Genomic DNA, 72,089 nt, shown 5'->3' on the forward strand with positions numbered 1-72,089 from the left:
ATTAGGAATACACTTTGAATTCACTATGTAAGCCATTTACTTCTTGGAATTCTATATTCTCCATTGGAAATAGAAGGTAATTCAGAACCCCTGTGCTTGAATGTTCTTCGTGTGTAATAGGGTAGATTCGCCTTACACTGACCCAGCAATGCTTTCTAACAGCATCCTCTAGGTGTACATATTTGGGAAGAAGAGTTGGATGTTATTTCCCCCCACCCAGCATCCAGTACCTTTTCCTGTGCAAGCCTCGTACTCCTGATTTCACGGACATACTTCTCAGCTGTGTGACTTCCCTTGGCCAATGGGATGACAGATGGGACATCCCACTTTCCAGAGAAGTTTTAAGGGCTAATTTGTGATTCCATTTCCCTTCTACTACAGCCCAATATTGTCCCGGATACAGGCTGCTTCTTGGGACTCCATTCTAGCGTGAAGAGGAACAGGGTTCCTGACTGAACTCTGGCTGAACAGGGTTGCAGCCAAACCATAGTTGACATTTAACCTGGCTCAGAGATCAAGCATGTGCCGTCTGCCATTGCTATTCTGTGTATGTTTTCTTATACAACATAATTTAGCTTACTTGGTTGGTACAGAATTCCTATCGCTAAGAAATCAAAGAAATTTAACGGAGGGTTAAGAAATCAAAGAAATCAAAGAAATCTATTAGTATTAACAATCTACAGTAAACATGCAGACAGCACAAAATATGACCCATAAAAGTAACATTATTTTAATATTAAACAAATTTATCATTCTCCGTCCATCTCTGAACAGATCTTTATTAGTTTTGAGGAGACGATATAATTGAAGGCTCAATATCTCCTTCTTGTTTTCACTCACTCTTAGTGAGACTTGATGCATTGGAAGGATGATGACTGAATATCCTGGTTACAAGACTTTCAAACATATGGTGCTGGAGTCATTTTATCAGAAATATCTCAGACAACTAGAGAACTGAGGGAGGATTTATTTTTGAGTGGTGTCTATACTTTGATATAGCAAGCTTTGCCCGAGAGATAGTTCTTCCCTGGGGTGAGACAGTAGGAGATAGAGCCTGGAATGGATGGATGGTCAGAAGTCATGGGGAACATAGAGTGGCTTGTGTCTATGACCATGTTCTTCTTTTCCTGATTAAGAACAGTCGGTCAAGACACCATAAAAATTACCTGGAAGATAAAAATCAAAAGAACAAACATTCTCTAAATGGTCTGCTTGGATGGAACATCACTTAATCACTTATCTTTTCTCCTTCATTTTTTATTTTTCTTTTATATTTAGGATTGATGAAATTGGGAAGGGAGCTAACAATTGCTGACTTTCTTTATTTAAGCACAGGATAGAAGTTAAGGTTATGGGCTATGGAGATGTGCTGTTTACATTTAGATCTAAACTCCACCACTAAATAGTTAAGCACCACTTGGATATTTGTTTACCGCTGTACAGAGCAATGTCTTCATATGTCAGATAGGGATAACACTGTATTTTGGAGGATTTTAATAAAAGCTAGTATTAAATGAGTCAATATTCAGGAAGTGCTTAGAATAGTTCCTGATATACAGTAAACTTATATATGTGTTAGATATTCATTTTTTATTAAAATCTCTTAAAAAGCCCATGAGTTAGGTGGTGGTATGCAGTTTTACAACTGAAAAAACTGAAGCACAGAATGTTTAACCAATTTTATGAAGGTCATTCAGTTAGCAAATTGTTAATTACACAGCATAAATGTGTCTATCTTACAACATAAATGTCCATGTTCGATGAGATGGGCGGTGGGTGGCTTACTTAAATGAAAGGGAGAGTGGAGCATTGATTAGAGGTGTGATGAACTGTTCTAAAATGAATTGTGGGAAAACAAATGTTTAAAATGCTGATTCAAATAAAAAATAAAGAAATTGGGGAAAAGATCAGTGATCCAGGCAAAAAAACAATCTTTTTCCGTTTAGTCCTCCAATCCTTTGTTTGTTTGTTTGTTTTAACCAAAAGTGAGGGGTGCATAAGGAATCACTCAAAAGTTCATTATGTTGTGCTCCCAATCTGGAATCTTCCACTAACTTTTATCGGAGCTACCACCCTTTAGGGACCACTGATTTTCAAGTCAGATCTAGCATGTCTGGGCTCTTTTTGCACTGGTCCATAACGCTCATGAGAACTCTGTTTAATTTTTTAATTTCTTGCATATTCATTGTAAGGAGATTTAGGAAGTGCAGCTTCTTCAGGTGACCAGGTATCTTCAGGGATGATCCAGACTGAACCTGTGAAACCTGCCCAACTTGTACACCTGGGCAATAAAGAAAAATATCAGAACAACTCTGATGCTTTAAAAATAAGATTATTATCATTGCAGGGAATTCTGACTCCTAATTGGTTAGGGTATACAACTGAAATGAAGGGACAGTTTAGATAAACATTCCATGTTTTACATTAACCCGCAGTGTCTTATACTTGTAGGGGAACCATATTTTGGGGAGGTTTCATTGTAAAAACCCACAGCTGGTACCTCTTCCCTGTTAGCTAGCAATTTGTTTCCTGAGATGCAAAAAGGACTTGAGACATTCATTCTTTTTCTTGTTCACATTCATTATTTTAGATGTTGGATTTGTGTTAAGCTTGCAGTGTTGCAAATAGGTTATTTCTAGCACAGTCTTCTATACAATTAAGTACTCAGTAGGTGAAATTTTATTAATGGAAGTAGCTTCAAGGAAAGATTGTGTTTGTTGCATCTCAATGTCCTCTCACTCTGGAACTGCACCCAGCATTTATTCTGACAGCTATCTTACAATTTTCACACTTGGGTTCTTGACAGTATTAAGGATTTTATTCATGTTCATACTGAGGGATGGCTACATCTCAGCATTTTATAATTATTTGACTTTACCTCCTGTGTCCTGGGGTCATTTGTGTTGTGTTCTCCTAGTCTGCTCAGGAATATTGCAAATCCAGTGTACTTCATGCCATTGACCCTCAGAATCTAAGCAGCTGAGAGATAACTAAAATCCCAGCTGCCAGTAGGAAAGGGCAAATAAGAGGCGGGGCATGTTAGAACAGTCTGAGAGCAGAGGAGGGTTTTTCCTCTTCTGGTCTGTGGAATGACAGGGGTCATTCAGCAAAATAGAATTATGCTGCGGTTTCTTACTCTTCAACAAAGGTTAATAAATGTGCCTTCTCTGTCTCTGAAAAAAAAGTGGTTAATTAGATAACAATAATGAAACTCTTTAGTGACTTGGAGAAATTCTCAATGCATGTGAATGGCATATCAGGAGGGGTTTTTCTTGTCTACAACTTTGAAGAGTAGTCATAACCATTGAGACATGTTTTCTATATCTTGTCATAAATGTAATCTTTGAAACTGTGGGCCTAATGACAGTTATTGTGGAATACTGAATGAAATAGTAGCTCTGTGTGCCTGATATAAAGGAAAAATCTTTCCATTTAGAATATTTAATGTATATGGTGGGGAATTCCTTCCTGAGGCTGTAAATGCATACTGCATAAAATGTAAAACTTCTGGGTGACTAAAAAGGAGCCCATTAAAATAAAGACAGGTAACAAACTGGGAGGAAGTATAATCTAAAATGATAAAGGATTAATACCTTTATTTTTAAAAATTCTCTTTACAAATCAGTAAGAAGGCCCCCAAAATGTTACAGGTAAAATAGCTTAGAATGTAAATCTACAAAATTTGAAAAAGAAATAGAAGCCAAACATGATATGAAAAATATATTCACACATACTAGTAATCAAAAAAAATGCAAAGAAAAACAATAATCGAATGTAGTTTTTCCCATCTTTCCACTTGACAAAGTTTAAAATGGCCAATAACAAATATCTTTGTGCTCGTTTGCAATACACTGCAAAATTTTGTCATTAGGTGCCAAAACTTAAAAAAAAATTAAGTTCTTGATCCAAAATTCTATATTTGAAATGTATTCTAAGAGGAAATGAGATAAATTGACTAAAATATATGAAAGAGCATGTATATTAAAACATTTTTTATTATATTAGTAGCCTTTAATACAGGTTTAAATAAATTATGCTGCTATAAAAAAGTAGCAGGTAGCCACTAAATAGAGATAGATAATAAGTAAGCAGGCAGACAGAAGGCTGGAGAAAATTCATGTTAAACTGCACTATACACATTCACAAGCACACACATGTATACAAACACACATATACTAACTTGTCTGTAAACAAGATATATGTTATGTGAAATCAGAAGAGAAAAAAGGTTGTGGCAGTCAGCAAATAAAATTTAAGTAAACATTAATATCCGAATCCAAACTCAGGAGCAAGGCAAGGTACACATTATTGATTATGATTTCAAGAGTTGCAAGCAAGATTCAGAAAATCTCTTTCGTATCATCCCTTGAATCAAATCTAGCATCAAATTCTATAATTTCTAAAATGACCAGAACCTGTGAGAAGGTGGCCTATAATGTAATCTTACATTTGGTAGTTAATCTTACCAAATGGATGAAGGAAGCTATCGATGAATATATACTACATGCGTTTTTATATATGAGGTCTGTGCTGACCTATGCCAAATTGCAGAGTAGTTATCGCTGGCTTTTCCAGTTATAAACCTTTATTCTTACTTCAGTCATATTTTATACCTTTGAAAAACTATCCTCAAGAAAAGCTCTGAAACCCCTTAGCAGGAAAATATAAATTGTAACCTGATTCAAGAGTATTTGTATTTCATCTTTAGAATTATCTACAACAACATTTTCAGATTTAGGGAGCCTGGGGAGAGGCATTAAGAAATCTCCCTTTCTGCCAAAACACACTGGGTTAGTGGTTTCCTCCTCCATCTCTGTTTCCTGAGGGGCCCTGGCATGCAGTGATATCTAGGGAGGTGGCCAGACTGCTTAGAGGCCTTGAGCAAAGAGTCAGTTTCAAATTATCCTATCAGTCTGGGGACAATAAGAGAGAATTCAGCTTGCCTTCCAAGTCCAGAATGACCGTGGAAACAGGAGAGAGGATTCTTTGGTAAAACTGAATTCACTTCTCTTTCTGACTTTCAGATTTGCTGGCATCTGCTCGGACTTCAGCTGTGGCTCAGATGCCCTGTAGTCTGTTCACTCAGTTTAAGTTTTGAGTGAAACAGTAATGCCAGCTCAGATCTGTGAAGATCTTATGTTTCTCTGCTCTTCTAAATTATTTGCATATGTTAATTCATAAATCCTTACAACAACCTTATGAGGCTGGAATCATTACTTCATATTCATTTTACAGATTAAAAAAAAAACTGAGGAAGAGAGAGGAAAATGTTCCTTTGGTTTTGTGGCTTTTTTTTTTTTAAGAGAGAAAGAGAGAGAGTAGGGGAAGGGCAGAGAGAGAGGGAGAGAGAGAGAATCCCAAACAAGCTCCTCACTGTCGGCATAGAGTCCGATGTGGGGCTTGAACTCAAGAACCATGAGATCGTGACCTGAGCCAAAGTCAAGAGTCAGACGAGTAACTGACTGAGCCACCCAGGTGCCTGGCTTTGTGGCTTTTTATGTAAAAAACAGAATTTCAGTCCAAGCAGTTTAATGCCAAGAATCTGTATTCTTGAACGAATTTTATGGTGTCACATATTATAGTAATACTACTTAAATATTATGCTACTTGTCTTTTAGACTCACAACTGCTAAGATCCCATAGCCTTATTTGTTTTTTATGTGTAGTGTGTATTTCTTTTGACTTAATCTTCATGAGAAAGTTTAATAATGAATAAATTAAATAAAATATTTAGAAGGCAGAAAGAGAGGGGCACCTGGGTGGCTCAGTGGTTAAACATCTGACTTTGCCTTAGGTCATGATCTCGCGGTTTGTGGGTTTGAGACCCGCGTCGGGCTCTGTGCTGACAGCTCAGAGCCTGGAGCCTGCTTAGATTCTGTGTCTCCCTCTCTCTCTGCCCCTCCCCGCTCACTCTCTCTCTCTCTCTCTCTCTCTCTCAAAAATAAATAAACACTTAAAAATTTTTAAAAAAAAGAAGGCAGAGAGAGAAATAAAAACTGCTATCTTGCACCCCATCACATTCCTCTGCTGTAAACATTAATAAACATCTGCTGTTATGCTTATGTATCATCTTTCAGTTCATACATGCATTGATTCATTTAAAAATCGTTTGAATTATCTGAAGGAACATAACTGTGTTTTTGTTTTTAAAAAATGGAATCACAATGTACATATTACTTTGCCACTTATATTTTTTCACTGAGATACACACATACATGTGTCTGCATATATGTATATACACGCACACATACATATATATAGTGGATATCTCCACTGTCAGGGAATGTATCTTACTATTTCTGTATTTATTATATCATAAGCTAATGAGTGTCTCCTTCTAGATCACCCTGTCTTCACATTTCAACTCTTTAATTATGTTTTCGCTAATCTTCTTCATTCTTAATTTCCTACTCATTATGCGTTGATTAAGTCTTCATTAACAAACATTTCCTAAACCCTTTCCATGTGCTGGGTACTGTTTTAGGTGCTTAAAGTAGAGGTATTTAGATTTGTGCCTGCCATCTTGGAACTTAACATTCCTACTATTCTCAGGTAATATTTCCACTTGATCTTTCAGAACATTAATTTAGATTTTAGCAGTTCCATTCTATTTTTTATTTAATCTTTTCATGTAAAAACTCATGTTTTTCTTTATTTTAAAGACTGGAAAACTTTTTGCGCTGTAATTTCATGTCACTGGGAGTTTCTATTATTAACTAATTAATAATTAATTAATTAAGTTTGCTGTGTTTTCCATTGTTACAATTCTGTTGGGGCCATTGATTTTATATTTTCAGCTGGATCTTCCTCTTTCAGGTTGGTGGCCCTCCTTCAATGAGCTGATATGTATTATTATTTTTTTTTTAATTACACTTCGTGTTTTTTCATTAGGTGTACAATAGGATCACTTGGGTAATGGCAGACCAGTACTAGTGGATGCTGTGGTGATATCTGCCTGAGTTCAAACTAGCTGGTAAAGTATCACCCAGCAGTTGAGATGCAGAGAGAAGTTCACTAACATTGTTAGGACTTCAGGGTAGAATATATAGCCTTCTCCTCTAATATCATTTTCCCAGCTCTTGCCTAATGCCTGGAGGATAGATCTCTTCACTTGTCCTCTCCTCCAGAGATCTCTTTGAAATCATGACCTTGAAGGTTGTTTACTCCAGGCTTTGTGAATGTGTACAATTATTCTTTTAACATAGAGAGACAGGGTGCCGCAATAATATTTCAGGGACATAAGTTCACCCTTATAATTCTGCTTGTTGCATCTTTCTTATCTGTAGAAAAGAAACATTAAAGCAAATGATCAGAGTTAGTGAAATATTCCAATATCACAGTGATCTGAAATATATGATTTGATTGGTATTACTAATTTTCATCTAATATGTCCACTGATTATGGTTTAGTATTTTTCCCCTGTTGTATATATATGTAAGTCTTTACTTTAAAAATTTATAAAAAAGCATCAGAGAACAAAGTCAGTCTTACTAGCTGATACCCAGAGGCCACATCTTTAATAACATAATTTGTGAAAGCGCATCTCTGCATATCTGTGAGAGCAGCCTTGCATGTGTACTGCTTAGGGGGGAAACACCAACTGATACTTCATTGTATTCTTTTCACATTAGCACAGATCACAGCTGGCAGAAAGGTATTGGCTTTTTAGATATTTTTTTGAGGTCCTTACACCAGTTAGATAATAAAATGGGCAGATATTAAAGTATCAGGTTGGGTTATAGGAACTGAAAGCAAAATGTCATTTCATGATGAATGAGAAAATTCAGCTGAAACTTTCTTCCTTTAGGGGCTTGTTCTAGTAAGAACAGAGCACAACTAAATGGTGTTTCTTGCTCAAAGGAATATTTTCCTATATGGTAGACAGCATCATTCTACTCGCTTGTGTTGCTTGTATTTTCAAAAACCATTGTATTTTACATTGCCTAAATATTAAAACAAAACATGCTACAATTTGCTCTAAACTTTGAGACCAACATTCCCTGTTTTCTGTTATTATTTATATTTTTTATTTTAACGAGCTGAAATCTTTATGCTCTTTACTAAAGAGAGAGTATACATAGAATAAGAGTTTTATAGTTGCATAATTCATGACACCAATTTTGAATAAATGTGATAATTTTATATATGCATACGAAATATATTCTACATCCCAGTTTGAGTTTCTTCTGTCTTCCATACTAGCATATATATTAGTTTATGGTTTTAAGGGCTAGAAAGAAACAATAGGACTTTTAAAAATTAAATATGTAGGGGTACGTGGGTGGCTCATTTGGTTAAGCGTCCAACTCTTGATATCGGTTCAGGTCATGATCTCAAGGTTTGCGGTATCGAGCCCTGTATTGGGCTCTGAGTTGACAGCACAGAGACTGCTTGAGACTCACTCGCGCTCTCTCTCCCTCTCTCTCTGTCCCTCCCTGCTTGTGCTCCCTCTCTCTCTCTTTCTCAAAATAAACATTTAAGAATAAAAATTAAATATGTGAACTAAGCAAGGTAAATTAGATAATGAGATCTCATGCCAAAGACTATTAATACTTTGTTTCGAACCTGAATGCCTATGCAAATCAGGAGAGGGACTATAGGAAATATACCAAATATTTGATTCATTCACCTTGTATGCATGTGGAGAAACTTGTTTTATATGCATTTTGCAATTGATGGTAATTTTACCATTTGCAATTGATGGTAATTACAGGCTTGGTGTGTAGTTCTTTTCTTATATGCTATATTGCAAACAATCAGTTGTAACTGCTGGGTTTTAAAATTTCCTGTGAAATATTTATGTAAAAGTAATACATTATTAAAAATTACAAATTAATTTTCTATTTGCACTTATATGTTTATTTTTTATATATTTATATTTTTTATTTGACTGATGATGTGAATTGAATGGTTATGAAAATATGCTCCTTCACCTTCAGAGAGTCTGATGAGTTACACATTTGCACACACAAGCACACACACACACATAATTGTAAAAAATAAAGCAAAATATATGAAAAATAATATCGATCTCTAAATTCACTCTGCTTCCTATTGTTTATCCACACACCTTTGAGCTCTTTGGTTCATCTACCAAATGGAAAATTATTTACTTCCTATACATGCTGTAAAAAAAAAAAACTATTTCACGGACCATAAAATACATTTGCAACAAATGTTTTTCACACCCTCCTGAGAAGCTACCTGTCTTTAAACATGGTAATTGAGTTACACTCAACTGACCTAATTTTATTGGGGCAGATGAGTATGATCATACTGGCCTAAAGCTACAAATGAACCACAAATCTTTCCTAACATTTTAACTTTTGATTTAAAAACTGTGTTCTATCAGTTCTATTAGTTTTCCTTCATTTTGGAAACCACACAATCATTTGAGTTTATGACTGTAACTGTTCCCAGCTGTGTTGTAGGAATGCATTAAATGAGAATGCGAAATATAAAAACAAATCTCATCTCATTCAGTGCTATCAAATAAACCAATACTTAAATGAAACCATATCACTGTTGAGGGTACGGAAAACAAAGATTTTCAATGTGAAGAGATTCAATGTAAATCTGGACTAACATAATTTCACTTATTTCACTTATAATGTGGTAGATTACAGTAGACAATGCATCATGTATTCTTGTTAAGGACCCCCAAGTTTTACCTAATTATGCAGTAGGTATGAACAGTGTTGAGATTTTATAGAGATATATAGTATGTAACATGATGTGATATAACAACATAATATGATATGATATAATATAGGTAAATGACTAAATCCGATGGAGAAATAAATGAGGTAAAATTTTTTGAGATAGCATATGGAAAAGGCTAATCAGTTGCCACTCGGCTATTTGGAATAACCAATTCTCTACAGAAACCCAAGTGTAAGTCTTAAATGTTTTAATGTTTGAAGGATCAATTAAGAATTGTGTAACTCTAGTGATTGAAATGAATAGAAAAAAACATTTTGGAGTCTAGTTAAATAGGTAAAACATGGACTTGACATAAAGGCTTACATTTAAAGTTATATATAGGAGAAAACCTATATTTCATGTAGTACTTCAATGTTCAGTTTAATTTGATATGCCTAAATTGTGAATCCCATATTTTCACCCATTATATTACATGGATAACAAAAGATACAGTTCTGTTAGAAATCAGCTTGACAAAAGTAGTAAGAAAGCATTGCTTTCCTAATATACATTTTCCATATACCTAATGCAATTTAAAACTCTAATTTTAAGTGTGTAAGTAAAAAATTGTTCTCATTTACCTAGTCATTGATATTAGCGTAATCATCAGTGCAAAAAATGTAACTGAGTTAACTCTTGTGTATAGTGTGTGTGTGTGTGTGTGTGTGTGTGTGTGTGTTTAGGAAAAAAAAAAAGGAAGAAAGAGGGAATTAGCTCTGAAGAGAGAAGAAATTAGTTCTAGAAAAAGGTACCTCAAATTCTTATAACAAACACAAAATAGATATTTTATTCTCTACAATAAAATTGCTGAAAAAATTGAAACTCATTTATCCAAGGAGTCAGTCAGTCAACATTTATTGAGCCTCTAGTAAATACCAAGTAATATTCTTGGTATTAATAACACAATTGTGAAAATGGCAGGTAAGGTCTCTTATTTTTATTGAGCATGTATTTAAATAAGTGAAGGCCGACAAAAACCTACACATTAAAACAAGGTGATCTAATAGTGCTTCCATGATCTTAAAAAGAAACTCTTTACCAAGGCAAATATAAAAATTTTCTGCATTTCAAAATACAATTTGCATGTATTTGGTTTTCTGCATTACATTTGGATGCATCCATAGGTACTAAATTTGTATAGTGGGGTAATCATTTGGTACACATTTAGTGACTTCTGTTAATTTACCCTTACTGATAATGTATATAATGAGCTGTGCCTTCTCAACCTAGTCCAAACCTTTACTCCTTTTTTCTTCCTTATATATTCCTAGAAATCTGTGGTGTCTGTGTGATAATTTCCAAGGTAGTATGTATGTCTCTGATATAAATAACTGCTGTGTTTAAACCTTCAATACATTATTTTATGTTTCTTGATAACATCAGTTTTATTTTATTTTTTTAAAGTTTTTATTTAAATTCCAGCTAACATACATGGTAATGTAGTACACTTAGTACAATATAGTTTTAAATTTGCATGATGGCAATGGTACAAACATTTAAATTATGCAATTACCCCTTAGCTTAATTTATGAATTTATGTAACTGTACATATGCATGCTCATCTAAGTCAAAACTTTCACCTTTTTTTTTTTCTTGTTGGCAAACCTATCCTCCTTTTATTGAGCTTTCCTTTACATGTTTTGTCCTTTAATCTGACTGGCAGTGTTACAAAGCATGCTGAACTTTGACTTAGAAACCTAGATCCTGGAACCAATGAAAACATTTGTACTGGTGGCATTTTCCTTTATTCTAACAAATCTATAATAAAAGCATATGTTTTACAAATTGACAACTAATATGTGTTCTGGTAATATTAACATATCTAGCTAAATAAGGTATCTAATTAAACATCTATTACCCTTTTTTATATTAGTGATGCATAAAATACTAATTGGTCCTTAGTGATCTAACCAAGGGACCCTTATATTGGGTGGCTTAGGAATGAAACCAGCTCCTATGCTGTTCTTTACCGAAGCTGAATTTTCAACACAGCTGCCCCCAGGGATTCTACTTGATATACTTCACTATCATTTCGATCAGTACATGTTAAAAACCAATTTCATGATGTAACCCAATTCTTTTTGCCTCTTAACATCTTTGGGTATAGATTACCACCAATCTCCCTTATTCCCAAATTTGGAAATGTGGAATCACAGGAACGATCTTTCACGGTACATCCATTACACAGAAGCGTACACTGTGGCTCCGAGAGTGATTTGCCCAAATCCAATCAGGTATCCAAAGTAACAAATCCCGATGGTCCAACTCTTTAGTTCTTTCTGCTTGACTCATTTACCTCCTTCATCCACCACATGCATGTGTTAAATCATAAAGGTTTTTCCTTGCAGTTTTTGCTTTTGTTCATCCTGCATAAAACCATTTTTATGATGGCGGCCTGATTGTTAAATGTTCAATGTGTCAGCTTGTCTCATGCTTCTCATAGTTCTATTTAAATACACACCATAATGAACATTTGCCATGTTTTGCCTCCCCTTTATCTAAATACACTTCCTAGTTTGGAGTAGTTTTCAACCATATGAGTGACTGTGGGTGGTGAAATCCACATCCCCATCCAGAACTTAAACATACTAACCTAAACTTTACTAATGTCTCTGAAAACTAGGACAGAGAGGTAAGTGACCTAGGTTCAGCCAAAGACTTTGAAGTTAAGGGTAGTGGTCAGACTTTTTCCCTAGCAATAGAGTGGGTTAACTATCCTGAAATCATACCACTTCACTCTAGAATAGGTGCTTTTTGCCAGACTGCATCACCTGTCTCTAGCTGTAGTTGAAAATTTTATGCTCAGCCACCCACAGTATCTATCATCTTCAAGCTTAAAACTCACAGTGTGTATATAAAATATTTGGCCAGTGGTGTATATCACAGAACAAAGTAAGTATGATAAACACAGATGAGATAAAAGCCAAACTACTTTATTGGAAACTGAGCTAACAAAGCAGTGGCAGTGCTTAATGTTTATAATAAATCCTTGATTCTGAGCATGGCCTGAGGCTTTAAATACTCTGTCTCTAACTCCTGAGCCTCATCTCGTATCTCCCTCTACTTTCAGACCAGTGTCCTTGTCACACTTACAGTCCTGCAGCCTCACACATAGGGCCTCTTAATTTTTCCTACAACATGTCAAGCTTATTCCAATTTCATATGTTTGTTATTGCATGAATATATGTATGTACTTTCCCCTGGCAAGCTACCAGCTCTACTAGATGGGTATAATGTAATTTGCCTCTGTGCATACTGAAATGATACTGTTTTCCCCATACCCATAAATACTATTTTGGCAGGCTAAAGAATAAATGTTGCAATGACAAATCTGATGCAATTGTAATTTATTATTTTTATTCATAAATAACCTTTCTGTCTGAATATTTGTATAATATTCTCTTTATTCTAAGGGTTAAAATATTTAAGGAGGAAATATTTTGGAGGTGCCTGGGTGTCTCAGTCAGTCAAGCGTCTGGCTCTTGATATCGGCTCAGGTCATGATCTCATGGTTTGTGAGATCAAGCCCATTGCCAGGCTCTGTGCTGACAGCACGGAGCCTGCTTGGGATTTTCTCTCTCCCTCTCTCTGCCCTTCTCCCTCTCTCTCTCTCTCTCTCTCTCTCTCTCTCTCTCTCTCTCTGAAAATACATAAATAAACTTTAAAAAAAGGAGGAAATATTTTGGGGATACACCTTTATTTTGAAAAAATTGCTTAGCATACAGGGAAGTCTTGGGAAAAGAGTACAAGGTACAATTGTGTCTTTCCTTCTTTCCATTTTCTAGACACTCTGTCATTTGAATAGTTGATCTCCTGGATCTATCTCAAGTAAATTTTACTTCACTTTAATCATTTTTACTCCCTTTTTTAAAGCTTTAATTATAATTTTTATAGTATTTATCTTGTGAATCATGATATATATTTTTAAATTTTATTTTTAACATGTATCTTCCTAGTTTTTTATATTACCCACTTCAAAACCGCTCAGTTTCAAATTCTCACTTAAAAGTGACTTTTTAAAAGTCTTCTTATATTTATTATATCTGTTTAAATTGGATCTGTTAGGGTTTATTATGTTCTATCATGACTTTAAATTAATTCTATCAAAAATGCTCAGTGTAAATTCATTTTTTATTTTCTCCCCAAATGTACAGGAGCAGACCAATGACTATTGTTAGTATAGTGTATTTTTTCAGGTACTCAGCCAGAGATGACTGGCAGGCAAGTAGCAAAAGGAGAGGTCTCTTTCATAGTAATTTGGTATCTGAAAGGTGGAACCTCTATTTTAATAGTGAAAGAGGGAATTCTGAGCTCAGAGTTGTTGCACTTTGAGAGCACATAGACCACTTCTTTCTATTTGAGGAGAACAGTTGATATCAGGAGTTTGAAGACAGTCTGCATTAGAAGACAGATGTGGTGGGAAAACATTCAAGAATAATTAAAATTCTCCTAGACATTGGGGCGCCTGGGTGGCTCAGTCGGTTGAGCGACTGACTTCGGCTCAGGTCATGATCTCATAGTTCATGAGTTCAAGCCCAGCATCCGGCTCTGTGCGGCCAGCCTAGAGCCTGGAGCCTGCTTCAGATTCTGTCTCCGTCTCTCTCTGCCTCTCCCCCGCTCATTCTCTAAATAAATAAATAAATAAATAAATATTTAAATAAATAAATAAATAAGTAAATAAGTAAATAAATAAATAAACTCCCCCCCCCCAGGCATACTAAAGAAATTTTCTAAACTCAGTGTAATTTACTGGCCCATTCAGAGAACACAAGAAATATCTCATTTCATGCATACAGTAGACCCCTTTCTGCTGGCTTCGTGAGTTTATCACCACTGTGTCAAGCCCCATTACACAGTGATACATGGCAGCTGCCTTCCCTTGCGCTCTTAATTTGCACTTATCAGGAGGTAGGCTTTCTTTACCATGTCAAATATGGCCTTCAAATATGGTCTTTGTTGAATAGTTGAGTTGTCATTAAAGGACCTGGGGAATAGTGATAATCTTCAGTATGTTATTAAGCTTTTATCTTTCAAAAAACAACTGTAAGAAATATTTTACAAAGCACACCCTTATTTTTGGAACTAAACCTACCAAGAACTTGTATATTTTGCTCCTTTACAATATCAGAGATAAATAAATAGACAAATAAATAATCTCTCTTTTCCTTTCTATTAGAGTAGATTGTCAAACACACTCCAATCTAGACCCTGTAAATCTGGAACTATAGTGTTTGGGGGAATAATTTGTATTTTTGAAAGCTATATAGGTAATTACTGATAGGCTCATGAACCACTGATGACAGTTAACAGTCTCCCAAGTTGATTTCCTGCCTGATGATTGGAAATGGTCTTCCTCTGCTCAAAGCAGCTCAAAGTCTAAGAGTTCAGAGTTCCTTCCTCTTCCATCAGTAATGGTGCCTCAAGTATCAGCTACAAGATTCACCTATTCACCTGATATTTATACTTAAAGTTTTAAGAAATATTAAAAATCTCTCTGAAGTTTTGAGAGTGTCATTTGTACTGTTCCTGCTTCCACTATAGTTGAAATATAAAATCAAGTTGAATGTGATATAAAAATCAATTTGTAGGGAGAGTGGGATTCAAATAAATACATATGGATAACTTAAATTGAGAGAAAAACAGAGATACATAGATACGGGTGTATAGAGAGACATTGTTCATAATTAGAAAAGACTTAGAGTCACTAATGAAAAAACTGTTTTCCAGTAGAGAGATTGCTTGACATAGAAGAAAATGTGTTAATTAAACTCAGAGCAAACAATACACTATCAAATTATTAAATAGCCTTAAAAGTCATGAGATTAAAATCATTTTTAAAAGTGGAAAGAAATTATAATGATTTTTTTAAATTTTCCAAACCAAAAAGTAGCTTAATAAATTGCTTAATGAAATTTAAGAATTTCTTAATGAATTTCTGCTTTTTTTCCTCAAAAGCTAAAATGAAATTCTAAAGTATTTTTAAAAGGTATGACAGAAATGGAAAATCTTCACTTGATACCATATCCTTAAAACAGATGATGTCTTAAGGCAAATGCTTTTTCAAATGCTGTTTCAGTTGTTTGTACCTTGATATTTAGAGAAATGAGCACATTTAAGAGATTTGACATAATGGAAATAATAAATACAGTTTTTATTTTAAGATGCTTTGGAAAATAAATAGTTAAGCATTTGCAAACTTTCTCAAAAGAGAAAAAAAGCAAAAAAAAAAGGGGGGGGGACGCAAAAATCTTGGAAAACACACAAAGCTGCCTTGAGTATGCCTTAGCCAGTCTTAGCTTCCTGTAGAGGCACCTTGGAAGTGAATAAAAGCCACCACATTTCCTTTGATTTTTTCATACCTTCTTCCATCTTCCCTGTTCTGCTTTTTGTTGGTTCACATGCTTTTGGTTTTGTGGTCACTCTTTTAAGTTTCAGAATTTGACTCTTCTGCTCTTTTCCATTGGATCTTTCCCCCAGATTTAGAATTACCCTTTTCAACTCTTATCCCAAATATGACTACTAATTTTATGTACTTTTAATAATATTGAGAGGAAACCTATGCAGCTTAGGACTTGGCCCTTGTCCCAGTAGACAGGAGATGCAGCTCAAATTATCAGAACCTAGACACTTTGGGCAATCTGTACAGCTTGTTCTATTGATACTTCTTAACAGAACTGTATAGTTTTGATGAATCCCCTCCACCTGGGTGTTAGATAGGAGAGTACAACTTGACTCAAATTCCTGACAGATGTGGATCAATTGGTTAAAAGTAAAGCATCAAATTCCCCAGAGTTCAAATGGGAGATGTTAAACTATTTGCATTAGAGGTCTCAAAAACAAATCAATGACACTTCTTCAATCAATACTTAGCCTATGTCTTTGAAAAGACAGGAGGCTGATCAGAGAGAGTGAGCGAGAATTCCTTTGAAGAGAATTGTCAGAATGATTTATGCATCATTATGCCTCTGTGGGAAAGGTAGGTGAGGTGCTTCAAGGGAGTATTTGAGAAGTGCAGAATAACATCTTAATCCCAGAACAGTTATTGCTGATCTTTAAAATAGCTTAATCACACTTGCATTGCTACAAAAGTGAAATGAGTAAGAACATTCTTGAAAGAAATTGTTCTAGGTCTCCTAGACTTAAACAGAATAAAGACCCCAGTTTTCAGTCTTACCTGGAAAAGCCAAAAAAGTGAGTGTGGCTAAAAGTGTTTGTGATAGCAGAGAAGGGTTAAAGACAGAATAGGAGCACCCTGGGCTTCTAAAAACGGGGCAAGAGGTGAGTGAAGGTAGAAACGCTAGAACCACTTTCAAATACTATTTCAGAGTGAGGCACCCATTGAGATAGAGAGACCCCAGCAGTTGAACCCATTGTATGATGAACTATAAGAACTGGAAGAGCCAGGGGCACCTGGATGACTCAGCTGGTTGTGTCTGACTTCAGCCCAGGTTATGATCTCTTGGTTTGTGGGTTTGAACCCCACATCAGGCTCTGTGCTGACAGCTTGGAGCCTGGAGCCTGCTTCGGATTCTGTTTGTCTGTCTCTCTGCTCTTCCCTCACTCCATTCTGACACCTGTCTCCTTACTTCATCCTCTTTCATCAGTCCAAGTGTAGAGGAATTTGTAACAGCATGATGAGCAGAGGAGTAAAGTACAAAACAAGATGAAAATAGGAAAAGGGAAGACTGTATCCGATTTCTCTATTGCAAATGTTCCTGACATCTGAGCCGTATAGAGGGGAGAGGAAGAAAATTTAAATTGGAAAATGAACTTGAAATTTGGGTTCAGGTCACTGGGATTAAAATACATAATGAAGGAAGTGTTCTAATGCCCAGTTCTGCCTGGAAAACTATAGTATTTGCCTTCAATATCATCCAGATGTGGAAAGGAATATTTCACAATGCAGTCTTAAAGGCAGTAATTAAAAAGAATAAGTGAATTGTGCATATAACTGAAGGAGGCCCATCCATTTGATAACCTATTTACACTTGATCTTTTTAACTCAGGTAGTTTTAGTAACCTCAAGAAATCTCATGGGTAGATCAAAATTCTAGTATCAAGAAATAAAATCAGCTGGAAAAAAATCTACAAATTGATAGAGAATGTTCAAAATTTAAGAGAATATAGGACCTTAAAAAATACTGTGTAACTCCTAGTAACAAAAAAAGTAGTGCTTCTCAAAGTGTGATGTATGATATACCTGGATAGAATCATAGACATAGAGGGGGAGTGAAAGTTAAAGGTGTAAATATCTGTATCACATTCCAGATTTATTTAATCAGAATCTCTGTGTGCTGAGCCCAGGTATTTCACAATGTGTTTATATGGTACTTATCCAACAAAAATTTGAGACTCTTCTAGACAAAAGAATAAAGAGAAAAGGTAGCATAAAGAGAATAAAATCAATTTGAGACTCATAAAAGACAAATACTATTTTGTTGAATTATCTTTAACCAGGTACTTCTTTTCAAGATCTTTGATTTATATACTTTATGGAAAACATTGTCAAAATAATTTCACACTAAAAGGGTACAGAATGGAAAATGTTCAGGATATCTGGAATGTCTTCCTTTGCTCTGTTTTCAGCTTGAAGTTTTAGTTCTATCTAATCACTAAAACTGTAGTTGGCTTATTAATCTACTATCCTTAATCACAGTGAATGTTAATAATTTAATTACCAACTAAAAGATTAAAATTTAGCTTGGCTATTTGAGAGACTGTAAGATGTTGAGATTACACTATTTGGTAATTTTGGCTTTACATAATTGAGTATTTTCTATCATTTTTGAAATTACTACTCTAAAATATTTTATAGATTTTCCTTGTGTTATGAGTTGAATTATGTCCCCCCAATATATATATATATATATATCAATATCTATCTATCTATCTATCTATCTATCTATCTATCTTGAAGTCCTACCCCTAAGGACCTCATAATGTGACCTTATTTGGAAATCGGGTTAATTAGTTGTAATTAATTGAGATGAATTTATCTTAAGAATGGGCCCTATATGACTCCTGTACTTATAAGAAAAGAAAACACAGGAACAGAGACACAAAGAGAAAAATGTGGCCATATGAGAATGGAGTCAGAGATTAGAATGATTCATCTACAAAACAAAGAATGCCAAGGATTACCAGCAAAAACCAGAAGCTAGCTGAGGAAGGGGTAGGCTTTTGTCCTATTGGTTTGAGAGAGAGCATGACCCTGCTGACACTTTGATTCTGAACTTCTAGCCTCCAAGACTGTGAGACAATACATTTCTGTTGTTTTAAGCCCCCCACTTTGTGGTGCTTTATTATAGCAGCTCTAGAAAATGAATATAGGTTGTACAGTACAAATAGTAATAAACAAATAAAATAAGGGCAATATTACCAAAAAAGGAAAATTTACAAATTCTTTTTCATAAAAGGAAAATGTGTTTTCAATATTTTAACTCATAAGTGTTTGACTATTATAGACATGTTGAGACAATGAGTAACAGAGCTCCTTACATTTTGACAATTTGTGTAAACTTATTAAATGTAACTTTGAACTTCTCTGCAAGTAAGCTCAATATGTCAATATTAGGGAAATAATATAAGATTTTTGTAACATTTGAAAGAATATTTACAGATACATTGGTGAAGGTAATAGAAGCTATCTTAGAGATTGGAATGGCTTACCTGACAGAAATATGTGTGATATATGAACATGTGAACATGTGTTTCTCTAAGTTACTCAGGCATTGGGTATTTTTATTTCATTTGTTCACATTTTTAAATTATCTTCTTGAGAAAGGGCTTAACTCATATCTTTACTACAATTCCATTAATATAATTGTAAAAAATGTACAAAGCAGTATGCATCCATAACAGTCCTAAGTAGGGTAATATTTGGTGTTCATGAGGGCACCATAGTTTTAACGAAATAACTAAATAAATGAATTCATATTCAACACAGCTGAATACAGACAAACTTTTAAGATTTTTAAAATGTATCTTAGTGTATGTTTCATATGACTTATGAAACAAAACAATCTCTACTATCTATAACCACACATATTATGGTAAAATTAATGAATCCGGCAAAGAGAAAACTATAACATCTAAGAAGAAAAGAGGCATCTAGATTCATGAGGACAGATATCAGAAATTATAATATTTTAATTTCTGAGACACAAATGATGTTAAACACATAGATCAATGAAACAGAATAGAAAGTCCAGAAATAAACCCACAATTATATGGTCAACTAATCTTCAAAAAGGAAGCAAGAATATGCAATGAGAAAAAGACAGTCTCTTCAACAAAACTTGTCAGCTACATGTGAAAGAATGAAACTGGACCACTTTCTTTCACCATCCACAAAGCAAACTCAAAATGAATTAAAGATGTAAATGTGAGAATTGAAACCCTAAAAATCCTGAAGAAAGCACAGGCAGTAATTTCTCTGACATCAGCTATAACATCTTTCTAGATATGTCTCCTGAGGCAAGGGACACAAAAGCAAAAATAAACTATTGGGACTACATCAAAATAAAGAGCTTCTGCACAGCAAAGGAAACAACCAAAAAAAAAAAAAAAACTAAACTAAAAGGCAACCTTCTGAATGGGAGAAGATATTTGCAAATGCGTATCTGATATAGGGTTAGTATCCAAAATATATAAAGAACTGATACAACTCAACACCCAAAAAACAATAATCCAGTTAAAATTGGCAGAAGACATGAACAGACATTTCTCCAAAGAAGATATACAGATGGCCAACAGACACATGAAAAGATGCCTAACATCACTCATCATCAGGGAAATGCAAATCAAAACCACAACGAGATACCACCTCACACCTGCCAGAATGACTAAAATCAACAACACAAGAAACAACAAGTATTGGCAAGAATGTGGAGAAAAAGGAACGCTTTTGCATTCTTGGTGGGAATACAAACTGGTGAAGCCACTGTAGAAGACATTATGGAGGTTTCTTAAACAGTTTAAAATAGAATATCCTATGATCCAGTAATGGCAACTGGGCATTTGACCAAAGAATATGAAAACCCTAATTTTAAGGGATATATGGTACCCTCTGTTCATTGCAGCATTATTTACACTGCCAATATATAGCAGCCTAATTGTCCATCAACGGATGAATGGACAAAGAAGATGTGATATATATCTCTTTATATCTCTATTTATGTGATACACATGCATGCACACGTGTGTGTGTACACATGCACAATGAAATATTATCTAGCCATAAAAAGGAATGGAGGTCTTGGCATATGCAATAATATGGATGGATTTAGAGAGTATTATGCTAAGTGAAACAAGCCAGTCAGAGAAAGACAAATACGATATGATTTCACTCATATATGGGATTTAAGAAACAAAACAAATGAACAAAGGGGATAAAAAGAGGGATACAAACCAAAAAACAGACTCTTAACTATAGAGAACAAACAGATGGTTACCAGAGAAGAGGCAGGTAGAGTGATGAGTGAAATAGGTAAAGGAGATTAAGAGTTACACTTACCTTGATGAGCACTTGGTAATTTATGAAATTGTTGCATCACTATATTGTACACCTGAAACTAATATAACACTGTATGTTAACTACATTGGAATTAAAAATTTTTGAAAATGGTGTTGAAACTTGAATCCTATATCCTAATAAGTTGCCAATTATATGTTAGGACAGTTCAAGATAATTTTAGGCACAGGAAATCCTAATTTATTTTCTCATTGTGTTTTGTGGCATGACTACTCTTTACATTTATAAAAATACTACATCAAAAGAAACAAAAAAAAAATCACAAGAAAGAGAAAGATACGGGTTTCAAGAAAGAGTAGAACTAACTTAAAGGGTAATAAGAAACCATAGAGTGAAGCTACACATTTGACCCAAAAAGCAACTTATCAAATTAGAACACCAATCAGTAGACTTCTAAAGCAAATAAATCTGTATACACACAAAAGGGAATTCCAGTCAAGAAATAAGTGGTGAAGGATTAAGAAAACTTTGACAATAAGGTTTAAAAATACTTAAAAATAGTTACTACAAATTCCAAGAAGTTATCAATAAAAACTGAAAGACCCAAAAATATTGGTGTGATTTTAAAAATCATATAGCTTATAAGAATAAAGTCAACTTGATTTTAATGTTTGAACCATTCTGTCTTAAACATCACAAATTTAGAACCATTATGATTAATAAAATTCAATACACTATTTTATATTTTGTAGCGATAGTTACGAGCTCATAGTAATTGATTAATATTAAAGGCATCTAAAAATTGCAAGGCAATGAGAATATTATGGGCTAAGATCCTATTAAGAAAAGACAATCTCTCTGGTAAGTCCAACATTATAAAACTACTTGCCAGTTCACAAAGAACATGTAGCACATGACTGAGAAGCTGAGAAGACACAGAGAGCAGCAATTGAGAAATCTTTTGGTAATCTCCTAAGACTGGAAAGAGAAGAATTTAGAGTTCTGAGATGGCAAGGTAGCCATGCCTTGAGGAATCAGGATCCTTAAGAGAAATGAGGCATAGAGAATTAAGCCTCCTACACTGGACTACTCCTCTCCTTGAGTCACTTGCACATACGTAAATGCTTCAGGGTGAAAGGATAAAAAGGATGCAGACAGCTTAAGGTAAGCACAGCTTCTGGCAGTCTCATGTTTCTAGAGATAAAAATATTTTTCAGGACCTCCCCAGGATGTAGAGCTCTTATCAACATTCCAGACCCTCACCTGGAACAAGTGAAGGGATATCACCTAGGATTAAGAGCAGATAAAGAAAGGCCTGAAAACACAAGCTTGGATTCAGTTTCTGATTTAATTTAAGGCACTCTACATCAAAACCTACTGATAGTCATAAACTAAATAAACTATTTCCAGATGTACATAAGATTATTTAGAGATTTTAAAATTTTGCGAACAAAATATTCGGTGTTTAATGAAAAATCACCATACTTACAAAGAAACAGAATCATTGGAAACCAAAAAAGAGATTTGCATTGTTATTCACATGTAGATTATAAGAAATATAAACTGCAAACAAAACCTTGTAATTATTATTTTTAGCAAAATAATGATTCCAGAGAATGAGAATTTCAGAGAATTGGGATCCATAAAAAATACAGTGGCAATTCTAGAGCCAAACAATATAATACCTGTAATTAAGAGCTCAATAGATGAGTTTAACATCAGAAAAAAGAGACTAAGGAGATGAATAGTGTATTGAAAAAATGGGCCAATAGAAAATACCTAATCTGGAACATAGAAAGTGACACAAATGGAAAATACAGAAAATAAAACAACGGACAGGTGATAGTTGAAAGAATTTTAACCTAAGTATAATCAGAGTTCTAAAAGCTGTGGGGAGAATGGGACATTCAACCAGATTCAAGATAAACTAAGAACTCCAATAATGTAAAGAAAACCTACCAGACTTCTTGTTGTGATGACTATATGTGATGGTTTGCATAAATAATACTGAGTTATGTATGTATGTTTATTTTTTTCTGGTGTCATATTTAATGCTACTCTTTCCCTCCTAGAAGTTTCCAAATTGGAAAAGTGCATTCACAGTTAAATTATTAATAGTCATAATAGTCAATCTAATGAAAACATTTTCTAATTAGGGACATTAAAGCTTACTGTTGACTTCTCAAAAGAAACAAAGGGAGCCAAAAGAAAATGGATTGACATCTTTGAAGGTCTGAAAGAAACTGCTAGCCCAGAAAATTAAACCTAGCAAACACATGTTTGAAAAATGAGGACAAAGTAAAGATCTTCTCAGAGAGTCAAAAATTGAGAGAATATGCCACCAACTTGGCTTTTTGTTCAGGAATAAATTAATGAGAGAGAATAGAAAACCCAAAAAAGAATTATGAACATGTGGTTGTAGTTTATGACACAGGTGAAACTACAGTGCAGTGAAGAAAAAAAAAAGTAAAAGGTACTGGATGAATTGAATATTTATTAGAAAAAAAAAGAAATTTGGGGGCGCCTGGGTGGCTCGGTCGGTTGAGTGTCCGACTTTGGCTCAGGTCATGATCTTGCAGTTTGTGAGTTTGAGCCCTGTGTCAGGCTCTGTGCTGACAGCTCAGAGCCTGGAGCCTGCTTCAGAATCTGTCTGTCTGTCTCTCTCTCTCTCTCTCTCTCTCTCTCTCTGCCCCTCTCCAACTCATGCTCTACTCTCTGTCTCTCTCTGCCCCTCCTCCACTCATGCTCTGACTCTCTCTCCTTCGGAAATAAATAAATATTAAAAAATTATTAAAAAAAACGAAGAAAAAAGCAATTTTGAATTGTAAAGTTAAAATTGCCAGTTGCTCGCTTTAGAGATCTAAAAACAAAACAGAGGGTGGATTCTGAGGGCTAATGAGGTTCTACTTCTTGACCTAGGAGTGGTTACCCAGGTCTACTCCTTTTGAGAAAATTTAGGAAGCTGTATAATTCTGATGATATGCTTTTCTGGCATTAAGTCATGCTTCAAAAATGTTTACGTACAAAAACCAAATGACAAACTAGAAAATATATTTTCAGCATATGTATATTAACACCTGTATTAGTATTCTCAGGCTATCATAAAAAAGTAACACAAACTGGGGGGCTTAGACAGCAAAATTTATTTTCTCACAATTCTGGAGGTTGGAGGCCCAAAACCAAGGTGTTTTCTGAGTTGGTTTCTTCTGAGGCCTCTCCATTTGGCTTGTAGATGTTCATTTTCTCCCTGTATCTTCACATTATTTTACCTCTGTTCATGTCTGTGTCTTTCTTATAACACCAGTCGTGTTGGATTAAGGCCCATCCCAATGACCTCACTTTAACTTAATCACCTCTTTCAAAGACCCTATCTTTGATACAGTCACACTCTGATGGACTGGGGATTAAGAATTCAACATATAAATTTGGTGTGGAGGGGATACAATTCAGTCCATAACAACCTCATTAAATAAAATTAAAATAAGACCATATAAAGGTAATAATTTGATAAGTAATGCTTTTCACAAAATGAAAAAAAAATTATAAATGGCTGAAAACATAATGGTAACTTTAAGTTATAATTTTAAAAGAAAGTATACTTTAATGTGATTATGTTATTCCCCTCATTTTGGTTAAAGTGAGAGAGAGAGAGAGAGAGAGAGAGAGAGAGAGAAGGAGAAGGAGGAGGAGGATAAAGAAAAGGAGGAGGAGAAGGGAAGAGAAAAGAGTGAGAAAATAATTCATGAGAGTGAAATAATATGGCCATTTTGATAGTTCTTTGAGCATATAAAATGGTACCTTTATTTTAGAGTGTAAATTTACAATATTAGTGTTTATGTGTATCTTCACACTTATGTTTATATGTATAAATATGTACATGTATATTTAAAAGTGAAAATAAACACATAAGATATATATGTACACATAGATATTTGTAAATATGTGTATATACATACATATGTGTATATAGTATAGGATAATACACAGAATTACATAAAAATCTTAAGGTAAATGCTCATTGCTGTACAATGTATATTTTAATGGCATTCTGACTGTTTTTATTTGTTTTTATTTGTTTATATCTTTGTATTTGTACCCAAGAATTTTCAATAATAATTATATGTTATAATAAGAAACAAAAACAATCTTCTAAAACATTTTTTCCTCTTACTTCTTTTGAGATTACTGAAATATAACAAATGATTTTCAGTCATGACAGGGATTTAGTAAATGAATTTACATGCTGGTTGAAGGGAAATATCATGGATTTCTTGAGGGGAAAACACTAAGTGAGTCTATGGGAGCTTCAAAATTTCATTGAGTATATTGCTGGTTTTGATAGCTATGGGTCTGTATTCTTAATTGAAGTACCACCACACAGCTGTGGAGCAAATGAGAAGCAGGCTACCTGGGAAGTTGAGAAGAAAAGCCCCAAGGAATAAAACTCTCAGATGTTAGAGTTGGACCTTTGGGGCAATAAAGGAATCCTAAATCAGCCTCACCAGAGGACCATGTTAGATGTGAAAAATAATATATCTGTAATCACTTATTGGTGGAAAGTGATGAGTAGAATTAATAGAATAATTGTTTCCAAGGAAAAGGAGATAAACAGCAGATAGGTAAATAGATGTATCTGTATTATAGAGAGAGACATTGTATACAGATACATATATTTTTTAATAGTTATTTTTACCTGAACAATACAGAAATATGTAAACTATGTCTTTTACTACCAGACCCCCAAGTTAACCAATATACATAATTTAGCAGATACATTTCTAATGATCTTTCTAATCTTTCTATTTATATGGTAATATAATAATAACAAAAAAGTTACCATAAGAACTAGCATTCTAGCATTTCCTGTCTGCAAAGCACTGTGAAAAATATTTCGTAATATCTTCCTAACAACTCCTATGATAAATACTACTGTTTTCTTAATTTTATAGATGAATGAATTAAACCACAGAGAAGTTAAGTAAGTTTCCTTATATCACACAGCTACAAATTGGCTGAACAAGGATTTGAACCCAAACATCTGGCACCAGATTGCTCATTCTTAACCATTAGGAGAGGTGATTAGTAATTTACTTATTCAGTAAACATTGTTGAGCAGTACTATGTTCCAGGCACAGTTTTAGACACATGGGAATATAGCAGTGAGTTCTCTGCCTTCATGGAATTCATGAATTAGTGGGAATTCAATTAGTAAGCAAGACAACTGGGACATATAAAGAAACAAATGGTAAAGGATTAGGGTCAGAGTACACATAAAAATAGGATAGCCATAGAAGAGTTCATTAAGAAAGTGAAATTTTAATGAAGACCTTTAAGAATTGAGGAAGTTAAGCAAGATGTCAAAGATTATTCTAGGCAGTGGGAATAGCAAGTGTATATACCCTGAGGTGGGAAGATGACTTGCCCATCTCTAAGGCAAATTGCACAAGTGAGTAAATTAGCATGATTGGGCTAGACCCAAGCTCTATATTCACTCGGGTAAATCTTTTTCTTAGTCTTTCTAAAGAAACATAGTCATTTGCCAAAGTGGTTGTACACTAAGAATGTGAACATACTTAGACTTTATGGAGATGACTGGGCTCTGCTCTGAATTTGCACTAATCTAATGTGCAACAGATGTTCACCTTTCAGAATGGGAGAGCCTATAAAGATCAATTGATAAGTTTAAATTTGACTAGATTTATTCACATATAGCTATGTGAATCTGTGACCCACAAATACTTATTTTGCCAGTTTCTGACCTCTGGTAGAATGTACAACCTCCATTCAACCTTTCAAAAAACCACTTCACCCTCATGACCTGGAAGAAGGACCATTAATACAAGAAATGTTAAATGAAACCTTTATATTATCCCCTCCTATCAAAATAGTGTTACATACATGTTCATATAGGAATTCATTTTTACATGATTAGAGAAAAACCTTCAGGCTGCCTCACCATTAAATATGAAAACAGGGGAAATTCTTTTTATATTTAGTAACTGTATCACCTGATATAGTGTTGTTGTTGTTGTTGTTTTTTTCTTTTTTGGTGGTATATGTATTTCCTTTTTAAAATAATGAGAATTATGTACTGAGAGAAATTGAAAATATACTAAAATATTTAGAATGCAATTAATAGTACTGAGAAGGACATTTATGGGACTATGTGTTTAAACAGAAGAGAGGACAGGTTTCAAGTCCTTAAGTTCCTACCTTAAGAAAACAGAAAAAGAAGAGCAAAATAAACCCAAGGTAGGCAGAATGAAGGAAATAATAAAGTCAGAACTCAATAGAATTGAAACAAGAAAACAGTAGAGAAAATGAACAAAACCAAAAGCTACTTCTATTTATTTATTTATTTATTTATTTATTTATTTATTTATTTATTGAGAGAGGGAGAGAGAGAGCATGCTAACGTGAGTGGGGAGGGGCAGTGAGAGACAGAGAATCCCAAGCAGGCTCTGTGAAATTAGCTTAGAGCCCAACGTTGGGCTTTCAATCTCACGGTTCCTAAGATCATGGCCTGAGCTAAAATCAAGAGTCAGACACTTAATGGACTGAGCCACCCAGGCACCCAAAACCAAAAACTTCTTCTTTGAAATAACAAATAAAATTAACCAACCCCTAGCTAGGCTACCCAACAGCTCTATATCTCTCTTTGCCTCTCTGTCTCTCTATATCCATTGATCACACAAATAACTAATATCAGAAATGAAAGGTGATCACCACTACTAACCCCATGGACATTAAAATTAAAATATAAAATGAGAAACTCTATGCCCAGAAATTTGATAATTTAGATGAAATAGGCCAATTCCTTGAAAGATACAATCTACCAAAATTCATGCAATGAGAAATGGATAATATAAATTCACCTACATAGATTAATAAAGAATTCAATCAATAATTACTAATCTTCCAAAAAAAAGAAAATACTAAGAAAAGATGGGTTCACGCGTGAGTTTTGCTAACATTTGAGGAAGAAATGATACCAATTCTCTACATTCTTTTCCAGAAGAGATTTTAACTCATTTGATGAGGCCAGAATTACCATAAAACTAAAATGAGATAAATTATGAGAATAGAAAATTAAAAACCAATTATTTCTCATGAACATAGATAAAAATTGTCAACAAAATAATTATCAAATCAAATCCAACAATGTATAAAAATAATTATATATTATTATCAAGTGGGATTTATTACAATTATGTAAGTCTGGTTTAACATTTGAAGATCAAACAATAAAATCCACAGTATCAATAGGGTAAACAAGAAAAATTATTTTAAAATATCAGTAGATGCAGAAAACTATTTGACAAAGTCCAGTACCCCTTCATGAATAAAAACTCTAAGTGCTAGGAATAGAATGGGACTTTCTTGACTTGAAAAAGAACATGTACAAAAACCTTCAGCAATAGAATGCTTCTTTGTTAAAAGTTGAATGTTTTCCCTTTAAGACTGGGAATGAGACAAGAATGTTTGTTCTCACCATACTTATTCAAAATGGTGCTGGAAATTCTAACCAGCACAATAGGGCAAGGCAAGAAAAAGTGTAAAAAACATACAAATTGCATAGGATGAAATAAAACTGTTCTCATTTGCAAAAGACATGATAGTCTACATATAAAACTCTGAGTAATATTCAGAGGAACTCCTACAACTAAGTGAATTCAGCAAGGTCTCAGGATACAAGATTAACACAAACAAATCAATCTTATTTCTACATATTAATAATGAATATATGGGTACCAAAATTAAAAAAAAAAACTTTTACAATGGATACAATGAAAATTAAATGCTTGGATATATCTAACAAAACATGTAGGAACTATATGTTGAAGATTACAAAATCCTCATGAAAGATACCAAAAAAGACCTAAATAAATGGAGTGAAATACCGTGTTCATGGATTAGAAGACTCAATGTTGGTAAACTGTCAGTTCTCTCCAAATTGATCTATAGGCTTAATTCAATTTCTATTAAAATCTTAGCAAGTGTGCCTGGGTGGCTCAGTTGGTTAGGCGTCTGACTTTGGCTCAGGTCATGATCTCATGGTTAGTGGATTCGAGCCCCATGTCGGGCCTGTGCCTGGAGCCTGCTTTGGATTCTGTGTCTCCCTCTCTCTCTGCCCCTCCCCTACTTGTGCTCTAGCTCTTTCTCTCTTTTAAAATAATAAAATAAACATTAAAAAGTTTTTTTGAAAAGAAAAATTTTAGCAAGTTCTTTGTAGACATTTTAGGTATATTCTAAAAATTATATGGACAAGAACAAGACCTATTATAGATATAACAATTTTGAATAAAAGTAATGAAGTAAGATTAATCACTCTACCAATGTTAAGGTGTACTGGTTACAATAATCATCGAATTTTGGTACCAGAGGAGGGATAGATAGATCATTGAAACAGCTCAATGGAAAAGAATAGAAAACCCAGAAGTAGTTTTGCACAAATATGCCCTACTGATTTTTTACTAAACAAAATTGATGAAACAAGATTGGTGCAACAACAGTCTATCCAATGGAGGAAGAATAGCATTTTCCAAAAATTGGACATGCATAGACTATACCCCCACCCCTTCCAAAAAACCCTCAGACTTTATACTTTATACCAAAATTAACTCAAAGCTGATCATGGAGTTAATCGTAAGCATGAAAATATAAAACATTTACAAAAAGTAAAAAAGAAGAAAATTTATGGCTAGGCAAAATGTTCTTAGACTTCCTTAGCCTTAAATGCATGATCTGTATGAATGAAAAATTGATAAATTGCCCTTTTTGAAATTAAAAACTTTTACTCTATGGAAAACCCTATTAAAAAGATGAATAGATAAACTACAGATTTGGAGAAAATGTTTGCAAACCACATTTCTGACAAAGGACTGGTATCTAGAATATATGAAGAACTCCCTAAACTCAATAGAAAAATGTAAAAAAAAATCAATTAGAAAATGAGCAAAATACATGACTAGACATTTAACTGTAAGGTAAATACGGGAAGTAAATATATTCACTAAATATGTTAAACATCATTAGTCATTAGGGAAAAGTAAATCAAAACCACAGCTAACACTATCTGCCTATCAGACTGGCTAAAATAAAGAATAATAATACCAGATTATGGTGAGGTTACAGAAAAATTGGATCACTTATACACACTACTAGTGGAAATGTAAAATAGTATACCCAGTCTGGAAGATTATAATAGTTTCTTAACCAATTAAACATATAATTACCATGTGTCCTGGTAAATTTAATCCTGGGCATTTGTCCCAAAGACCTGAGAACTTATATTCATACAAAACCTATAACAAATGCTTATAGTAGCTCTGTTTATAATATCCCCCAGATGAAAGCAACCCAAATGTCCTTAGATAGGTGAATGGTAAAACAATCTGTGGCAAATCTATACCATGGAATACTACTTGGAAAAAAAAAAAAGTATTGATAACACAAAACTTATTTGAATCTCCAGAGAATTGTGGTAAGTAAAAAAAGGCCAATCTGAAAATACAGTATGATTAAATTTATATAACACTCTTGAAATGATTGGATTATAGAGCCATACAACAAAGTTAGTGATTGGTAGGGGTTACAAAGAAGAGGGAGAGAGGTGGATGTGGCTTATAAAAGGGTAGCATAAGGCATCCTTGTGATGAAACTGTTACTTTGAATGTGATGATAGTCATATGATTCTACCTATAAAATAAAGTGGCACAGAACTCAATACACACACACACACGTATGCACACACAAATTAAAATTGCTGAAATGCAAACATGGATGGTGGATTGTATCAATGTCAATTTTCTGGTTGTGTTTTCTTACTCTAGCTATGCAAGATGTATTATTCTCTGTATTATGTCTTAGAACTGAATGTGAATTTACAATGATCTCAAGTTAAATACTTTTAAAAGGACTTAAACATTAAAAGGAAAGCTTTTATAATTTAAAACTTTTAATATCTTTAAAAACAAAATGAAGACTACAAAATATTCCAGATTAGAGCATAGATAATTATATATAATTCAACTTTACACAAAGCTTCAATTTATAATATCTTAATTACTAAACTGTTATTTTAAGTTCTATTTTATAATGTCAGTGAAGAAAAAAATTGAAGATAATTTTTGTATGTCTGAATTCTTTTAAATATCTACCCGAAAATGATGAAAATGTGACATTTTGCTCCTAAGAGGGCCATCTATTTGTACCTCAAGCAAATTGCAAACATGTGAATCTCTTCCTAATTGAATTGTTTTATTAGGGTAGTTGTGAAAGTTTAATTCATGCAAGTGACATTTAGTAAAATATGTTTTCCCATTCGTTAGCTTGTTTATCCTTACTCAACGGTGTACTACAACAAATTTACCACAAAGAGTAACTTGAACGTTGCTTGTTTTTAAGGACATTTTTATTTGCTGTTTTTACATTTATAAATGTCTTAATGCTGGCTCTAGTAATTTTTCATTAGAAAAATGAATCTCTTAGATAACTGATTAAACAAGACAGTCTGTAGTGTCTTTAACTGCTAGCCATATGTAGTTCTGTTTATTTTGCAATCACCTAGCACATAATCATATCCAGCTATATTACCAATGGCAATAAAAATGCACTTAGAATGTACATGCTAAATGCTGCTTCTGTTATCTTCTGGTTTAGAATCATAAAAGAAACAACCTGAAGTCATTGATATTCATTTCAGTGCACTCAAAAGACATTAATATTTGAGGTGCCTAATAAAGTAAGTATGAATTATAAAGAATTAAGACAAGTTTGTATAAAATAGACTTTCTTCCAAACTCTTATAATTGGGTCTAGTGTGTCAAGAGGAGTATATACCATTGATATACCCAGGTAGAATGACCTGTGAGGACCATGTACAGATCACAAACTTACCAATCCATATTCCGACTTCTTTCCCCTAAATTTCCCTTATTTTGTTGAGAAGGTCAGAACCTCAGGTCACCATTAAGCCTCTGATAGCCATCTTGGAGCTCTGATGTCAAGCTATGAAGGCAGTTTTTCTGGCTTTAGCATTTGCCTATTGGCAGGCTCCCCAGGAAGCTGTGCTGAAGATTATAAATTGCCCTTAGGCTAGTCATACAATTTATCTTCCAGAAGCCAGGGTTGAATGGCTATTTTATTTTCTTTCATTCACTTTCTTTTTATTCTTTATTATTTCCCCTAAATTTTATTCTATTTATGTAGAGGTAAATGCAAATCACCATCAATGGCAAAGACCCTTTTTATTGCTATGCTTATACTTACATGATCCAACTTTTAATTTATTTTCATTAATGAATGTGAGCTCTCCCTCAAATCACCCATTCTTCCTTTGAAATACACTTATAAAGAATGAAAATCATAATATTTTCCATGTAATTCATTTGATTTTTCCTAGTTTTTCAAAATACTGTAGTGTATAACTGAGGGAAAATAATTTGTACCAGTATTGTTATTGAATCATGTTTGGAATGTTACTTGGACATAAATGAAATTTCCAGTTCACTCTGTTTACTTCACAAAGACTAAATACACTTGAATTTGTGATAATTTTTTCATAAGAGATGTTGTCTAGGGTTAGGCAAAATCTATTAGTTATCCAAAGTATAAAAAATATATGTTGAAAAATTAACTTGCATGAAAGTGACATACTTTACTAAAATGGGAATATGTGGAATTCAATGTTAATAAGTTTAATCAGTATCTTAAAAATTTTTTTAACATTTGTTTATTTTTGAGAGAGACAGAGACAGAGTGTGAGCAGGAGAGGGGCAGAGAGAAAGGGAGACAGAATCTGGAGTAGGCTCCAGGCTCTGAGCAAGCTGTCAGCACAGAGCCCCACGTGGGGCTCGAACCCACAAACTGAGAGATCATTACCTGAGCCGAAATCAGACACTTAACCAACTGAGCCACCCAGGCACCCCAATCGATAACTTTTAAAGGAGTGTAAAGTTTTATTGGATGAGTTTCCATACACTTAAATCATTTTTGAATTCTAAAACTGTATTTCACATGTTTGAATATGAAAATGGAAGTGCTTTGTAGAAATTTTAATAGCCAATGTAATTTTATTTTAGTTGCTTTAATGTGTTTAACATTTAATACTGTTTTGAACTAGAGATTTTTTTTCATGTTAGTAGCCCCAGACTATTCTTCAGCAAATCTTGTGTACTAGAGCAACTCCTCATTAAACAGAGATGGCTTCTGACCATTTGTCTTCTCTTAAACTATAACTTTTTACAAGCCTTAGATATGGTGTCATTTTTTTCATTTAGAAGATTTAAGTGTTTTCTTATATATCTAAACAATCACAAACTTACAAAAACAAGAGATAGAGTATAGAAAAATTATTCCTGAGTTATTTGACAACAAGTTATTAACTTAATGCCCATCATCCCTGAATACTTCAGGGTGTATTTTCTACATAAAAGGACATTCCCCTACATAACTGCAGTGGGATCAATATAATAAATAAATTTACATTGATACATTACTATCATCTGAACTTTACAGCCTGTTCCATTTTACCAATTGCCTCTCCATTATTTGTTAATAGAGAAGGTGTCAACTTCAGAATCTTAATTTAGATGTCATACTTCTTTAATCTCCTTCATTCTGGAGCTGTTTCTCAGCCTTTCCTTGACTTTCAGTAGCTTAATACATTTGAAAATTACAGCTTAACTGTGATACTCCCTTACGATTACATGCAGGCTGAACTTTTTGACGAGAATATCACAGATACATGTTGCATGGTCTTCGTTGCATCCTATCAAGTAGCACAAGATTTCCGTTTGTATCATGATTGATGATGTTCACTTTGATTATTGATTAATGTGTTGTCTGCCAGACTTCAACACTGAAAACTTATTTTTGCTCCTTTGTAAATGTGATTTAGAGAAAGGCACTTTAAAAATATATAAATATCTTTACTCATTAAACTTTCAACTTATTTATTTATTTACTCTTACATCTGTATTATGGGTGATGGAAAAAAACAAATCCCAGTTTGCCCAGGATTGAAGGGTTTCTCAACATGCAGGGCTTTCAGTACTAAAAGTCAAACTGTATTGGGCATATGTACTTGTCTTTATATTGAAAAATGTTCCTATTTATATGGAGTAAATACATAGAAATGAATGCCTGGGAATGATGATAATTATATGCTTAATATTTTATGAGACTTCCAAATATTTTTCCGAAGTAGCTGTTCCATTTTAAGTTCCTACCAACAATGTATTACATTTTAGCAGCATCACATCTACTACAAAACTTTGTATAGACAGTTCTTTAAAAAAAAAAAAAGTTTATTTGTTTATTTTGAGAGAGAGAGAGAGAGACAGAGAACGAGTGTGGGAGGGGCAGAAGGAGAGGGAGAGAAAGCATCCCAAGCAGGCTTCATGCTCAGCACACAGAGCCAGACTTGGCTCAAGATCATGACTTGAGCCGATATTGAGCCAGATGCTCAACTGACAGAGCCACCCAAGCACCTCTTAACTTTTTAACCATTTTAATAAATGTGTAATAATGTGAAGTTACGATTTTGATTTGCAGTCCCTTGATGACAAATGATGTTAAACACTTTTTCATGTGTTTATTGGTCAATTTATCTGTCCAAATATTTGTACTTTTTTAATGGACTGTTTGCCCTCTTATAAATGGTTCATAAGATTTCTTGATATATTCTGGCTACAAATATGTCACATATATGTACTGAAACTATTCCCATTTGGTGGCTTGAATTTTTGTTTCCTTAATGGCATCTTTTGAAGATAAAGTGTTCCTATTTTGAGACTCCAATTTCCTAATTTTTCAATTAGGACTTGCATTTCTTGTGTCTTACCTAAGAAATCTTTGCCTATCGAAGGCAATAAAAATGTTCTTTTATGTTTTCTTCAAGAAGTTTTTATAATATTAACTTTTAATTTTAGTCTTTGATCTGTTTCAAGTTAATTTTTGTGTGTGTTCATTTTTCTCCTAAATACATAACCAAATGGTTCTAGCATGAGTTTTTGCAAAAACTTTTCTTTTGTCATTGAATTGCCTTAACATCTTTGTCGAAAATCAATTGAAAACTTATGGTTGGGTCTGTTTCTGAATTCTGTTCTGTTCCATGTATCTGTTCCATATATCTCCATTCTTTCACCTATATCATACTGTTTGATGATTATACATTTACATTATATTATGCCTTAAAATTCAGTAGTGTAATCAGACCACTGGATACTTGTTTTTCACAACCTCTTTGGCTCTAGTGGGTCATTTATTTCTATAAAATTTTAGAATCACCATTAATTTCTCCAAAAGTATCTGTAGTAATTTTGATAGTTATTGTCTTGAATCCATAAAGTGATTGATTTTCCCAAAATATAATGAGATGCGTTCAATTTTAGTGTCCTTTAATTTGAGTTGGCAGTGTTCTGTAGATTTTGGTGTGGAGATACTGCATGGCTTTTGTGAATTTATTCCTAAGTGAATTCATTTCTTCTATAGTGAATGAAACTTTTAAGTTTTATTTTTCAGTTCTCTGCTATTTTAAAAAGTATACACTTCTTACAAGCAAAATATATAGATTCTAACTTTTGATATCCCTTTCTATTAACTATATCATCTGTATCATACTTGGGTCAATTTTTATTATTTGTCTTATTGTAATCAGGAGTCCTATTTTCTGCTTCTTTGCCTACCATAGTTTTTAGTAGGAGGCCTGAGATCATAGATTTTCCTTATGGGTGCTGGATATTTCTGCATGCTATAAATATTCTTGAGTTTGTCCTTGGATGCTATTAATGTCTTCAGAAGCACTGTAAAATGTTAGGTCTTGCTTTTAAGCTTCTCAGTGGGGCCAGTGCATTTACTTCATCTAAGATTGTTTACCCTCCCATCTGAGACAAAACCCGTCTGAGTATTTGAGCCAATGTCTCATGCAGTGCGAGGTTTTCTAATCTGGCTTTTGTGAACAAACATTATTCTTGGTAGTTTGTAAGCTGGGATTGCTTTTCCCTTTAATCCTTTCAGATAACTCTTATTGTTCCATTGTCTGAAAATGTCTTTACTTCATATTCATTCTTGAAAAGTAATGTCATTGAATATAGAATTCTGAATTGGCACATTTATTTCCTTTTTATTTCAGCACTGCAAAGATATTATTTCACTGTCTTTTGACCTCCATGGTATCTGTTAAGAGGTAAGTGATCATTCCCATTATGTTTCATGTTTCTATAGTATATAATTTTTATATGAATTTTTTTTATTGCTCCTCCTTTCCTAAAATCTTTCTGCTTTCGTTCACTCTCCATAGCTCTCACTTGAGGTTCCCTCCAAGATTTTATAACTATTATTTGCTGCAGAATCAGCTTATTGAGAATTTGCATCCCATTGGAGGTACCTCCTTTTGTACTTAGGCAGGGAGATAATAGAGGGCGGGGAGATGACATATTTAAAGTATTTTAAAAAATAAATAATAAAAATAAATAAAAAAGACTATCAACCAAGAAATCTATTTAACAAAAACCATCATTCAAAAATGAAAGAATAATTAAGACATTACTAAACAAAAACTAAGAGAATCCAGTGTTTGTATATCTGCCCTATTAGAAATACTAATGGGAGTTTTTCAGGCTGAACTGAAAGGACAATAGATAATGGCTCACAACTGCATGGAGAAATAAAGAGTGATGAAGATGATGACACATTTAAGTATTAATGTTAAAATGTATATAATCTTGTTTGAAACTCTTCTGCATTCTCATTTAAAAGACAAGTGCATAAAACACTAACTATAAGGCCATATTGATGGGCCATGATGTATAAAGATGCAATTGGTGTGACAATAGTATTACGAAGGAGGGTGGAAGGAAGGGAACTCTACTGGAGGAAAGACTTTGTGTACTAATAAAATTAAGCTGATATTAATTAAATGATGTTGTTTTAAACGTTGGAAGTTAATTGGAATCCCAAGGGCAACTACTAAGAAAAGAACTCCAAAAACAGAGACAGAGAAGAAACAACACAGGAACTAGAATGATATATGAGAAAACATCTACTTAAAATAAACATCTATGTAAAATCAGAGGTTGCTAGAATTGGTTTTTAAAACCCTGACTCACTGTATCTTATTCAGATTCCAAGAGAGCTGGAGTGGTAATCCTAATATCAGATGAAATATATATTAAGAAAATATTACTAGAGAAAGAAAAGACATTTTGTAATGGCAAATGGTTCAATAAATTAAGAAGATGTAGCAGTTAAAAAAAAGATGTAACTATAATAGCCATATATGAACGTAGTAGCAGACCACAAAACATGAAGCAAAACTGATAATTGAAAAATACATAATTAAACAACATCCCTGTATTGCAAAAGGCGAAAAGATTTTAAATCAATCATCTAAACTTCCACGTTAAGAAAATACAAAAAAAAAAAAAAAAAGCCAAGTTATACACTAAGTAAACATAGGAAAGGAAATAATAAAGACTAGAATGGAAGTAAATAAAACAAGGAAGAAAATAGTGGTGGAGAAAATAATCAAAACTAAAGATCTTCAAAAATATTAACAAATTTAACAAATCTTTAGTTAGACTGGCAAAGAAAAAGAAGAGAGAAGACCCAAATTACTAAAATAGAAAATGAAAGACAGAACATTACTCCTGACATTACAGAAATAGAAAGGTCATAAGGGAGTAATGTCAAGAATAGTATATCAATAAATTAGGTAACTTAGATGTGCCAGTTTTTTTTTCTGTGATGTTTGGCAGGAGCAGAATAGCTTTCATTGAAAAGTTTTTTCATCTTGTTAAGCATCCTCTTTTCTTGTCCTTTGGCTAAGAAATAACAGGTTTGTTGTTGTTGTTGTTGCTGTTGTTTGGGTCTGCAGTCAGTTGATATTTCCAGATTGCCTTCTTCAGCTCCAGTGCTGAGATATATGAGATAAAAAGAAACCCCGAGGGAACTCTGTGCCATTTCTTGTGTCCCAATGTCCCTAGCGGGTCTGTCTTCTCTTTACACTTTAGATTTTTTTTTTTCTGCTTTGTATGCAATCCTCAAGATTCTTAGTCAATCATAAATTAAGTATTATAGATGGTTAAATAAGTGATTTGGATTAAGGAGTGTACTTACTGTGATGAGGACTGAGTGTTGTATGGAAGTGTTGAATCATTGAAACTAATATTATGCTGTATGGTAACTAACTGGAGTTTAAATAAAAACTTCAAAAAAGTATTAGAAATATGTCTCTTCCATCTTCCTGGAGGTGTAAGCTTCCCTCAGTTTTAAATGCAATGTTAAAACCACCTGTTTGTTTTTAATATTTCTGATTTATTATTATTAGAAAACTTTACCCATGTCATATTACTATTTAGAAATTCTAAAGACTTTCTGACCTCAAACATATTCATTTTTTGTAAATGATTCATGTGTGATCGACAGAATTGGTTAATGTCACACTTAGGGTATCTCTCTAAATATCTATTAGATACAGTTTGTTAACTGGTTTATTGGAATCCTATATATTTTTATAATTTAAAAAAATTAATTTATATTTTAATCTAATGATTAGAGGGTTATACAGTAAAACCATGGATTGCGGTGGCTTGTTTTGTTAGTGTTCTGAAAGACAAGCAAACATTTCTAATAAATTTTAACTTTATAAACGAGCAATGCCTTGCAATATGAGTTGTACATGATGCCAAACGTCATATGATCACAACTAAGCAGTGGTTCTTCTCTCTCTCCCTCTCTCTCTCTCTCTGCGGGATTGTGGGTGATCGTCCCCCATGCTCAGATGCTCGCTTTCAGGCCACGGTGTTTGGCAGAAATCAGTGATTTTTCAGAACATTGGACAATGCCCACAACTGGTACTAGTGTATTTTTTGTCACTACAAAACACCTATGAACAGTCCTTTGCTTTTCCATACAAGAGTAAGCTTAGGAATGCTTTGCTTCATTCTAGGTCAGGCTGCCTGCAGATAGAGACCCTTTCCTCTGCTGTCTTATTGCCAGTTACGTTAAATACGGTATATGGCAAGAATTTATTAATACTGTACCATAGTCAACATTTGTGTGAGCTCATACAATGGCCCCCATGGAGAAAAAGATTCCATTGAGCCAATAGATAGCAGTGACTCAGTTAGTGATAGTGAAAGTCTTCCTACATAATAACCCTCCTCTCTCTTGTCTCTGTCTCACAAGCCATGAAGGTTTTCAAAGGTGAGTGCAGGTTAACTTGTTTATTTTTCTTTGTATTTAGTATTTTCTTTATTATTTTGTATTACAGTATTGTAATCATTTTTATATGAATATTTTTGGATTGTGGAATGAATCAGCTGAGTTTCCATCATTTCTTATGGGGAAATTTGCTTTGATATATGAGTGCTTTGGATTACAAGCATGTTTCTGGAAGGGATTATGCTCGCAAACCAAGGTTTTCTGTATTACAATGTCACTATCAGATTCTAGGTCAATTTGCTTCTCCTTAGTATTCGGTTCTTAATTTTTCTTTATAGATTTCAAGTTTTGTTGTTAGGCTAATACAACACCTTAGTTTTTATCTTTAGTTTTGAACATTGTTCCTTTTATAGTGGTATACTATACCTTGGTATTACTCTCATTAGTACTTGTACATGAGTATCTGTTTCTTCTGATAGCAATATTTCTTTTACAAATTTCTTTAATATTTATCTGTTATATATTTACCCATTTTTTATTCTTGGAGTTTCAAGCCACTTAATATTAGTGTTTCCTTGCATTTTTTTCATTTTATTTGATTTTGTGTATTTTAGGTGAATTTAATCCATGTTAAATCGACGTATTTAAACTAATTTGCACTATGCTTGTTGTGTTTTCTATTTGCCATAAATTGTCTTATACTTTCTCATTTATGACCTTCCTTTCTTGTCACAGTGTGTTTTTTCATTTGGTAGATTAACTTTCTTTGTAATGGTTAACTTAACATTCTAACACTGTATATCACTTATAAGGTAATTAAAGTTATTAAGCATATCTGTCTTCCTCACAAACAAGACAATTACCTTGGTATGCTTAAACTACTCATTGAAATATTTCCCATATTCCTTGTTACTGCCTGTAGTTTTCTCTGTAGCTATTAGTTAAACACAAAATAATTTTACATAGTCTCTATTTTTTATAGGAAATTCTGATTTGTGTACATTAACATGCATATTTTATTTTACAAATTTATTTTTCAGATTCCATTTTGACAGCCCAAGCACCATTTTATTCTGAAGCCTAGCTAAGGTGTTTTGTCGCATATGAAGTGACACAGGGTTTGTCCAACTAAACAGTGAACATCTAGACTCTACTAGGTTTAGATCTGCAACTTTTATTCTGTAAATGGTATAAAACACCACCACCCACGCCACCTCTCCAAACATACGTCCTAATCGACTTCTGCTTTTGTCTCCTCATCTGTTTCTCTTGTTTTTCAGTTCAGCTTTATGTGTTTATCATGTTTACAATATTTTTTTTTCTGTTGCTGGCCTGTTATTGATGGAATTTCTTTTGAAATCATACCACCATCAAGGGGAATTTTAACTTTATTCTGCCATTTTCCTTTTAACTAGTGCTTCATCGGTTACCTGGTGATATTGTTAAAAGTTAGTGGATCTGGGTGGAGCCTAGGATTGTGCACTTCTAGCAAGCTCTCAGGTTTTGCCCCTGCAGCTGGTCGAAGGACCACACTTTGAGTAATAAAGCTTTATTTATTTCCACTGTTTTCTTGCAGAGATGAGATTGACAATTACAATATTCTGCTTACTTTGATCATGTTTGACCAAGAGCTCAATATAAGCTCTTTGTTCTTTGGGACTAGTCAAGTTTGCCCCTGCCTTGGAATTAGCCTTTTTAGGAAAGAGAGTAGGCTTTCAATCATTTAAAAATTAATTTTGAGACATTTGATGACAGGTGCACTTCCATCTCTGTTCTCTTACGTTTAAAACAAATAACTTGTCTAAATGACAAAATGTGTCAGTTTACTACTTGTAACCGATATATACAAATTATCTCGGAAAATTAACTGGAAATTGGGATTTGTGGATAAAATATAGTAGTAGTTCATGACCAGCACATGCTCTATAAGAAAGCATTTCTTTATTTTTCAGTTATTGACTTGACAGATATCTTTAATGTCAGTCAGGGAAATAGAATTGTTCTATCTGTTTCTGTAGATTTACAACAAAAATTTGTGTACAAAAGCATAACTAATTCTAAGGTTTGTGAAACTTTGAATAATACATTTTTGCTAAGTCTCTGTAGTAATGTGATAATGAAACCAATGCCTGACATTCATATAAAACCCTTAAAAACACATTTATGTTTCAAAGCAAAAGTCACCCTTGTCATCCTTGGCATTCAGATTTTCTCAGTTTGTGGACATTTGCTGATATTTTACCCATTCCTCAAATAACCCAAGGCTGTTCTGCCTTTTTAGCTGTCTTATTTATATGGTAGTGTCATAACAATAAAGTTCTTATTAAAGCAACTGATTTTAATTGCGCAATGAATACTAAAAGAATGGAATCAGTAAAGTTGTGACTGCTTACATTTCATGCACATGGTACTCTGGTGGAAAAAAATTGCTGCCAGGTGGCTTGTAAATGATGAGTTTACATCATAAGTTTCTGACAGAGACCAAAATATATTAATTCATGAGTAAGAGTAAGGATTTTTAGCAGATTCTCTTTTCTTATTAGGAAAAGTCCAATTTTTCCTAAGGAGTAATATTTTACATAATCAAATGGCCTTGAGGAATTCCACCAATGTCATTTATAGGTACAAACAAGCCTTCCTCTAGCATTAGTCATACAGTGACATTGAAAACTCTTTGGCTTATATAAACATATTCATTGTATTCATTAAAGTAAAATTCCATTCCCTTTTGCTTTCAGTTCCATATGTCTCTAGTCCACTACCAAGTCAGTGATGCAGCACAAGAATCTTGCCCCAAACACACATTTGCTTATTTTGGATCCTTTCTTGCACTGTGTCATAGAACAGCTGGTCAAGGATAGCTACCTTCTGTGGCTGTAATCCTAGTGCTTGGGGATAGTTCCTTCTATTTTAATGTGAAAAAAGAAATACTGTTTTCTTTTAGACTGCTAGAATAATCTTATATCATTAAATTGTTACTATAAAATAATTAGGGAGATTATGAGAATTAGAAAACATCACTAGACCAGACTGTTGAATAGATAATGTCATGACAACATTGAAAATGGGCTTGCTTTCTCTGCTCAGAATTAATATTTGTCAGCTATCATTTCAAAATGCCAAGTTGAAAATTCCACTGACTATTTTTTTCAAATAATTAGGATTATTTAATTATAAGTAATATATATGCTGTTGATTCAGAAATAATGCATTAGAATTTCAGTATTTGTCCATAAGAAAAATATTGACAGATTGGAAGTGAGGAGTAAAATAAAGACAGAAATGTTATTTGTGAATAGCTGGGCCTATTTAAATATTTAATAGAGTCTATTTTAGAATTTTTGTATTGTGTTTCTTAGCTAAATATAATTGCTATTTGCATAATTTGCTGGAGGCAATTTTGAGTTTGTTGTGTAGGGACCAAAATAAATATTTCTAGTACTATTTTGGAAGCTAATTTCTTTGACTCCCACACCCCTCTTGCCTAATTACAGGGTATTTTATTTACATTAAAACTACGATTTTCTAAAAGCCAGCTATAACGTGAAAATTTTAGAGGTACAAAAAACAAAATTAAATCAGGTAACGTTAGCCTAAAATCAATAACATTTAGATTATATGCCAAACAAAATTTGTATTTTCTTTTCAAAGCTTTGATATTTCAAAATATATACCATTTTAGTATTCTATTTACTGTTTACAGGACTACAACAACAGATCACTGCTGCAGTTTATGTAAAGTAGGCCAACTGAAATGATGGTTACCAGCCTTTTAAACTACAGGGCATTGAAAAATGCCTGGGGTTTTGTCTTTTAATAATATTTGTGAAAACTGGGCTGTTTTGAAGAGAGATACATAATCCTTCTCTATGCTTGGCACAGCTTGCCAAACCGAATCTAATGAAAAGAGAAAAGAAAGAGGAAGAGATAGTGAAAGGACCACATAAGCCAAAATTCTGTAAAACTCTGTGTGATGCCTCTGGAATAAATCTAGTACAGGAAACCTATGTTCGAGCACCCTGCAGAAATAGCCCTTGTTGATTTATGACCATATAGTATACACATAAAAATAACTGAAATACCGTTATAGGACACAGATAAATAAGAGTAGAGATTGTTGCACACCAGTATTTCTTGGGAAGAAACATGATTAGAGCACTGAAAACAATCCAGCATGTTGAACTATAAAAAATTAAAGTTGAATCAAAAGCATCAGAGTAGGCAGCATCACAAACTCATTCTTTTTGTTTGAAGGCTTAAGTTTGGGCAACTTTTGTGAAAATTCTTGAATTAGAGAGTTCTAAAAGTGTGTTTCTGGGTACAGTATGTCAAACAATATTTTTAATATCAACCGACTTTTCATAGAAGTTATGCAGGAAAAAGTATTTGTTTCAGTGAAGAACGATTTCCCCCCCAGGCATAAGAAGTGAAAATCAGAAATGTAATCATTAAATCTCCAAATTCAGGGGCTCCTTATTCTCTTTTCATTTAGCTACATTGGAAGAAAAAAAGAACGAAAATAATTTGAAAAAGTGAAAAGAGAAAAAGATAACAGAGGAAGGCATAAAACGTAGTAGTTTTCCCCCCTATAGAAATGGGAAAGTGGACTCAAAGCCACCAGAAGAGGGCGTAACCTCACCTGAAGCAATCAGTCTCAGAAAAATGAGTTATAATAGATTTCTAATAATATATATCCAATATATATTCCAATTTTGGAAACATTTTGTAGATTTATCTGCTTAAATAAATGTTTTAATGATATTTACACTAAAGTGAACACAATTACTTTTCATATCTTCCTTTTCACTGTAGACCTCTGTTCTTCAATATGGTAACCACTAGCTATATATTGCTTTTGAGTACTTTAAACGTAGCTGGTTTGAATTGATATGTGTAATTGTAAAGGGCCCCATATTAAAGAGTTAGGATAAAAAATGTAAAATATCTTATTAGCAATTTATATTGATTACATTGTAAAATTATAATATTTTCAACATATTGGTTTAAATAGAATATATTAAAATTATTTTTACCTGTTTCTTTAACTCCTATAATGTAGTTAATAGAAAATTTAAAATTATACACATGGCTAACATTTGTGGTACCAGTTATATTTGTATTGGACAGCTCTGGCGTTCTGACCAAGATCATCACGTATGAAAGTGGGATCCATACCCAAAATCTGATAGAATTCAGTTCCTTTATAGAGACATGATATAATCATGCATGTACACTTACCTCTCAGGGACAGGGATACTTCCTTTTTTCATACCAATCAAAATTTTAATAGATAATTATTATTTACTTTATCAGTATGAAAAAGGCATTGTTAAGCAGTTGGGATCGTAGGTGACAAAAGAAAGACAGACCTTCCAGTCATGATGTGTGTATTTTAGAGGAAGAGACAGAAAGTAAACAACATGAATTACAGAAATCAGCTCTCAGGTGTTATGGAGAAGCACAGTTTCTGCTTTGGATATGAAGGGGACCTAACCTAGTCAATATGTCTCTCCTGTTCCCAGGTACACCACTCTGAATATAAAAGATACTAATTTTTTAATGGAAATAAGGAAAGTGGTTATGTTATTTTTAATATTATCAGAAAATTGTGTGTTTAGCCATTAAGTTACATTTTAAAAATTATTTAATGTTCATTTATTTTGAGAGAAAAAGAGAGCAAGGGAGGGGCAGAGAGAGAGGGAGAGAGAGTGAGAGAAAGAATCCCAACCAAGTAGGCTCCACGCTGTCAGCACAGAGCCCAACACGGGACTCAAACTCATGACCTGAGAGATCATGACCTGAGCCGAAATCAAAAGTCGATGCTTAATGGTCTGAGCCACCCAGGTACCGCGGGGTAACTTACCCAGTAAGTTACATTTTTGTGTTAATATATCACATTTCAGGAAGTTTAAAATTTTAAAAACTGTATCTCAACGAAACTGTATACAGTCAAGGCTTAATATAATTTGATTTTATCTTTGAATAGTGGCCATACAATCTAGAAAATAAATGGTATCATTTTATTTCTTTGTAGATGAGGCACTTTCATTATGCCTTTTAGGCTATGCTAAAGTTGAACTTTTTTTAGGTAAAAATCAGAGACATTTTGTCTAGGGAAGTGTATCACAGATTCATTTGCTGAGATTGATAGAACTGCTGTATTAATGTACTACATTCATTTCAATTTTGCAAAGCACATTGAAGTATGCATTGCTAGTGAGGGGCAACACATTGGAAATATCATGTATTGTGATTTATGTCAATAAACCGTTTCCCATGTCTGTTACTGTGTGTTTTCACATGTTGTCTACTGGCTTATGTTTCTGAACGTTGTAACCATCTTGCCCCTATCCAACTAATGTAGTCTGTACTCTTCAGAAACCCTTAAGGCTTATATCTATATAGATTTTCTTATAGGTGTGCTTCTACCATACATTATACTTTTATATTTGTTTACTTTTTCTTACTATACCCTAATATGCATGAAATGGCAGTTTATGAGCTTAATAGATCAATGTCTTAATATATATCATTATTGCATAGAAACAGTGGTTTTCAGTACATGTTTATTGCATAAGTGACTAAAGATTCATTTAAAAATAATGAAAATTTAGTTTTTAGCAGGCATTTTTCTAGGCATTTAATATAAAAGTAAAAAGAGAAGCAAAAATATAAAATCTCAGTGATGTAAAAAGGTTTATATAGTCCGTGTATGTGAAAGCGTTAATAAATATAGATATCATAGAGGAATTTAATACATAATATATATTCATATTGAAACTTCCAGGAAAACAAGGAGCTAAATGTTCTCTTGCATAATAGGCTTATTCTCTGTCTTGTAGAGAAGAGAAAATATTTAATAACTTTATTGATCTTGGTTATGGCAAATAACTTTTAAAACATACTGTTGGACAGGACTGTTGTTAAAGGTATGTGCATAAACTAGAACTTTATTTGATGCTGAAATAATGTTATTCTGGATATGTCTGTAAGTGTTTTTATAGAACGTGATAGAAATAATCCTTAAAAAGTCAATGAAACAACCAAAAATCTATTGAAAGAATTTGCTGCTTGTAATTTATTAAGTGGGCTCTAGTTTTCAGGTACTAAAATGAAATAAATTACTCCATTTGTCTTAGAGTAAGAGAACTCAGCAATTATTAAGGAATAAAAACATGAATTGATAAGTTGGAGACGTTTAGCAGGACTTGTAACTCAATATTTTTGCTATATTTATTAATAGTAAGGAAAGCATGTGAAGAGACTGAGAGTGAAAGTTTAGACTCAGATGAGCCAAGAAATAAACATAAAACAGTGAAAATTAAAAAAGGTAAAAGTTTGCAAAAAGTATTCTTTGTTAGTGGAAAGTTACCCTTTTTCCAGCTTTTCATTTTCTTGACTTTTATTAAAGCACACCTTTCTAGTTTTATTTCTGTTCTGCTCCAATGTACTTATTTAAGGAATATATAATGAGTAGCTAGTTCAGTAAGTAATATGGGCACTTGAGATGTGTCAGACACATGATAAAATATCATATCATTTAATAGTCAACCATATATTATAAGTATAGATACCCCTGTCCCTTATATAGGTTGGGATGCTGAATTCCAGAGAGATTAAATACCTTGCGTATGGTCACATGATAGTGGTAGAAATGAGAGTGAGAAAAAGATCATTTTACCCCAAAACTCTCATTCTCAGATGTTATACATAGATTATAACTTGTTTCAGGCATTGAACTAGAAGCTGGGTCTATAATGTCTTTATCTGTTTGTTTATTTTTTGCCTCCCTTCATCCAAAGGTAAATTCTTGATTCCCAATGCTTAAAATAATGACTGGCAATGTGGACAGTGTGAAATAATAATAATAATAATAATAATAATAATAATAATAATAAAAGAAAGATGTGAGGGCTGAAAGAAGGAGGAGGAAGGGGGAAAAGGATAGGAAGGAGAGAAAAAAGGAGAATAGGAAAGAAGGAAGGAAGGAAAGGTTCTGAATGTGTCTGCGTGTTCCCCTCCTCTCTCACACTTGTTCCACTCACTACACCTCACTAAGTATCACAGGCCTGGCAAGGGACAACCTAATTATTTTGTTTGTCTTATTTTGTATGCTTGTGAGATGTACGGTTTGAGCACTTTGAAATTTTTATCTGACCATTTTATTCTCTCACTTAAAAGCGAACTCTCATTGCCTAGAAGATATAATCCTAGCTTTAACAGTGACTTGTAGACAAATCGCTTTACAATTTGGTTCTAATTATCTCATTCCTCTCAGCCCACATTAGTGGTTTCAGTTAAGTTTGAGATTCTGAACTCTCATAGCTGACTATTACAAAATGATGACACACACTGTGACATTTATACGATATTCCTTTGCTTTGAATGCCATTTTCTGCCCTTTCTTCCTGAAAAGCTTCCGCTCACCCTTCAATATCACCTTCCTTGGAAACCTCATAGCAGAATGCTGCACACTCAGCTCTCTGGTCTGGAGACCCTGACCCAGCAGCCCATCCTTATATTTTTATATCCTTTAACACATTGTATGGTCGTAATTGTTTACATGTATGAGATGAAAAGTCTAAAATGTTGAGGATCATGTCTTCTTCATCTTTAAAAATGCCATAGCTGAGTGTTTGACACATGGAGTGGGTTCAATATATTTTTGTCAATTATATGAATAAATTGTCTACTGGATTTCAAAATGGGCACAATAGGATGAAATGTAAAAGCCTTGCTAGGGTTATACTTAACAAATCATTGTTCATCATGAAACCCAAATGACAGAGAAAAAGAGGCCTGTCTTTTTTTCAAAAGAGAAAAACTTACTGTAATGAATATTAAATCAGACTATCAGTATTATTCAACAAAGCCCTATTGCAATAAATTTTGTGTTCTAACACTGTCCAAAAGAATGTTTTTATAGTCTCTTTTATGTACTTATAATATATATGCTATTTCTATCAGGGATGTTGTGCTCATTTATTTATCCATTCATCAATTTATGAAACAGTGTTATTGGGTGACAGGGTGTTACGGTGTGGAATATAAACTACATCAGATATTGATTGCTCTTTGTGTGAGAAGGCCTTGAAGCTGGTGTGAGCGGAGTAAAGTCTTGTGTGGCTGTAACGGAGTGAGCAAAGGAGGTGTGAATAAAAACAGTGAAAATTGCTGAGAGTAGATTTTAAACACTGTCAAAACAACAACAAAAAAGGAGCTAACTATGTGAGGTAATGGATGTGTTTAATATCTTAATCTCGGTATAACCATTCTATAATGTATATATACATTCTATAATGTACATCCAGTCTTCAAGATGTACATTTTAAATATGTGTAAATATATGTCTGCATGTTCCCCTCCTCTCTCACACTTGTTCCACTCACTACACCTTACTGAGTATCACAGGCCTGGCAAGGGACAACCTAATTATCTAACCATTTCATTTCTCACTTAAAAGTGGACTCTCATTACTTAGAAGATACAATTCTAGGGGCACCTGGGGGGCTTGTTTGGGCATCCGACTTCGGCTTAGGTCATGATCTCACATTTCATGAGTTCGAGCCCCACGTCAGGCTTTGTGCTGACAGCTCAGAGCCTGGAGCTTGCTTCTGATTCTGTGTCTCCCTCTCTCTCTGCCCCTCCCCTGCTCATGCTCTGTCTCCCTCAAAAATAAATAAACATTAAAAAAAGTTTAAAAAAAAAAGAAGGTATAATTCTACCTTAACAATGTCTTTAGACAAATCACTTTACAATTTGGTCCTAATTATCTCATTCTAAATATCTCATTCCTCTCAGCCCACATAAAGAATGTGTGTATACATGCTATAATGTATATCCAATCTTCAAGACTTATATTTTAAATATATGTAATTATTTGTCAATTTGGTTTGGGAGAAAAAAAGAATTTCAGAAGAAAATTGTGGACATTGGTCATTAAACTAGTAAGTAAAGCATTAAAAATAGATAATTATAATTATTTTATGAGATATGTAAATGTTTCAGGTTTTTACCCTAATAGTAGCAAGATTATAAGATATTTTAAGCATGTTGGTGGTAGTCCATTTTTTTTTTTTTTTTTTTTTTTTTTTTTATTTTTGGGACAGAGAGAGACAGAGCATGAACGGGGGAGGGGCCGAGAGAGAGGGAGACACAGAATCGGAAACAGGCTCCAGGCTCGAGCCATCAGCCCAGAGCCTGACGCGGGGCTCGAACTCACAGACCGCGAGATCGTGACCTGGCTGAAGTCGGACGCTTAACCGACTGCGCCACCCAGGCGCCCCAGTAGTCCATTTTTTAAGATATATACTTGTTTGGATAATGAATGTGAATGAAGGAACACTAAGACTTTTGAGGCCAGTTAGGTACTACAGTAATTTAGGCAAGCAATGATGATGGTTTGTTTGTTTTTTTTTAATTTTTTTTTCAACGTTTTTTATTTTTTTTTTGGGGGGGACAGAGAGAGACAGAGCATGAACGGGGGAGGGGCAGAGAGAGAGGGAGACACAGAATCGGAAACAGGCTCCAGGCCCCGAGCCATCAGCCCAGAGCCTGACGCGGGGCTCGAACTCACGGACCGCGAGATCGTGACCTGGCTGAAGTCGGACGCTCAACCGACTGCGCCACCCAGGCGCCCCAATGATGGTTTTGACTAATGATACGGCAATGAAGAGGAAAGAAGTAAGATTTAGGAGATGAAGCTGCCAGAACTTACTGATAGATTGGATGCAAAGCATATAAGGGAAAGTCAGTGTTTAGAAGAATAATGTAATTAATGTGGAATTAAAGACAGGAGAGGAGAGAGAGTATCAGCTGTACTACATTTTAAACTAAATTAACTTTATACCATGTTTAAATCAATTAAATATTATAGCAGCAAGTAGAATTTCAAAAATGTTTTTGCCATGCACATAGTAATAAGCACCAATTTGGTGATTATTGTTTGATCAGCTTCTGCTAAATGATATCTATTATTATATTCTTAAATTTTGCCAAGACCAATTCCACCATAACCTGTAAGAACTATCTACAGTTAAAATATAAATTTTCCTTGCCTTGGAATTCACGTTGGCTAGCTATCTTGTTCTCCAACAATCAGTGGAGTTGGAAGAATATTCTTTTGCTGCCGTAAGCTAGAAAGCTAAAATGCCTGGAGATTATGAAACCTCTGGATGTTTACTGTCACTCTTCCATGGCATAATCTCAGTATGTTGGGTCGGGAAAGTATCTCAGGCACAATCATTAAAACTCTGTAATGCTTACAAATGTCAGCCATCCATCTAAGCTGTGTCATATTCGTGTAATAATGTGCAGTTTGTAAAGCTGTACTTATGATTTCTTTTGCCTCAAGTTAAACCACTGTACTCAGTTAGTAAGCAATTCCGATTCTTATCTTCACCATGTGCACCTTCCAACATTGCCATTGTGATGCCCCTAACTGATGTATTTGGATTAGGCAACTCCCTCAAACCTCAGCTGTCACCAGCAGCCAGTTATTGAAATATGTATGCCAGAAATCAGAGAAAAACTTAGCTTTTTCCATGGACTTGCTTAATTAATTTTATTTTTTTATTTTTTTATTTTTTCATTGTGGCAAAACGCACATAACATAAAGTTGACCATTTTAACTATTTTTAGGTTCTAAGTGGCACTAAATACATTCATAATGTGCAATCATAACCACCATTAATATCTGTAACTCATCTTGTAAAACTCTTGAAACTTGACAGTTTCAACGTCTTGAAACATCTTGAAACTATACACCCCTAAACAATACCGCCCCCTCCTCTCTACCCGCAAGTCCCTGGCAACCACCATTCCACTTCCTGACCTCTATAATTTTGACTATGCTAAGTAGCTCATATAAAGGGAATCCTACAGTATTTGTCTTTTTCTGTTACTGTCTTATTTTACTTATTGCAATTGGACTTGCTTATTTTAGACTGCTGCATGATGCAGAAGAAAAGGCTGTTGGTGTAGCACCTCATTGTCACACCAAAATTCTGTTTGCCCTCTGTCCCTTCAGTCGCAGTCTTTGAAGTAGCAGACCTTGCACTCTCTACCCTTTACCCAGGAAACTTAAGTAAATGAAAAGTCTCCAACTACTGCAAATTCTTCATTATACAGTGTGCTTCTTTTCCAGTATTCCTTTGGTGGTCTTGTGATTTCTTAGTGGCTAATTTTATTATGTCAACAAGAGAAGATGAGAATCATTTAGCAGTTTTGTCATGATTACGGTATCCGCCATAAAATCTTGGTATTTTGGTGCCTTTACACAAGTAATGTTCTTGCTTATTTTCTTTTTTTAAACATAATTTAGGGTTAGTCAACATTTTGGATTAAAACATTGTTTCAGGGGCGCCTGGGTGGCGCAGCCGGTTAAGCGTCCGACTTCAGCCAGGTCATGATCTCACGGTCCGTGAGTTCGAGCCCCGCGTCAGGCTCTGGGCTGATGGCTCGGAGCCTGGAGCCTGTTTCCGATTCTGTGTCTCCCTCTCTCTCTGCCCCTCCCCCGTTCATGCTCTGTCTCTCTCTGTCCCAAAAATAAATAAACGTTGAAAAAAAAATAAAATAAAATAAAATAAAATAAAATAAAATAAAATAAAACATTGTTTCAGAAGATAAAATTACACGTCTGATGATGTTATAAAGGTTAATTCCAGTTTTACATATCATACCAAAAGGTTTGACAGATTTTCAACTTAACTGTATCTTGCCTCGCCTTGATTGTGGGAATGCAGATATCTGTAGCAGGGCATTTTAAGCTCAAGAGATCTGATTGTAGATTGAAAGGATTAACCCAGAAGTAATGCTGCCATTACTATTACCTGGCATTTTTAGTAAGATCATCATTTCAGATTCTGAAATATTTTAACTCCCTGCCTGACTGATTGCATTTGAATATTGTGACCCTGAAATTATTGTGCAGTAATTAGAAACATGTTCCGTGGTTTAAATTGGCAAATCACTCTGTATTATTAACTGCTGCTCTGTTTGTTATGTAAATACTTCAGGCTGCTGCCTTGTACAATGCATGAATTTCTGAAGGGATAAATAATTTACTTTCAAGACAGATGACTGCCACTATCCAAGCTAACTCCAAGTCAACTCCAAGTATTGATATACCTTAACTGATTCTTTGAGTTCTTTGAACTTGTCAGCACTTTGTTCAGTAAGCATTTTGGTTAATTCTTATGTTAATCTGTGCCTATAAAAGTACAGAAAATTATTCTCCTTGAACAAGTAGAAAGTGTACATGAGATTGGGAGTCCAAGGGAGGAGATAAAAGGCCTGTGTCTCTGCCTTGTGTTCATTTGGTATTTATATATATTCTTTTATTTGCATGAATTTTTTACCGTGTGTGAAGGTTTTATTTCTATTGTGTTATTCGTAACCCAATTTGACTTATGTGATCACACTAAGATTTGACATGAGAAAGATGCTTCCTCAACAATTTGATTAATGCATCTGTTCTGCCAACTTATTCACCCTTCTACTATTGAACTGATAATTTGTAATGATATAAAAATACTATAATACAGCTTCTCCAGGTTTTCTGTGAAGTAAATACATGTCAGTGTTTCCATAATAATTTCTCTAATTCTTCCTCAGGTAGATGCTACTGTATGCTAGAAGAAAGGCATCCCAAAGCAAAGATGCCTAGAGTGATCTGTCCTAAACGTAATGGGGTTTATTTTTGGTATGAAAAGCTGAACATAACGCCCATCCTATGACATAGTGATTCCAATTCTAGGGATATAGCTCAAAGAAATGCGTGCATATATTTACCAAAAGATATGCTCAAGTATGTTTATAGGGGCACCATTCAAACGGTTAAAAACTGTAAACTACCCAAATGTCCATCTACAATAGAAACATATATGTGGATTATGGTAGACATTCCATGAAGCGGAATACTATATGGGAACTAAAGTGAACAAACTAAAACTACATGCAGCAAATTCTGTGAACCTCATACACATAGTGTTAAATAGGCATAAATAAGTATATACGTTATTATTTTATTTATAGGAAGTTCAAAAGCAGACAAAAACCCACATTTGGTAACCAAAGTCATATGGTGTGTACCTTGAAGAGGTAGGAGTTAAGTGGTTTGAAATGAGCATGAGAAGAGTTTTTGGAGTGCTGGTAATGCTATTTATTGATCAGAATACTTAGTACACAGGTGTATTCAGTTGAGGGAAAGTCATTAGGCTATATATATATGATTCGGTCCCATTTCTTTTTAGATTTTATGATTTGATTAAAAGATTCCTCCCCCTTCCCTTAAAAAGAGAAAACTGACATATCAAAAAGTAACAATAGTTACTGTGGGAGGCTTTAACAATTCAGCCTATCTTGAGATGACTTAGACAGAAATTTGTTAATGTTATAAAAATGTGATGAAGCATAATCAACATTTGACCTAATTTCTCTCTCTGTCTCCATCTCCGTTTCCATCTCTCTCTCTTTCCCTCTCTCTCTCTCCCTCTCCATTATTTGGGTTTTCTAGAGAAACAAAACCAGTAAGTTATATACACATACATATTATATGTATTTATGATAATACATATATATATATATATATGTATACACACACACACACACACACACACAGATATTTATCATAAGGAATTGGCTCATGCTGTTATGCAGTCCAAGAGGTCCCACAGTCTGCTGTTGGCAAGCTCGAGAACCGAGAAAGCCAGTGATATCAGTTGCACACCAAGTCTGAAGTCCTGAGAACTAGGAGAACCAGTGCTGTAAGACCCAGTCGGAGGACAGAAGAAGAGCATAAGTCAGGTAGAAAGAACAAATTGTTATATATAATATAATATATGGTATACATATTTTCGCTTTACTCAATAATGACAAGAATTAATACTGGCAATTTTTTTCAGACATGTTTTTATTCACTAATTCACTATTCAGCAATGTCAAATATGTTACTTCTTTCCCCATATTGAGTTTCTAATTTTGACTATTATATATTAAAATCTTAGATAGTTTTCCTTCAAAAAAATTTTTGTTCAGTTTTTATGAATCATTACTTTTTCATTTTAATTTCAATACCTCCTTTATATTTTAAGAATATTACAAGTAAAACTGATAATATGTAACTAATAATTATCACTACTCTTATCTTTTGACATTCTGTATCATTAATATGTTTAATTATTTTTTAAATATTATGTCCTCATATTTTTAAATTCTAATTGGTAGGAATTCCTAGAGGTTGTCATTTGAAGATTGTATTTTCCGTATATTTGTTTCTGTCAGGCACCTAAGAGCACTATGAATTCAGAGCTACACTAAAATTAAATATTAACACAGATAGTATGAATTCATGGACCAGATTCAGGTTGATATGAGCATATGGTTAGCTATTCTTAAGGGATGCTTATTTTATTTTGTCTGTTCTGCTGTAAGTAGAATTTGAGAAAGGCATATATTCTCTCTATATATAATGTGATTTTTCTCTGCAAAATGTTGTCCTTTGGGGTTCTAAGTTTCATGAGAGGTAGAAGTGGAGTGTCTAACATGACCCCAAAGTATTGGCAATATTCATGCTGTGTCTCTTGTACTTCTAAGCCAGACACCTGTTAAAACTTAGGCTTTATCCTACCAGAAACCCCTAAGGAAAAATGCCAGGGGCAGATCTCACCCCTATCTTTGTAATAAAACTCTCTTAACATTTGTGTAATTGATTTTCCTGCCATTCCAACCAAGGAATAAAAAAATTGTAACATATTTTATGAAGAAATTATTCAGAGTGTTGGATTGAGAAGGTTTCCTCAGAAAATTCAGTCAGCATTTGCTACAAATTTAAGCAAGCAATCTTTCTAAATTTTAAATGTGATTATTTGACCTAGGTGAGTGAAATCTTTCAGTGGATCACTTTGATTTTGGGATAAATTATGAAGTACAGAACCTGGTGTCTAAACCTATTTCTCCTGGGGTGCCTGGGTGGCTCAGTCGGTTAAGCGTCCAACTTTGACTCAGGTCATGATCTCACAATTCATGAGTTCAAGCCCCGCATCGGGCTCTGTGCTGACAGCTCAGAGCCTGGAGCCTGCTTCGGATTCTGTGTCTCCTCCTCTCCTATGCTCATGCTCTGTCTCTCTCTGTCTCAATAAATAAACGTTAAAAAAAAAGTGAAAAAAATAAATAAACCTATTTCTCCTGCTTAATCTCGTTACACCCCAACTCATGCCCTTGATATCAGCAAATTTTACTTTTGCTTTGCTCTAAGTATGCCTTGGTCTCTCATGACTGCACTTTGATAGTGCTGCATAATAAAAGACCTTAAAATACTGGTAGCTTAAGAAAGTTCATATTTATTCTTTTTATGCATGGATCTGCATATCTGCTTCAGTATGGGCAGATATTTTGATTCTGGGTTCGTCAACTTGGCCTGATTTCAGGCTTTAGATTTAGGCAGTGCTCTATTTTTCTTCATTCTGGGCCTTAGATTGAAGGAGAAATGCCTCCTAGAGCATTCCTTTTTCTTGCTTGTAATCAGAAACTCAAGAGAACAGAGCAGGAACATACAACGCCTCTTAAGGGCTTGGCTCAGAACTGGCACACTTATTTCTGCCTATAAGCAGAGACATGGTCTAGCATAACATCACTGGTGGGGCAGAAGGGTCCTGACTACAGTAATTATGGCAGGGCAGAGGAGTTACATGTGGAGAAAATTATACAACCTAACAAATCTCTATAAAATGATATTATGGCCTTAAAATATCCATTAAAAACTATAAGGAAATAAAAAGGGGAAGTTTCTACCAGAATGTTAGAAATTATGTTTATGATATTACTCATTATCTTATCCACAGAGGTGGTTATGTTTAATTTAATTGATTTTGTTATATACTTCATAACAATATATTTTGAGGTTTTAGAAATTAGTTGATTTACTTCATTTTTTAACAGATTTTATACTCTAAATATGTTGTATACAACATAATAATAATCAGCAATGTGGTATTTCTTACTACCCTTGCTTGAAAATAATGTTTTCTGGAACTCCATATTTGTAAAATTTTCATCTCTTGTTTTCTGTTTTTCTAAACCTGAAAATCAATCTACCATAGGATTTCTCCTAATTGCTTCTCTTTTTATTTCTTAACTATTGGTAACATGTTTTATTAAATATAGTTATTGGGGTAAACTAAAATTAAAAAGGAATATAACACAATATATATCAAGATCAAGGTCTGGATATCTACTAAAGCAACTTCAATGGTATGTAAAGAATACTTGATTGCAGGGGCGCCTGGGTGGCTCAGTCGGTTGGGCGTCCGACTTCAGCTCGGGTCATGATCTCACGGTCCGTGAGTTCGGGCCCCGCGTCGGGCTCTGTGCTGACTGCTCGGACCCTGGAGCCTGTTTCGGATTCTGTGTCTTCCTCTCTCTCTGACCCTCCCCCATTCATGCTCTGTCTCTCTCTGTCTCAAAAATAAATAAACGTTAAAAAATTAAAAAAAAAAAAAGAATACTTGATTGCATTTCATAGGAAACAGTGTATAATTGCCTTAGCAATGTTAGACTAATATTTGTCAGTTAAAAGAAGGCTATTTGATATAGAATGAATGTTTGTGTCTTCTCAAAATTCATATGTTGAAGCCCTAACCCAAAAAGTGATGGTATTTGGAGGTGGGACTTTAGGGAGGTAATTAGATCATGAGGATTGAGCCTTCATGAATGGGATTAGTACCTTTATTAGAGATATGAAAGATATCTCTCTCTCTGCCATGTATGGATACAGCAATAAGATAACAGTATTTTATACAGAAATAAGATACCTGGTTTCACCAGAACCCAACCATGGTTTGCATATTGATCTTGAACTTCTCAGATTCCAGATTTATGAGAAAATTTTGTTGGTTAAGCCACCTGCTCTGTAGTATTTCCTGAATGCAGCCTGAAATGTGATGTTACTTCATAAAAACAGAAACCTAAAATTTATTTTAAGATAAGGAAAAGAGGTGGCCAGAATTAAATATATATAAGTCACAGGAGGATTAATTATTCTTATTTCAATATTCATTTGATTAGTCAGTTTAGGCAACTACTTTTCTAACCAGTTAGTTGTTTAATTTGAAATAATTGGTTATGTAAATAAGAGTACCATTCAACTTAAATAAAATAGGTGAGATAATCTGTGTGTATAGATATAATTTAAGAGGTATGTTGTCTTCTTGCTAAATGAATTACATGACCTACTGATTTCTTAAAGTATTTTTCACTTTTTAACATGTATAGCTACCTCTGAGGCTCCCTTCAGGTCTCTTCTTCTTATCTGAGAAAACTATTTTCATCATAAAACTACTACTGAATTATTATGTAAATAGTATAATGAAAAATGGGAGGTATAATCTGATAAAATATTTGGACATTGTTTTGAACTAACTTCAGACTGCATAAAGCTTCAAAATAAGATAAGACAAAACAAAACAAAACAAAACACATGCATGTTTAATAGATATTAATTGTGAGGGCAACTTCAATGACAGTAATATAATTTCTACAGAAGATAGTGTCATTTTAGATCAGAAACAGTATGAATATTGTGGCTGTAGCCTAGAGGCAGTTTTTTATATATGTGTTGTAGAACTAACACTCTCTTTCACAGAACTGAAACTGATCTTGTCCTAAAGTCTCTCTTGTGTTCTTTAGATGTAGTTAATGGGAAATATGACTAGATACTCCTGAGAAATTCTGAAAGGAAATAAAGAAAATCAGGATATTTTTCTTTGTTGTTTTTTTTTTTTTTATGAAGTTACCAAGATGCACTACCAAAAACATGAAATTCTCATATCCATTTGCTGAAATCTTTAAAAGCCTGTCACTCCGGGTTTGGTGGTCTCATATCAACAGATTGTGCCTCTTTAGAACTAGTAAAACAATATAAATAATAATTACACAAGTTTCTACCATCTACCTAGAGTAATGGTTACACCTGGCATGCTGTCTTCCAAATAAAGATCACCATAATGGTTACCCCTGGTTTTAGCCCTAAGACCACTGGGGAAAAAAAAAAAAAAATTATAGTCTGTGTTTTTCATGAATGTCTGAATGAGTATTTCCCAAAATGATTTCCAAATAACCCAGTATCTAAGGAAATGTCTTCAATAATTACTAATTTTTCTCCTGAATTTAAGAGTTTTAATCATCTTTCTCAATTGCCTGTTGATTAAATACATAATGATTTTTAGCATTGCTGAAATAATTTCTTAAGTAATAATAATGTTCATAGTTATACAAAAGAATCTGTTAGCTGCCCGAATAGCTTCAAATTTAAGCTGTAATGAGAAAACAAATTAAATATTAAGAATAGGGATAATGAAGTGTCAGCATTTTAGAAAGTATCTAATTTTAATTCATCTTCAAATAATATCTTACTGAACATATCTCCTAAAGAGATTTTTAAAGCATGCATTTTCCTCAACATCTTGTGTATTTTCTTCAACATCTAGTTACAAAATATACACTAGTTACCTAATGAATGCTAGTCACCTTTCTTAAGCAGTGGTATGCTTTAAAGCCTTTTTAGAGTTACAGTATTCCTTGTAATTAATTTGTTTTAAAAGATGGTAAAAATGTTTTGCTACTCTAAGCTTCAGGACTTCATTTCATTTGGATTCTTTTCATTATACAACTTACATGTAGGTAAACAAATTAAATTAAAAAACTATCTTGCCAGAGAGCAAGATTGCACACACACACACAAATTTTTCTTACCACTCTTCATCTAAAATCGGAGTACAAAGAAGGGCTGAGATAAACCCTGTAAAAACTTTTAGGCTAAGAGTGGAATGGAACTGAGAATTATTCTCCCAGATAATCTCCACTTTCACCTAAGGAAGACAGGGGAAGTGCCATAATCAGAAAACGTGAAACAGTGAAGTAAGGCTAAACAATCTGTGTGGAGGCTCAGAAATCAGTGAGTCATATGGAGAGCAAAGAAAATTCTGCAGCCATCACAAATACATGAAGCAGATCTAGAAATCAAGGAGATATTTCCCACTTCTGAAAGTTTATAGCTCAACCTGGAAGCATAAACAGATCTTCAGAATCTCACCAGGGTTTATTTAGATCCCAGACTCTGCTAAAGAGAAAGTTGTTTGGGGAGTGGGAGGGGGCGGGTGAAGGGGGGAGAAAGAAAAAGTTGTGAGTCCCTCCTCAAAATATGAAAGTTGGTGTGAACTGATTCTAGCTAAAAGTCAAGTAAGCTCAGAATTAAGTAAACTACCAATACATTCTATATAAGAAAAAGCAAGACCCTATCTGGGGTAAATATTGTTTATTTCTTTATTATTCTTTTTTATTTTTGCAGAGAGAGAGAGAGAGAGAGAGAGAGAGAGAGAGAGAGAGAGAGAATGTGTGTACAAGCAAGGGAGGGACAGGGGGGGAGCAGAGAGTGAGAGAGAGAGAAAGAGAGAGAGAGAGAGAGAGAGAGAGAGAATCCTAAGTAGAATCCAGGCTCAGTACCTGGCCCATAAGGGACTCAATCCCATGATTTTGGGATTGTGGCTTAAGTTGAAATCAAGAGTCAGGCACTCAACCAACTGAGCCACCCAAGCACCCAATACATCTAGATTATTCTTAATGTAATAAAATAAGCATGTAATAAAAAATTATAATGAACATACAAAAAAATCAGGAAAATATGGACCATGGTAAGAGCAGCAATGATCATTACAGACACTGAGATGTCATAGATTTGGGATTATCACTTAGTTTGAAATGACTATAATGGAAGTGAAAAAGAATTTTGTGGAAAAGGTATAAAGAATTAACAAAGACATGGGAATTTTAACAGAAATATGAGAACTACATAAAAGAAAAGATAGAAATTCCATAAATTATATATATATGTGTGTGTGTGTGACACATCAGAAATAAAGAATTCATTTAATGAACTTAACATAAGATTCGATATAACAGAGGAAATGATCATTAAAAACTATATATACAAACAAAAATAAAAATATAAAAAAGGAAGAAGTAATAGAGCATCATCCAGGATATGTGAGAAAATATCAAGCAATCTAATATATACATACTTGGAGTCTCTAAAGGACAAAAGTAAGAGAATGGGAAAGAATACATATTTACAGAGATAACAACCAAAAAAACCTTTGCAAATTTATTTAAAAAATACCAACCCAGAGCTCCAAGAAGTTCAGAGAATGCCCCAAGGAGTATAAACAGACAAATGCAAAATATGTAGGCTCACTCACATATGCAGACACACACACATCATAGCCAAACTGCTAAAAACTAAAGATAAAATCGTATTCTTAAAAGGAGAAATTAGGGGAAAGAACCCTCTTATAGGACACTAATAAAGATTGACTTCACACAGGAAATAATAGATAATGGAATATTTTTTATATATTAAAAAAGGAAATATAACTCTCGAATTAGAGTTCTAATTTTAGTGAAATGACCTTCACAAAATCATCCTCAGACAGAAAAAGCTAAGTGATTTTGTCCTTAGTAGATCTTGACTAGAAGAATGTTGAAAGAAGTACTGCTTGCTGAAGTAAACTTATGAAATACCACATCTGTCAGAATGGGGCACCTGGGTGGCTCATTTGGTTAAACATCCAATTCTTGATTTCAGCTCAGGTCATGATTTTGCAGCTTGTGGACTTGAGCCCCATATCCGGCTCCCCATTGACAGCACAAAGCCTGCTTGGGATTCTCTCTCTCTCTGTCTCTCTGTCTCTCTGTCTCTCTCCCTCTCCCTCTCCCTCTCCCTCTCCCTCTCCCTCTCCCTCTCCCTCTATCTCTGTTGCTCACCTGATTGTGTGTTCTCTGTCTCTCTCTCTCAAAATAAATAAACTGAAAAAAAAGAGAATGAATGAAGAGTACAGGAAATGGAAAATAAGTGGTACTATACCAATGTACTTGTTTTTCTTAGTTTTCTGAAAGATTACTAAGTGATGGGGCACCTGGGTGACTCAGTCATTTAAGCTTCCAAATCTTGGTTTCAGTTCAGGTCGCGATCTCACAGTTTCTCATGGTTTCATGAGTTCAAGCCCTGCATTAGGCTCTGTGCTGGCAGCCTGGAGCTTGCTTGGGATTCTCTCTTTCTCCCATTCTCTCTTTTCCTCCCCAGTTGCACTGTCTCTCTCAAATAAATAAATAAACATAAAGATTAATAAGTGATTAAAGCAATCATGTTACCATAATGTGGCATTAATAGCATACATAAAAAACTAATAAGATAATATGATAATAAAAACTTGAATAAGTTTTTTACACTGTGGATGAAGTAGCATATTGTTTGAAGCTACGATGTTATGACATAAAAACTGCATAACAAGGGGTTAGTATCCAAAATATATAAAGAAGTTACACAACTCAACATACACAAAACCCCAAATAATCGAATTAAAAATGGGTGGAAGACATGAACAGACATTTTTCCAAAGAAGATATACAGATGGCCAACAGACACATGAAAAGATGCTCAGCATTACCACTAATCATCAAGGAAATGCAAATCAAAACCACAATAAGATATCATGTCATACCTGTCAGAATGGCTAAAATCAAAGAAGCAGTAAGTAACGATGAGGATATGAAGAAACATGAATCCTCACGCACTGTGGGTGGGAGTGCATACCAGTGCAGCCACTATGGAAAACAGTATGGAGGTTTCTCAAAAAGTTAAAAGCAGAATTACCATATGATCTAGTCATTCCGCTACTGGGTATTTACCCAAAGAATATGAACACACTTCATTCAAAAAGATATATGCACCCCTATGTTTATTGCAGCATTGTTGACAATACCCCAATTATGGAAGCAACCCCAAGTGTTCATTGATAGATGAATGGATAGAGGAGAAATGGTATGTGTATATATGTATATACACACGTGTGTGTGTGTGTGTGTGTGTGTGTGTGTGTGTGTGTATATATATATATATATATATATATATATGTATATATAATGGATATTATTCAGCCAGAAGTAAGAATGAAATCTTGCCATTTTCAATGACATGGATAGAGCTAGAGAGTGTAATTCTAAGTGAAATAAGTCAGAGAAAGACAAATATGATTTCACTCATATGTGGAATGTAGAAACAAGTGAACAAAGGAAAAGAGAAAGAGACAAACCAAGAAACAAAGTCTTAACTATAGAGAACAAAGTGATGCTTATCAGAGGGGAGGTGGGTAAGGGTATGGGTGAAATAGGTGATGGGGATTAAAGAGCACACTTATCGTGATGAGCACTGAGTAATATATAGAATTGTTGAGTCACTATATTATACACCTAAAACGAATACAACACTTAATTATACTGGAATTAAAACAAATAAATTTTTTTAAATGCATGTGGTAATATCTATGGAAATGACTGAAAATAGCAAAAGTAGACATAGCTAAAATATCAATATAGGAGATAAAATCAAATATTTCAATATTTACAGTTCACTCACCAGAAGGTAGAAAATAAAGAACAAAGAACAGATGACTAAATATCAAACAAATGTAAAAATGGGAAACTCATTTTATTATTTTATTAATTTTTTATATTAAAATATTTTAATGTTTATTTTTGAGAGAGAGAGGGAAAAAGAGTGGGGGGGGAGAGGGACAGAGAGAGAGGGAGACACAGAATTCAAAGCAGGCTCCAGGCTCTGAGCTGTCAGCACAGAGCCCGACATGGGTCTCAAACTCACAAACCACAAGATCATGGCCTGAGCCAAAGTCGGAAGCTTTACCCACTGAGCCACCCAGGTGCCCTGGGAAACTCATTTTAACAGGCTGTTTGTGTCCCCAGAATTCATATGTTAGAAGCCTAACTCCAGGTATTAATAGTAGAAGGTGGGGCCATTGGGGTGTCCCATGAGGGTGGAGCCCTCACAAATGGGGTTAGTGATCTTAGAAGAGAGACTGCACAGATCTCCCTTGTCACTTTCACCATATGAGGACACCATGAGAGTTGGGCAATCTGGTGGCAGCCCTCATTTGACCATGCTGGCACCTGATCTTAGACTTAAAACCTCCAGAATTGTGAGAAATAAATTTCTGTTGTTTATAAGTAAGCTGGTCTATGGTGTTTTGTTATAGGAGCCTGAACAAACTAAGATAGGCCAACACAATTCTTGTATCAAAACATGGAAGATAACAGGAGGAAAAAGTTACAAAATACTATTCCTCTTGAATATAGATACAAAATTTCTGAAAATATTAGCAAATCAAAATCAACAATAATGAAATATATAATAAGTAAGCTGTGTCATCCCAGAAATTTAAGTTTGGCTTCATTATAGAAAATTAATAACTATAATACATCAAATTAGCATAATAAATGAGAAATTATGTAATTATCTCAATAACTGCCCCCCAAAACTTCAAAAATAGTACCACCTGTTGTTTAAAAAATAATACAATAAAACTGTCAGCAAGCCTGGAATACAAGAGAACCTCATCAATCTGATAATGGGTATTTATAAAAAACCTACAGTTAACAACACCCATAAAGTTGAAACATTAAACACTTTCTTTCTAAGTTCAGAGAAATGGTAAGGATGTCTGTTCTTGCCACTTCTATTGAACATTACCTACAGATTGTAACCCATGCAGTAAGGCAAGATAAAGACACAAAACTACATATGTTAGAAAACAAGAGGCAACTCTTCTCATTCACAAAGGACATTTTTGTCAATGTTTAAAATAAAAGATTTCTTGGGGAACTTGGGTGGTTCATTCAGTTGAGCACCCCACTCTTGATTTCGGCCCATGGATTTCATGGTCCGTGGGATTTAGCCCCACGTCGGGCTCTGTGCTGACATTGTGAAGCCTTCTTGGGATTCTCTTTCTCTTCCCTCTCCCACTCATTCTCTCAAAATAAATAACCATTAAAAAAAAGAAAAATTTTCTTTACAAACTATTAAAATGTATAAGGGATTTAATAAGGTCACAAGACAGTCAGTATACAGTAATCTATTTTGTTTCTATATAATTGTGATGAAATTTTTTAAATGTAAAATATGGTAGCATAAAAATCAAATGTCTAGTAATCATTTTTTTTAATGTTTATTTATTTTTGAGAGAGAGAGACAGAGCGTGAGCAGGAAATGGGCAGAGAGAGAGGGAGACAGAATCTGAAGCAGGCTCCAGGCTCCAAGCTGTCAGCACAGAGCCTGATGCAGGGCTGGAACTCACAGACTGAGATCATGACCTGAGCTGAAGTCGGATGCTTAACCGGCTGAGCCACCCAGGAGCCCCTAGTAATAATTTTTTTAATGTGAAATTACTTTAATTTGGAAGCTATAAATCATTACTGAAAGAAATTGATAAATATCTAAATTAATGTGGAGAAATATCAAGCTTAAGAATTAGAAGAGTTGATAACTGTAAAGATGACGTTTCTTCTAAAATTGATACGTTGATTCAGGCTGTTTGTTCTGAAGAAAGAGACATGATAATTCTAAAACTTACATGGAAGTAATGAGGATACAGAATAGCTAATCCTGCCTTCTTTAAACTGCTCAGCTTTTTTTAAACTTGAAAAAAATTTAAGGACTTAATTACTTGATTTCAAGAATTACTGTAAAATTATAGACTTAAGAGAGTGTTATAATGGCATACGGAATTATATAAATGTAATTAAGTAGACTGTTAAAAATAGACTCTCACATATTCAATAAACTGATTTTGACAAAGATGCTAAATACAATAGGGAAAGAAAAGTCTTTTTAACAATTGTTGAAATATTAGATATCCATATTCGAAATAAATGAAAATCATTTTTAACCCTTCAGAACATCAAAATACCTAGTATCATAAAGCTTTTGGATGAGAAAATAGGAGTATATTTTCTTGGACAGGAAACAGAACACAAAGTATAAAACAAAATACGTTAAAAGTTAGTCAACATCAAAAATTTATATATATTCAGCCAAAGAAACCATTAATAAAATGAATACCCAAGCCAGAATACTGGTGGACATAGATCACAACATGTAGTTCTGACTAAAAGCATTCATCCAAAATATGTATCTTATATAAATCAATAATAAAACGATTAATAACTGAATAAAAAATGGATAAAATGCTTGAGTACATCCTTCATAAGTTAATACATGCAAATGACCTATAAGCACCTGAAAATATGCTCTAAATAGCCAATATGCACATCTAAATTAAATCCATAATGAAATATCGGTTTAGTGCACCAGAATGTCTGGACCAAAACAATAATGGCAAAACAAAATGTTGATAAGGATCCTTTCATCTATCTGTTGCTGGTTGGAGTATAAAAATTCTTAAAGCACTTCAGAGAACTAAGCAACTTCTTACAAGTTGAACACATATTTACTATTTAACACAGTAATTTAATTCCTAGGTACTTACAGAAAAGGAAAAAAGAGTATATGCTCAAATAGACTAATACAAGAACGATAAGCCTTCTTTATAATGTGCAAATAGAAACAATCAAAATGCCCAAAAGCAGAAAAATCAAATCATGGCATATGTTCATCTAATGAAATACTATTAAGCAACAAAGTCCAAATGAACAATAAAACTAAACGCATACACGTGTTCACTTATACAGATGTTACAAATGTCATAGATGAATCTTGATCAACTAATTGACACATCATTAGATTAATCTCAAAAATTTTATGATAAGAGGGGCACCTGGGTGGCTCAGTCAGTTAAGTGTCCTACTTCAGCTCAGGTCATGATCTCGTGGTTTGTGACTTTGAGACCCACGTCTGGCTTTGTGCTGACAGCTCAGAGCCTGGATCATGCTTCACATTCTGTGTCTCCCTCTCTCTCTGCCCCACCCCTGCTCACACTCTCTCTCTCTCTCTCTCAAATAAATAAATAAACAAAAAAACAGTTAAAAAAATTGAAAAAAATTTATAAGAGAAAAAAGCCAGAAAAAATAAGTTATAGTATATTGTATGAACCCAAGTCAAAATTAATTCCTGGTGATTGAAACCAGATAATATCATGGGGAGGAATTGACTGGAAAGAGGCACAGGGGATCTTTCTGTGGGAAAGAGTGAAAATGTACTACAATTTGTTTTGGGTGATAGTTTCATAGGTTTTTTGAAACTCATCCCAAGGATTGCTTAAAATCTCTGTGTTTCATTTAGCAATAATTAAGAAGAAAACTTGAATTTCTAAATACATAGAAGCAGAAACAATATAAAAACATATGCAGGGAATAGGAAAGTTTTATACTGCTGGGTCACTCTCATTTGGTGGATAGAATGTCAACAAAAATAATGAAACATTTGCTTTGAAAAATTAGTTTTCTTATCTGATATGGTACAAAAATACTTGCCACAGGATACTGAAATGATATTTTGTATAAAAACAGTGATAAAGACTGAATTTCCACTGACTTGCCCCAAAACAGACACTTGTAAAAACATTTCTCAACATATTTATTTGTTGTTTGAATAAAACATGTTTAAAAAATAAATGTACTTTATCTATTATCAAGTTAATAAGGTTAGTTAACCTCCTAAGTCAATAAAGGTTTTTGTTTGTTTGTTTGTTTTTGTTTGTTTTTTAAACTGATAACTTAAGAGGGTGTGTAAGATGAAACTCATCTGGTTATTAATTGCACCACAATGTGGTTTTCCCAACAGGGTGTCTCTTCTAAGTAGCACTCTACCATCTGCAAGCCCTAGGCAATAAATTCTGAAGATTGATATAATAGCAGTTTGCAAACAGGACTTTTCAAACTGAGAGATGTTATTATTCTTTCCAGTATTCTGGTATTTGTGTGGTAAGGCTATGTATCTATCATGCTTTAATTCCTAGGTAATTATACCTTAGACCTGATGCTTGAAATCATAATGAACCAAAAACCTGCGTTCCTGATAAAATTGGAGGCCACACTGTGGTGCTAACAAGTAGCACTGTGGTTTGAAACCATGACTACCTATTATAATCAGCTGAGGTTTAAGATAAGTAAATAAAAAGCTTGAGTTCCATCCCAGAAGAAGTTCATTGTGATTTAGGAAGTCATGCTAAGGCATCAGTAATTTTTAAAACCTTACCAGTTGATTTTATTGTGCAAGAAGGATGTAGATTTGCTGATACATACTAAATATTGATGCCTGAACATATCAGAGGAAACAATTGGGGAGCAGACAGGTGGGCCTAAAACCCAATTATCACTAAACCCAGCACACCTGGACAATAATCAGCTGACAGCTATGACTGGCAACCTAGAAAAAAATACGGGTTGCGGTGCACTACGGAAGGATAACGACTGAAGAAAGTTATAGTGGTCTATAATTTGATGTAGTGAACTTTTTTAATGATTTTGCTCTTCTGCATAAAGTGAGATTGGAAGCATGAGGAATTTTGGGAGTTGTGGTTCTCATCTGCATAAAACTCACCTCATATAAATTATAAAAGAGGTCTTAGCACTAGAAGTTCTTTCAAGTTGTTCTTTGGTAGGACTCCTGAATCTGCTTTTTAAATCCTGTTTATCCTGATGCAGTTGGTCCACTGTTTGCATTTAGTTAAATAAGGGCTGAAGATGTCCTGGACAGAATAAATTGTGTGGTCTAAAAAGGAAATGAGAGCAATATCAAGAAAAAGACAATGCGACACAGAGAAGAAAGGAAATAAGAAACTCTATCATTTGATCAGTCAAGCCTTTTCATGGGGGGAAAAAAAACCAACCAATTATCTTTATTACAGAAAAATAAGGAGGACTGACAGGCAATGTCAGCTATAATCAGTAAGAAAATAAACAAGATTACATCTAACATCAGCTACAACACTAACATTCTATGAAACAGTTATCTTTGGGTGATGTGTAGGATTAACCATATATTTGGAAAAATGTTTCCTGTTTGTTTATATGTGAGTGATGAGGGAGTGTGGGGCAAGCTGAGGGCAAAATACAGGCTGGCACCCCTCCCCCCGCCCCTGGTGGAATATGTGTGATATTCCTCAGACACTCCTAGCTACCCAAAAACAAAGGAAAGGGGTTTAAGAGCTTGCCATGGTAATGTGGGAAACTAAGGCAAATGGAAAATTAAATTCCCTTACTGCCGACATCCCATTTACAAGTCCTTGAAACCTGCAGTGACCTGCCTGCTCAGCTGCCTCCATAATGACACTTTGCTAGGGGCAAAAGAGAACCTTAGCTTAACATTATCCCAACCTTGAGAATCCTGTAGGTCTACTTCCTTTACCTCAACTGCCCCAAGATATATGCTGGCATCTTACTCCAAGCTTATGTATGGCCCATCTGAAGGGTCTCATGACTGAGGTTTTACTAAATGGTAGTAAGCGGCGTTTCCCTAGCAACAGCTAGCCCCTCAAGGTCCTGGGAACCTTGCTTCCAAAATACCTTAGAGTCTTACTGTATCCTTGAACCCCTCCCAGCCTGAGGGTATATAATGAGTTACCCTTCAAGATCCCATGGCTCTTCCTTCCCATGGGTTCTGTCCCGATGCTTTGATAAACTCACCTTTTTGCACCAAAGATGTCTTCAAGAATTCTTTGTTGGCCATCAGCTCTAGACCCACAAACCCCCCATCACTGCAAAACTTCATCAGTGAGGCCCAGTTGATGGATTCTGACTCCACGTGATTTAATTCTTGATTCAAGTGAGTATTTGTTTGCTCTAGTTTCTATGTTGCTAGTGATCAAATATGACTGCAATTAGAATCATTTGGGGAATCTTTCTAAAAACACTCGTATTTGGATCTCAAGTTTAGGGATATACCAGGGTAGAGCTTGGGCATTGAAAAGTTTTTAAAGTTCTTCCAATGATTATTAACGTGCGTCAGATTGAGAATGACTGCCTTAGGTTACCGGTGGCTTGTTAACATTATCATTCAACTGAGAATTACATGTTAAGCATTGCTTTAAAAGACCTGAACTACTAAATGAGTCTCAGCTTTATAATATTGACTGATCACTGTAATATGGATAAACTGAATCTTTCTTCGAGAAAAAAATGGAGTAATTTAAACCATTCCAGAATTATAGTTGGAATTTTGCACATTCTACCCTGCTTCCCTGTTTTTTCTCTACCCAGCCTAATAAGTATACCTGAAGCCAATACCAGCACACATGTTTGTTTCATTTTTCAACAGAAATATTTATACTGACCTACCTAGCACTTCTTTATAGGAAGTTTATAATAAAATATTTCAAAGGCATTCACAGATCTGAGTTTATGTGTCAGTGATAAATAATAATTACCCTTTGTGTTTGACTCCCTCCTCATTGATCGTATTGCAGGTCTATTAAGATCTTTTGACCTCAGAACCTATTCATTTGCGAAATATTTTAATAAAGGACATTGCTAAGGAAGCATAACTGCACATAATCATGCTATTTCATTTTATAGCTGCGGCCATAAAAAATATTTTGTTCCTGCAAAATGACAAATAATATTATGACTAATCCAAATAGGTAATATATTTTTTGTTTTTGTGATGTTTTAAACATAAAAACTAGAATTTTCTTTTAAATTTAGTCACTTTATAGAGATCTTTGCTGTGACCCTATGCTCTACCTTTGATATGAGGTGGATACTACATATATTAGTTTGGGGTTATGAACTATTTTCCTATAGTTTGAAGATTAGTATTATTTTTTAAAATCATGCTATGAGTGGGACACCTGGGTGGCTCAGTTGGTTAAGCGTCCGACTTCGGCTCAGGTCATGATCTCGCGGTCCGTGAGTTCGAGCCCCCCGTCGGGCTCTGTGCTGACAGCTCAGAGCCTGGAGCCTGTTTCAGATTCTGTGTCTCCCTCTCTCTGACCCTCCCCTGTTCATGCTCTGTCTCTCTCTGTGTCAAAAATAAGTAAACGTTTAAAAAAAAAATTAAAAAAAATCATGCTATGAGTTATTACAAATATAAAAACTCAAAGTAAAATGCAAGTAAAATCCCAATAAAAACTCCAAAGTATCTATCCATTAAAAGTTTATCCCTTAGTAATAAAAGCTCAAATTAGGCAAAATTCTAAATATGAAACTGCAGAGTAATTGGCAATTTTTAATTATTAAAAAGGTGGGTTTTACATTTATATCCTTTCTCAACTAAAATATTTTAAATGATATGCAACATGCATGTAAGACAGTACAGTAAACTACATTATAAACTTGTAGCACAGCTGCAAATATGTTATTTTGCATGTGTGTCATAAGAAAGAGGTTGGTTATGATAGATACATACCATTATAAACCACCTAAGGTAACATAATAGCAATATTCCTGTCTACTCACTGGAAAAAAAAAAGTGTAACACTGTCAGAAAAAATCTTTAAAAGTATATTTTAATAAGAAATGCATTAAAAAAGGATGATAATATTGAGAGCCAAGGAAATCAGAAATTTAAAAGTCATCTTTTCTCCCCAAAATTTTCTAGAAAAATTTTCAAAATTTGTTTAAAGAAACACTGTTCATGAACAGCACATATTTACTTCACACACTTACTTTCTTCCTAATCAAACATCTTTGATAAATATCCAGGCATCCTAAAGCATACAGATAAGACACAGTTGAGATGAAACTAGATAAAATATTGGTATTGTTTTAAAGAAGAACTCAAGTTTTTGACTGTCTAAATAAGCAAAATAAAAATAAAATGTCACAGTATAAATTATAATTAAATCAAAATAAATATTTGTGAAACAGGAAACAAAGAAACAACACATTAAGCCAGAGCTCCTTAATAGCATGTCACACATATTTAAGTGATATACCATTAAGGAAATAATTTAATTCAAATATAAGAAAAGAGTAAAATTATCTTCTTTAAAATACTCACTTTTAATATCATTCATTTAAATAAAAACATAATTTTAATAATTTTTGAAATGTTGCAATTATTATACTCCTGTTTTTATAAAGCCATGCAATGGCTTTATAAAGCCATGCAATACAATGAAGCCAATAAATACAATTTTTTGTTTTTTCTCTCCTTTTGATTCCAGACATATTCACTGTAACACCAAGTTTTGGTTTTTGATATAGTCTCCACAATAAAAAAAGTTTAAAAGTAATGTATAATGTGGAGGCAATGAGAGCAAGAGACTGGAAAAGAGAAAGGAAAAAGAGCAGTTCTGAACTTCTTGGTCTTTTAAATGAATTTCTAGCTGTCTCACACCTTGCTGGCACAGATACCTCCCCACTTACGTGTCCTTTATTAGCTGTGAAAATGACTAAACTGGGAAAAAAAAACAACTTCTCCAGGAGGCAGTTGTGGTAGCTATTGCAACGTGGACCATCCCTACCCACTGGCCTCGGCAGTGCTCACAGGAGAATCGTGAGGGAAGTCCAGCTGGCTAATTGATCATGGTGTTTCTAGAAGTGAAGTAGATGGCCCGGAAAATTCTTACGTGATCTGGATAAGCAGAAAAGTTTTAGGTCTGGGTCAAGTGAACAAAAGTGTAACATGAATCATCATAAAAACAGAAAGTCAAAATCACTCAATCAGTTAAAGATTTGAGACCATTTACAGACCCAGAAGCTCTTGAATGAAGGGGAAGCTGGGTCTCCTCAAGAAAAGACACCAGCACACTACAAATAATTTATATTGTTAATTACTCTCCTAACTTTCCCTAAAGGTACCTATGACTTTTTACTGGGGTAACAATACATTGGGAAAAGAAAATAATGAGGCCTTTCAGTGACTACTGGACACTGGTTCTGAACTGACACTAATTCTAGGGAGACCCAAAACATCACTGTGGTCTACCAGTTAAAGTAGGTG

The sequence above is a fragment of the Panthera uncia genome, chromosome A2 (genome assembly GCF_023721935.1).
Source record: "Panthera uncia isolate 11264 chromosome A2, Puncia_PCG_1.0, whole genome shotgun sequence".
Taxonomy (NCBI): domain Eukaryota; kingdom Metazoa; phylum Chordata; class Mammalia; order Carnivora; family Felidae; genus Panthera; species Panthera uncia.